At 36.4% G+C, this 72,089-nt stretch overlaps 1 long non-coding RNA gene across 3 annotated transcripts; it reads left to right on the top strand.

The window, feature by feature from the left end:
• Window positions 1-39,197: 39,197 nt before the first annotated feature.
• Window positions 39,198-51,242, top strand: LOC118147132 (uncharacterized). Of its 3 annotated transcripts, XR_013526104.1 has the most exons (4): window positions 42,942-43,183; window positions 43,624-43,750; window positions 44,753-44,806; window positions 50,847-50,985. It is a non-coding gene; the product is annotated as an uncharacterized LOC118147132 (long non-coding RNA). The 3 variants fall into 3 exon arrangements; XR_004733283.3 differs by lacking the exons at window positions 42,942-43,183; window positions 43,624-43,750 and adding an exon at window positions 39,198-39,353 and having other exon boundaries at window positions 50,847-51,242; XR_004733282.3 differs by lacking the exon at window positions 43,624-43,750 and having other exon boundaries at window positions 43,047-43,183.
• Window positions 51,243-72,089: the final 20,847 nt, after the last annotated feature.

Raw genomic sequence — 72,089 nt, 5'->3', positions numbered from 1 at the left:
GGGCAAACATTCCAAAATCTTTTTTTTTCTTCCTCATTTGGGCTTCAAACCAAGGTGAATCACCACATGCTCTAATAGTAACATTCCCGAAGGCATTGTTTCCACAAATTGTCCTTTGGCCAACTTGAAATCTTCTCTTGAGAAAACCATCACTCAGTCTGTGTTTTAGAAGAGTTTCTGTTTTAGTCTTAGTGAGACAACAGTTAAGATTCCTATTTATGTACTTTTCCTCAACTATGAATAAAATATTATCATTTCATGGATTCTTAAGTTAAATTTAGTGTCAGAATCCAGCCATGGTAACAAATTCACGAATTTAAACAAATTGCAGTGATGGAAGGCAGACCATAAAATGTGTTACCATTCCTTCCTCTGCCTCCATGCTCTGATCCTCATCAGCAGCTTCTCCTGGCACTATCTGGCCAGAGACTTCTACTTATTTTACACAATTTCTTTGACTCAAACCTCAAGAACATAATTTCCTCCTCTTGACAGCCTGTGGCCTTTGAAGGACATTTCACTCACAGAAATAAACTAGCCTGAGAAGCTGGCCAAGCTAAATGAGGTCTATTAGAGACAAAATTTAGAGAGCAAGAATGGGTAAATAACAATGAATTTTTAAAACAATAGCAAATATTACTGAGCCTTTACTGAGTGCTATATGTGCATAATGACAATATTATAAGGGAGCTACAGGTATTACATTTACAAAAGAGGCACAGAGATATTAAGAAACTTACACACAAGTATACAGCTAAGAAGTAGCCAGATGAATTTGAGTTCAGGCAGAGTAGCTCCAGAAACCTGCCCTAAACCACTACACTACAGAAAAATGTTTTATCATAAGACTCAGAAATAAGACTAGCTCATTCAATACTAGTAAATTTTAAATTTTTGTTACCCTTGGTTACTTGCAAGAGAGATCAGCTTTAAGTAAGATATTTCAGTTTTTGAATTTATATTGAGTACCCTCAGTTAACCACATTTCACACACACAGATTTAATGACATCTGAAAAGCATAGTTGATTCAAAAATATGAATGCAGAATAACAATCCTATTAAAAATGGACAAACTATTTGAACATATTGTTTACCAAAGAAAATACAAAGATGGCTAATAAACATAGACACAAAAATTATCAACATCATACAACATTAGAGAAATGTTTATTAAACCCACAATGCACTGGGATATACCACACACCTACTGAATATTTAACCTAAATAGACTCACCATATTAAGTCCTGGTGAGCATAAGGAAGAACTAAAAGCCTCATAAATACTGGTGTTTTTATGTAAAATAGTACAACTCTTCTGAAAAATAGGCTGGCAATTTTTTAAAAAGCTAAGTGTATGCTCACCAACTGAAATAGCCATTCCACTCCTAGTCATTTATCCAAGAAAAGATAAAGCATATGTCCATATACAGATTCGTAAGCAAACATTCATATCTGAATTATGTGTAATAGCCAAAACCTAGAAACAACTGCAATATCCAACAATGTTTGAATAGCTAAACAAACTGTGGTATATCTATACAATGAAATATTACTGATTGATAAAAAGGCATGAACTATTGATTCATACAATAAGATAAATGAATCTCTCAAAATAGTTATATTAAGGCTAGGTGTGGTGGCTCACACCTGTAATCCCAGCACTTTGGTAGGCTGAGGCAGGAGGGTCACCTGAGGTTGAGAGTTTGAGGCCATCATGACCAACATGGAGAAACCCTGGCTCTACTAAAAATACAAAATTAGCTAGGCATGGGGGCACATGCCAGTAATCCTAGCCACTCAAGAGGCTGAGGCAGGGGAATCACTTGAACCCAGGAGGTGGAGGTTGCGATGAGTTGAGATTGTGCCAATGCACTCCATTCTGTGCAACAAGAGCAAAACTCTGTCTCAAAAAGGAAGAAAGGAAGGAAGGAAGGAAGGAAGGAAGGGAGGGAGGGAGGGAGGGAGGGAGGGAGGGAGGGAGGGAGGAGGGAGAGATGAAGGGAAAAAATAGTTATATTGAGTGAAAGAAGTCAGACACAAAAAATTACATAGTTTATAATTCCAATTATATGAAACTCCAGAAAATGCAAACAAATCTCTCATACCAGAAAACAAAGTGATGGTTGCCTGGGAGAACAGTAATAGGAATGGATGGGATGGAGCAATTACAAAGAAGAAACAGATCTACTCTCTATTTTGCAGTTGCAGTTTTTTAAAACTTATCAAATGTACATTTTAGTATATGCAGTTTATAGTATGTCAAGTATACCACAATAAAGCTAAGTTTAAGACTTTTTTTAAAAGGTTACAAAATAACAATAGCATCCTTATTGAAAAACACAGAACATTTTCCAAAATTTTCACTGATGTTGATTTCTGGCATTAACATTTCTGGGGAAACTTTAATGTATGTTATTGTGAGACTAATAAGTATCCCAAATATTTTGGTCCTGATGTGTAATTCTAGAAATTCTGATAGATCAGCAGGAAACGTCTTTGTTTCAGGGAAGCCTCCCTTTTCCCTTCAAATCTACCAGATGGTTTGGCTATTTCTTCCTGATAAAAATTTGAATAGTCCTGACTGTTTATGTGGGGGATGATACCAGATGATATTCCTGACAAGTGGTCTCATGCATGGAGCCACCTGATCAAACTATTTCCCAGAAGATGTACATCTGGATCATTTCAGGACACTTACTTGAAATTGTCAGTCATTTCAGAATGCAACAGAAATCTGTTTTTCTAGGGTGTAGAGAGAAGAGACTTCTATTTATGTCTGTAAGATCTCATTTGGTTCAACTTAAGGTTGAAACCTTGCCTACAGATGTACATTTCAACTTTCCATAGTGCCTATGATTAAATTTTGGTTTTGTTATTGAAAAGAAAACAAAAAAACAAACAAAAGAAATTGGACATGTTGAACATTTGCTGGGTGTTAACTAATAATTTCTAACAAAATATTTAAGATTCAGTAAATATAGTTATTATTTATGAATGTCAGTGTGTTTAGATTTTCAACTATATAGCACTTCAATATTTGTCCAGTATATATATGTGTGTGTGTGTGTATGTGTATATATGTGTGTGTGTATAGTGTATCTAAGCTTTCAAAGACATTTTATCCACATTATAGTACTATAAAGTAAAAATTACTACAAAAATGAAGAATACTATGACAAATTTTACACATTCTTAAATACACATTAGAGCTTTATAATATTCTATAAATATTCAATGCCTCTTTCTTCATAAATTACCCAGTCTCAGGTAGTTCTTTATAGCAGTGTGAAAACAGACCAACACAAAAAAAATTGGTACCAGAGGAATGAGGCACTGCTATAAAGATGCCTGTAAATGTGGAAGCAACTTTGGAACTAGGTAACAGGCAGAGCTTAGAACAGTTTAGAGGGCTCAGAAGAACACAGGAAGAGGTGGAAAAGTTTTGAACTTCCTAGAGACTTATTGAATGGTTTTGACCAAAATGCTGATAGTGATATCAACAGTGAAGTCCAGGTTGAGATGATCTCAGATGGAGATAAGGAAATTATTGTGAACTGGAGGAAAAGTCACTCTTGCTATGCTATAGCAAAGAGATTGGCAGCATTTTGCCCCTACCCTAGAGATCTGTGGACCTTTGAACTTGAGAAAGATGATTTAGAGCATCTGGCAGAAGAAATTTCTAAGCAGCAAAGCATTCAAGATGTAACTTGGCTGTCTCTAAAAGTGTATGCACATATGCGTGAATAAGAAGATTATGTGAAAATGGAATTTACATTTAAAAGGGAATCAGAGCATTAAAGTTTGGAAAATTTGCAGTCTGGTTATATGGCAGAAAAGAAAAACCCATTTTGGGGGGAAAAATTTAAGCCTGCTGCAAAAATATGCATAAGAGCCAAATACTAATAGCCAAGACGATGGGGAAAATATCTCTAGGGCATTTCAGAGAGCCTTACAGTAGCCCCTCCTATCAAAGACTCAGAGCCCTAGGAGGGAAAAATGGTTTCATGGCCTGGGCCCAGTACCTCACTGCTCTGTGCAGCCTCAGGACATGGTGTTCAGCATCCCAGCCACTCCAACTCCAGCCAAGGCTAAAAGGGCCAAGGTATAGCTTGGGCCATGACTTCAGAGTGAGGGTGCAACCCCCAAGCCTTGGCAACTTCCATCTGGTGTTGGGCTTGTAGGCGCACAGAAGGCAAGAGTTGAAGTTTGGGAAACTCTGCCTAAATTTCAAAGGATGGTTGGAAATGCCTGGATGTCCAGGCAGAAGTCTGTTGCAGGAGCAAAGCCCTTATGGAGAATCTCTACTAGTGCAGCACAGAGGAGAATTTTGAGTTTGGAGTCCCCACACAGAGTCCCCACTGGGGCACTGCCTAATGGAGCTGTAAGAAGAGGGCCACTGTACTCCAGATTCCAAAATGGTAGATCCACTGACAGCTTGCTACATGTGCCTGGAAAAGTTGCAGGCATTCAATACCAGCCTTGAAAGCAGCCAAGGGGGCTTTACCTAGAAGAGACACAGGGACCCAATGACTTGGGAGCCCACCCCTTGCATCAGCATGCCCTGTATGTGAGACATGGAGTTGAATTAGATTGTTTTAGAACTTTAATGACTGTCCTACTAGGTTTCAGACTTAGATAGTGCCTGTAACCCCTTTGTTTTGGCCAGTTTCTCCCATTTTGAATGAGAGCATTTGCACAATGAAAATACCTCCATTGTATCTTGGAATTAACTAAGTTGTTTTTGATTCTACAAGCTCATAGGCAAAAGGAACTTGTCTCAGATGAGAGTTTGAACTTAGACTTTTGGGTTAATGCTGGAATTAGTTAAGACTTTGGGTGACTGTTGGGAAGGCATGATTGTATTTTGAAATGTGAGAAGGACATGAGATTTGGGATGGGACAGGGGCCAACTGATATTGTTTGCCTCTGTGTCCCCATCCAAATCTCATCTCAATTTGTGATCCTCAGTGTTGGAGGAGAGACCTGTGGGAGATGACTAGATCATGCGGGTGGACTTCCCCCCATGTTCTTCTCATGATAATGAATAAGGTCTCATGAGATCCAGTGGTTATAAAAGAATGTGGCTCTTCCCCCCCTTGTTATCTCTCTCTCTTGCTCCACCATGGGAAGATGTGCCTTACTTTGCCTTTGCCTTCTGCTATGATGTAAATTTTGTAACTTTCCTGAGGCCTCCCAGTCATGCTTCTGGTTAAGTCTACAGAACTGTGAGTCAATTAAATCTTTTATCTTCATGAATTACCTGGTCTCAGGGAGTTTTTTTAAAGCATGTGAAAACAAACTAATAAACCTCTCTATGGACTCACCCACCTTATTATTTAAGAACAAAAAATCTAATAGTTGAAGAACTTATGTCATATCACAATAGAGATGTAATCCATGTCATAAAAATGATACAGTAGGCTGAGTGGTGGCTCACGCCTGTAATCCCAGCACTTTGGAAGGCCAAGGTGGATGGATCACCCAAGGTCAGGAGTTCAAGATAAGCCTGGCCAACACAGTGAAACACCATAACTACCAAAAATACAAAAATTAGCTGATTGTGATGTCACACACCTGTAGTCCCATATACTCAGGAGAATGAGGCAAGAGATTTGCTTGAACCCAGGAGGCAGATGTTGCAGTGAGCCAAGATCACACCATTGCACTGCAGCCTGGGTGACAGAGTGAGACCATCTTGGGGAAAAATAAAGATATGGTAATCTTTCACTACTGATTATTATTTCACATTAATCTCACATGGCCCAATAAAGACAGTTTAAAACTGGCCAAAAACAACAGCAACAACAACAACAACAAAACAACATACAGCAAATTTGGGCGAAAAAAAATGAACCCAAGAATTGGAATGGACTGTTAACAGTAATGGGGTTTTATGTTGATGAAAGTATTTTGGAATTAGACAGTCATTTTACAACCTTGTGAATACATTAAAAACTACTGACTTGTGCACCTTAAAATGGTGACATCTATGGTTTGTGAAATACATATAAGTTTTTAAAAGATGAATCTACTTTGAAAAACAAAAGTCTTATGAATATGGTATTTTCAGCATAAACTTAGTTTTTAATCCAGTATTACTGACATGTTGTATTAAATATATTTGTTTCAATACTGTTCATGACAGTTCACTTGAGAATTTTTATACCAACTTATAAAATCTTTGTTAAATAATACCAACAACTCAATCATCTAATCTTTGGTATCTGATGATTATCTTTTCTGATGCAAGTTGATATTCTCACATTTGTTTCTTTTTTTTTTAAAAAAAAAGGAGAGAAGGAGAGGAAGAAAGAGGAAGAAAAAGAGGGAGAGAGAACAGGAATATTGCTTTATTCTAAAAATGGGTATTAATAATGGCCGATCAATATTTTGTGTATTTAAAGTGGGGAATGTATATTTTGTGTATTTAAAAGTGGAGAGCTCTATAAATATTTATTAAGTTTACTTGTTCTGGATCTGTTCTCAATTCCTGGATATCCTTATTAATTTTCTGTCTCATTGAGTCTAAATCTCTTTACGGATCTTATGTATCTGGGTGTTAGGATTGTTAGCTCTTATTGTTGCATTGATCCTTTTACCACTGTATGCTTGTTGCTTTGAAATCTATTTTATCAAATGCGAGAATTGCAACTCCTGCTTTTTGTTTATTTATTTATCTTTGCTCTCCATTTGGTTGGTAAATTTTCTCCAACCTTTGTTTTGAGTCTTTGTGTATCTTTGGATATAAAATGGGTCTGGATGTAGCATACCATTAGGTTTTGGCTGTATCTTTTGATTGGGGGATTTAGTTGATTTAAATTTAGGGTTACTGCCATTTGATGTTAACTGGCTATTTTATCCATTCGTTGATGTAAATTCTTCTTTATGTTGATGCTCTTTACTTTTTGGTATATTTTTAGAAAGCCTAATACTCATTGTTCCTTTCTATGTGTAATGGTTCTTTCAGAAGTTCTTGTAAAGCAGGCCTGGTGGTAATAAAATCTCTGAGTACTTGCTTGTTCATAAAAGATTTTATTTTTTCTTCCATTGTGAAGCTTAGTTTGGCAGGATATGAAATTCTGGGCTGAAAGTTCTGTTCTTTAAGGATGTTGAATATTGGCCCCCACTTTCTTCTGGCTTGTAGGGTTTCTGCTGAGAGATCTGCTGTAAGTCTAATAGGCTTCCCTTTGTGGGTAACCTGACCTTTCTCTCTGGCTGCCCTTAGTATTTTCTCCTTCATTTCAACCCTGTTGAATCTAACAATTATGTGCCTTAGGGTTGTCCTTCTTGAGGAATATCTTTGTGGTGTTCTCTGTATTACCTGGGGTTGAATAGTGTCCTGCTTTCCTAGATTGGGAAAATTTTCCTGGATAATATCCTGAAGAGTATTTTCCAGCTTTGATTCATTCTCTCCATCACATTCAGGTACACCTATCAAACATAGATTAGGTCTTTTCACATAGTCCCATATTTCTTGGAAACTTTTCTCATTCCTTTTTATCCTTTTTTTCTCTATTCTTGTCTTGTCGTTTTATTTAATTAAGTTGGTCTTCGACCTCTGATATCCTTTCTTCTGCTTGATCCATTCAGCTGTTCAAACTTGTGCATATTTCACTAAGTTCTCATGTTGTATTTTTCAACTCCATTAGTTCATTTGTATTCCTCTCTATATTGTCTATTCTTTTTAGCATTTCATCAAACCTTTTTTCAAAGTTCTTAGTTTCTTTACATTGGGTTAGAACAAGTTCTTTTAACTCCCAGAAGTTTCTTATCATCTACCTTCTGAAGCCTACTTCAGATAATGGAACACAGTCCTTTTCCATCAGGGCTTGTTCCATTGCTGATGAGGAACTGCAATCCCCTGTAGAGGGAGAGGGGTTCTGATTTGGGGTATTCTAGGCCTTTTTAGGCTGGTTTCTTCCCTTTATTATAAATTTATCCATCTGTCATCTTTACAATTACCACCTTTCTAATTAGGTTTCTGAGTGGACGTCCAATTTGTTGATTCCCAGTGCTGGGATCCCAGCAACCCACTGCGCCAGCCAAAATAGCAGTGATAAGACTGATGGTGCTCTTCTGCCCTGGAATCTCTGGTCTGGCTTCCTTCTTGAGTCCATAACAAGCAGCTCTGCCTTCCTGGAGCTCCAAATACCGGTCAGTAGGGGAACCAGTCTCGTTTACTCTGCATGAAGAGCTGCTGCGCCGAGGCACCAGCAAAACTGCTTCGCCAGCCACAAGAGTTGCACTGGTGACCTGTGGGGCTCCTCCACTGAAATCTGGTCCATGAGCAACAAAAATTTGTCTAAAAGTGTGGTGGCCTCTCGTTCTCTGTGATTTCACTGGGAGCTACAATCCCGAGCTGTTAGCAATCAGCCATCTTGGATCTAATTTTTTCCACATTTTTTTATATGCCAGAATATTCTGAATATTATATCAAGAGACTCTGAGTCTTGTTTAAATCCTACGGAAAAAGTTGGTGTTTAGTTTTAGCATTCTATGGCCATCAGTCCCAACATGAGTTTAGTTTTTAATGTATTTATACAGTTATTCAGATCTGTCCCATTCATGCACTGCTTAGTGTTAAGTCTGGGACCCATCTTCTCATTTCTAAACATTTTTTATGCTAACTAGGATTATATTTATGTCTGTGCACTTTTGAGATGAGCCCAAGGGTTTATAAACAACTTTACAGTATCATGTTCCCTCTTGCTCTCCATTGTAGCCCCAGTAATTTTTCTAGCACTTCTTTTTGATTGTCCAGCCAGAACCCACCTACTTTCATAATTCTACCATGGCTGGGGCTAACTAGTTGGTGAATCAAAAGTGAGAAAGAAAGGCAATTGAGTTTGAATACATTATCTTGATGCAGCAGATCCACTACATGGAAAAAAATGTTTTCCACATTCGGAGTTTTGGCTTCAACAGGCTTCCACTGCTGACTGATGTCACTGTCACTGATCTCTTCACTATGGAATTTCCTGGTGACTGAATCATGAGAAAACAGAAAAAGAAGAGAAAGAATGTCAAACGATTTACCCTCATTCTTTGTGAGGTTTAGAAAGTCCTTTCATGCTCATACATGCAATACACCATCTCTGTCTCTGTCTCTCTCTCTGTCTGCACTACAATGCTCACTTTCAAGTTTCAGTCTTCACTGAATTTTAGATTGGGGACAATCTAGAAGAAAAAAAAAATAAACTCACCACCAGTCCAACAATGCTTCAAATTCTGGTGTTTTTCTCTGATCCACTTGTTGCTATATGATTTTCAAAGTTCTCAAACAGCTAGGCCATGAACTCTTTTCTAGTTTTATAGTAGACTTCAGTGGAAGTGAAAAGGGGCTTGGGTTAACTCCATCTTAGCTGGAATTGAAACTTTGTAAGGCATATAATATGCAAATATGATTTAGACAATACATAATGCATGCAGTTTATAAGTAGTATTTAGAAAGCGTTATCTTACCTCAAATTCTCAAACTAATGTATTTTATAAAAGCACTGTAAAAATCATGACAATAACTTGATCATCAGTTTACAGTTTCCAAGTTTTGCTTGATCAAACTTCTTTATCAAATTATAGAAAATCAGATACAATTTTAAATAATAAAAATATTGTAAACAATATTTACTGATGTTTGACCTATAACCTAAGCTTTATAAAATGGTTTAAATGTGTCCCCTCAGAAAGTGTTAAAAACTTAATCACCAATGAAACAGTGTAGGGAGATGAAGTCTAATGGGAAGCAGTTAGGTCATGAGAGCTCTGCCTTCATGAAAAGATAAATGCTGATAATAGAAGAGATTGAATCTGAAAATTTGATCTCTTGCTCTTTCTCACTTTCTCTTTGCCCTTCTACCATGGAACAATCAGGCAAGAAGGCTTTCGCCAAATGCCAGCCCCTTGATCCTGGACTTCTGGCTTCCAGAACCATGAGCCAATAAATTTCTTTTTGTTATAATTTACTCAGTTTTCAGTATTCTGTTATAGCAGTGCGAAACAGACTAAAATACTTGGCAATGTAGAAATACATAGAAATCTAATATAAGATATATGCCCTCAAAAACTTTTTAAACTTATCAGGAAAACTAAATATAAACAAGTAAAAATTTATGTTACAGCAGAAAAGTAACATAGTAATTTAGGATAACAATGGGAATAAAAAGGAAAGGCAATGCATGCCTAAATTTACAAGAAACTCAAAGTCACAACAAAAGTAAAATACACTCTTGTAGGGAAAGAGAGATCTTAGCAGGGCCTAGAAGAACAACCAGAATGTATACTGGTAGTAGAGAAGATAGGAAATCATTTTAGGTATATAGTGCTGCATGAACAAAGTATGAAAAGAGAAAATGTAAAGCTAGAGGACAGGCACAGTGGCTCACATCTGTAATCCCAGGACTTTGGGAGGCCAAGATGGGCAGATCACCTGAGGTCAGGAATTAGAGATCAGCCTGGACAACATGGTAAGACCCTGTTTCTACTAAAAATACAAGAATTAGCCAGGCATGGTGGCTCACACCTATAATCCCAGCTACTTGGGAGGCTGAGGTGGAAAAATCACTTGAACCTGGGAGGCAGAGGTTACAGTGAGCCAAGAAGAACCATTGCACTCCAGACTGGGTGATAGAATGAGACTCCATCTCAAAACAAACAAACAAACAAAAAATACATAAGCAAATTTGTCTGGAGAGAATGGCTTATGCAAAAAAGTAGGTAACTTTGGTGAAAAAAGAAATCGACTATGAAGATAAACCTCCTAAGTATAATTTTGAGTCTATATGTTTTTTTGGGGCATATTATATCTAAATGTTATGTGATTCCAGATGAAGTTCAGGGTGGTTTTTCCAGTTCTGTGAAGAAGGTCAATGATAACTTGATAAAAAAAAAAGAGCCCACATAGCCAAAACAATCCTAAGCAAAAAGAATAAAGCTGGAGGCATCATGCTACCTGACTTCAAACTATACTACAAGGCTACAGTAATCAAAACAGCATGATACTGGTACCAAGACAGAGATATAGACCAATGGAACAGAACAGAGGCCTCTGAAGTAATGCCACACATCTACAACCATCTGATCTTTGACAAACCTGACAAAAATAAGCAATGGGGAAAGGAATCCCTGTTTAATAAATGCTGTTGGGAAAACTGGCTAGCCATGTGCAGAAAGCAGAAACTGGACCCCTTCCTTACACTTTACACAAAAGTTAACTCCAGATGGATTAAAGATTTAAACATAAGACCTAACACCATAAAAATCCTAGAAGAAAACTCAGGCAATACCATTCAGGACATAGGCATAGGCAAGGACTTCATGACTAAAACACCAAAAGCAATGGCAACAAAAGCCAAAATAGACAAAGGGGACCTAATTACACTTAAGAGCTTCTGCACAGCAAAAGAAGCATTAGAGTGAACTGGCAACCAACAGAATGGGAAAAAATTTTGCAAGCTACTCATTTGACAAAGGGCTAATATCCATAATCTACAAAGAACTAAAACAAATTTGCAAGAAAAAAACACAACCCCATCAAAAAGTGGGCTAAAGATGTGAACAGATACTTTTCAAAAGAAGACATTTATGTGGACAGCAAACATATGAAAAAAAGCTCATCATCCCTGATCATTAGAGAAACGGGAATCAAAACCACATTGAGATACCATCTCACACCAGTTAGAATGGCGATCATTAAAAAATCTGGAGACAACAGATGCTGGAGAGGATGCAGTGAAATAGGAATCATTTTACACTGTTGGTGGGAGTATAAAGTAGTTCAACCATTGTGGAAGACAGTGTGGCAATTCCTCAAGGATCTAGAAATAGAAATACCATTTGACCCAACAATCCCATTACTGGGTATATCCCCAAAGGATTATAAATCATTCTATTATAAAGATATATGCACACTTATGTTCACTGTGGCACTGTTTACAATGGCAAAGGCCTGGAACCAACATAAATGCCCATCAAAGTTAGACTGGATAAAGAAAATGTGGCACATATACACCATGGAATACCATGCAGCCATAAAAGAGGATGAGTTCATGTCCTTTGCAGGGACATGGATGAATCTGGAAACCATCATTCTCGGCAAACTGACACAAGAACAGAAAATCAAACACGACATGTTCTCACTGATAGGTGGGTGTTGAAGATTGAGAACACATGGACGCAGGAAGGGGAACATCACACATGGGGTCTGTTGGGTGGTGAGGGGCTAAAGGAGGGATAGTGGGGGGAGTGGAGATTGGGAGGGGATAACACTGGGAGAAATACCTAATGTAAGTGACAGGGATGGAGGCAACAAACCACCATGGCATGTGTATACCTATATAACAATCCTGCAAGATCTGCACATGTACCCCAGAACTTAAAGTATAATAAAAAATATTTTTAAAAGTTATGTGATTGGTTTAATAAATATAAACCATGTATTTTCAATTGCTTGACACTGCAGGGTTTTTGCTTTTGTGGGGCAAGGCCCACTGTTCAGAGCACTCACATGGAGAAGGGATAATGAATAGCAAGTTTAGCACAGGGATAATGTACAATATCATTTTTCTGTTTCTGGTGAAAGAGTTCAGAGAACAGGAAGTCAATTTGGCAACTTCAGCACAGCCTTGCCAACAGTAAGCCTCATGTAGTAGGCCAGTTCCTGCCTAAAAGCAGGCTAATTCTAGGGTCTGAAAAAGAAATATCAAGCAATCACCTGGTAAGAAAGCTGCCCTGACAAACTACTACAATAAATTATGCCCTTTGATATATCACGCCAGCTACACTCAGAAGCAGAGACATCTTAGTTATGAGGGAACAGAGTTTGTTGTTAAAGATTGTTTAGGTTCTGAGAGTGATAGCTTGGGTCCTATGGCACCGAAGATCTGTGGTGTCTAGATTGTATGCTACACCATGTTGTTGCAGATATGTTTAATTTGGAAAGACATGTTGCTCATAGAATTCTCATTATCATGTTCTTATTCTTCAATCCTGATGCTGAGATTTACCCAGTTTGGTTGATAAGTTTCTTCTTTCCTCTATTCCTGCTTCATTCTTTCTCTCTTTCTTTCCCAATAACCTATAAACACTCTTTGTAATATTTTCTTACAGAAATACTACACAGTCTTACAATGATACATTCATTCTCTGACCCATTGGAATGTATGACCATTAAGGCATGGGGCACAACTTATCCATCTATGTATCACCAGTGTACACAATTTGATGGTCTACTTTAACAATTATGACTAAAAATTAAGTAAATCAATCCTTAATACACAAAGCAAACCATGTGCCTTGTCCTGTGATGATAATCTGAGAAAATAAACAGAATGAAAATTAAGTGATTGAAATACTAAACAAGGAATAAAAACAAATGTGATAAATAACAGAAGCAAAATCTCTAAATGTTCATTGTAGGTGACATGCTTTTTGCAAAACCAATAGCCAGATACATTGTTTGCATGTTTCATCCCTTGTTACTGATTACATGACAAAAAATAGCAAATTCAGACCCATCCAAATTTACTAACCTCTACTTGGTGTGATTATAGTGCATTTATGGAACTGTGTCAGTTTGTGACACTAAATTCCAAGGCGAATCCTATAGCGCTTTGAACAAACAATACCTTTCTGTGTCTGATCATTTTTTAAATTCTGCTTTTAATTTTAGCACAACCATATTTAGAACATAGGTTTAAAAACTTACTTTTCTCTGCCCCCCTGGTTACAGCCTGCAATGTAATCACAGTCCTTCTCCAGCTTGTTCCTCTACTCACTGTGCACCTTCATTCAGGTACCAATTGATTTCTAATGAGCTATTAGTTCCATGTGACTCTGAAGTCAATTAGAATCAACATTGTTTAAACTAAAGGGCAGTAACTGCTATTATTATAGACATATGTATGTTTAATTCCTTACTTGCCACCTACTTTCCAACCTTACCATGATAGCAGCATTTGTCACACACTTTTGTTCCTAACATCTTCATAGCAACTAGCATTCTAATTTCTTGATCTTTTTTTTTTTTTTTTACTTCTGTTTCCCAGTGGGAAATCCAATCTGGTGATATAGTGACAAAGAAAGTGCTAATTAGCAAATGAATGTAGTTAGTATTTGCCTGAAATATTTTCAGGTAACTTCTCTTTCTGACATACATAGTTACAGTATATGTCAGCATTGTTTTTTTATTTTATGCAATATATACTCAACGAAAACATTAAAACACTGAAGAAAAAGAATACAAACCTAAACAGTTCCATGTTAGTGTTAAAAAGGATGGAAATGCCAGATGTAGGTGACAAGGGGGATGGAGGCAGCAAACCACGTTGCCATGTGTGTACCTATGGCAACAATCCTGCATGATCTGTACATGTACACTAGAACCTAAAGTACAATTAAAAAATAAAAATAAATAAAAAGGTTGGAAAACTCAAGCCTTTCCTCCAGCATAGAAGGTGACCTGACCTTTACTGCTCAGCCAGTGGTGGCCTCCTCGCAGTCTCCAAAGGAAGTAAAACCTCTTCTCTTCATTGGTGCCATTTCTGTGCCCTTTTGCTATATCATCACACTCACACTGAAGTCCCAATTATCTTCACCAAACCAACAAGTGTTAATCAATTTTTCTTGGCTCTATTGCATTGCTGTCTGTTATGTAATTCTAGTTTTCCATATACTGTATACTCAGCCTTCTCCAACTAGACTGGAAACAACTTGAAGAGAAAGACTATTATTTACTTTTTTGTATATATTTTTGTACTGAAAATACTGCCTTATATTTCGTAGGCCCTTAATAAACATTTGCTAACTTAGGATTTAAGTATCTCAAGCTCCTAACAGAGATAGGGAAATGAACTGATGGATGGAAACACAGAATGATTGATGGGTGGAGGACTCATAGACATCAGAGTGAAAGGAAATCTAATAATAACAGTCTGATTCAGATGCTTCAGTTTTCAGATGAGAAAACTGAGACCCACAAAGAAGAAATGACCTTCATTAGGGCAACACTACTTAGCATTGCATTTTTTTTAATTTGCAGATTCATCTCAATATACTGATTCTCAAATCGTTGTATGCTTTATCCTTTCAATTAATTGTGTAATTAATTGAATTAATTGAATAAAAGCACACACAAAGGATAAAGACAGACTCCTCTATCTTTGTGTATTTTCTTGGAATTATTGTGAGTCTCAGCATACAGCAAATGCTCAATATTTATAAGAATTGTGGTGGAAATATTAGTTTTGATCTCTCCCATATATCACACATTTGCTGGGGAGAAACAGATGATTGCCCTTTCTTTGAGTTCTGTACTTCTTCCTGCTTCTCATGTGATTATTCTGAGAATTGATAATGAGAGTGGCTCCATTATTCTGAGCTATGACTCTGGTCAGAAATATCAGACCTGCTTTTCCAAATATTGTTTCAAATTAAAACTGAGATAAGAGGATGTTTACCTGAGGGCAGAGTTGGGAAGATGTGAACTCCGGAAGAATAGGTAGCCTTGGTTGTAGCCTGGGGGAGAAAGTTAAATATTGAGAATAAAATCTATATTAAGAGAGAAGCAAAACAAGGACCACAGAAGTGACAAAACATTAAGTGAATGCAAAGCAGTCTGCCATAGTTCTACAGACCATCTTTTTTAATCCCCACAAGAAATTATATGAGCAAGGCTGCTTTATGAGCTAGCCTACATGGTACCTTTGAAATTGTTGGAAAAGCTTTTTTATTTCCTCCATGCAGAGAAAATTCTGTGCCTGGATGCATGTCTTGGCAAATACAAGGCAGGCTGGATTTCAGTCCAGAATCACCCCTCAGCAGATATGTTGTGCAGTGTACAACCTGCACAAGGGTATAGTGGTTATGATTAAAGTTAGGTATATGATTTCCATTTTATGGATGAGAGAATTGAGGTTCTTCTATGTTAGGTAATGCTTTTTTAAAAATGCAACCAGGTTTTAAAAAATGCTCATTTCCATAATTTAGTAGATAACAGAGCTAGACCCCTACCTGGCGCAAAGGTTTGTGTACTTCTCATCTTATCTAAATGTTTGCTTATCTGTGCTTATTATTGTGCTTGTTCTCTTCCTCCCTTCACTTTCTTGGTCTCTCTCCCTTTGCAGGTGTGTGTATACATCTACTCTCACCTCCCCTCTCATTCCTCCAATGGTCCATGGTAAAGGCACAGTCAGAAAAGACTCTAGTCTCTATTTGCATGGGACTCCTCAATCCCATGGAAAGTGTCATCAGGTGTTTTGAAATATGCAGATACAATTCAATAAGAGTATAGTATGTTACTGCTAACCAGCATAAATTGAGATTGCTTATTCTAGCCACAGGCTTCTCACAATTTCCACTTGTAAACAGGGTAGAGATAGAGCCAGGAAGGATACTGCGTGCACACGCACACAAGCCCCTTCCAAAATTATGAGAAAGCATTCCAGCAAAGAGCTTCAAGTGTCAGTGTGCACAGAGTTGGAGATTTTCAATTCTGCCAAATGAGTCTAAATTCAGTGGCAACATAAGGAGCTAAATCTGTTGGGTGAGTTACACATTACCTGGATAGATTAGATATGCTTGGGGGAAGTATTCAATCTTTCAAGTTGGTAGGACAAATTTCATGCATTGGGACAATTACTTACCAAATGCCATAGGCCTAAAAGAGATAACACCATTTCTAAAGCAGCTGCATCTAATTGACAGTACAGCTTGTGAAAAAAAAAAACAAAAAAAACCATTGATCAAGGGCCTTTCGGTACACCATTATGCCTATACTCACATTGGGAAAAGAGAATGGAATGAGACCAGATTTTATCCTCCAGCAGTTTGTAATCAAAGCATAAAGCAGTGCCTACTTTTCAGAAGGACTGGAGCACTAGGCCCATGTTCAGGAAAGAATTATGCCCAGTGGTAAAATGTAGGTATCCGGTAACTGAGAAAGGATGTGGAGACTTCAGAAATAAGAATAAAAACAAAACCAAACTTTGAACCTTTAAATTGGTGGAATAAATAAAGGCAGAGCAGGGAATTTGATATATATGTGAAAGATCTGGTCCACAGCACTGGGCAGAACTGAGTTTACAGGAAAGATGTTTTAAAAACATTGATGTGAGGAGCATGTTAGGGCTGGGAGCCCTAATTGAACAAAGACCTGACCTCAAGGAATGTTCATTCCTTGTGGAAGGCAGACATGTACATAATCAACTGCACTGTGTAATTGAAATGCATTGTATCAGTACTTCTCAAAATTTAATGCACATAAAAATGTTGGGAATTTTTTTTAAGGTAGATTCTGATCCAACAGGTCGGGAATGGTTGCAATAGGCTTCATGTCTAATCATCCCAGCTGATGTTGACACTGCTGGTCTGTGGATCAGGTTCAGTGGCAATAGAAGAAATTGTAGACATAGGAAAGTACTATGGGAATGGACAGCAAGAAATGTTTGTGGAAGAGCATTCTCAGAAGATAAGAACCCTGAGCTAAGCGCTGGAAAATATGAACAAAGAAGATTTGGATTTTGTAATAAGCTCCAAGAAATTGGTGAGCAAAACTGGATATGCATTGAGGCACACCAAATACTTGTTATTAGAAGCTTTCATATCAATCTGTTCACAAGTATAAATAATATAACAGTAGCCACAATGAAAAAGGAAAGGCCATGCATACATATCTTTCAGGATACTAAATTGTAAAATGTTTGTAATGTTACACTCTTGGAAATGTAAGCTGAAATTTTTGTTTTTTAAAATAAGAGTTATTGTAATGTGAACTCCGAATTTTCATGTTTGTCTCTTCTCTGAGTGGGGTATGCCAAGGGGATTGTGTTTTCATTCTGCTTTTATTTTGCTTGCCTGTTAGGAGAGACAAATTAAGGCCAGAAACTTTGTTTCCATTGACTCAAGCACCAAATGACCTGTTTCAAGATGAGAGTAAACAGTGGTCATGTAGACAGCCTTTAACTATGCAGCAGGTGTTGACACTTGTAGCTACTTAATTCCAGCCAAGATAATCGCCTCTCTCTCAAGGCAGTTGGCTCAAATCAACCATTGTCTCAGCTCCACCCTCTGTCCCATTATTGAAACAAGTTGGAGATGTTAAGTGGTGGCTTTCCCTCAGGTAATGCAGCAAGAGAGGATATTTGGCTGCCAGGAGGCCACTTTGGTCAACAGTGCATGTGGTTTAAGCCACACTCCTATTATTTTGGCAGCCGAGCCTTGAACACAGCACCTGGACAGCAGGGTCTTGAGCCAGACAACATCAGCCAGCAAAGGGCACCACCTGCCAATGGCTACATCTAGAATTGGCTAGAGGGGAAGTGCTGTGTGTGAAGGAGAGCTAATAGGGCATTATCATATTGAGAGTCATTAGCATCATTAGGATTCTTTACTAAATTTAGATATATTCAGTTTGACCCTGCAATTAAGTAATTATGTTTTAGGGTTTAAGGTGCCTGTGTTTGTGCATGCACATGGATGAGTGCTCAGGATGCAAGAGTGAACATTTCTCCTCTTTCCTAATGCATACATACGCACACAGTTTTTTTCAGGTTGTAAGCACTACAAATAGGTTCTCATTACACTGGAGATTAGCAGATGCTCATTACCATTTATCAAATTAGGCATGAGAAGTGCAAACTGCTAGGACATTAGCTCTTCCTGATGATACCACTGTGCCCTCGCACTTCAGAAACACCGCCCTGACTCCCATATTGCAAAAGATTCTATTTCAATCTCTACTCCAAGTCCAAACAAAAACTTTTACATATAATACCTGTGTTTTTAAGAGAATATTAAGCCAGCATTTAAATGAGAAAACCTTAGAGTAATAGGCAATCATAAACTCTAAATGTTGAAATGAACCGCTGGAGGTCAAATGGTTCTGCTAGCCTTCAGGAAAGAGAGTAGCTAAATAATTCTGTACAGATGGGTGGTACTCATTCCAATTTTTAACATCTCCAGGGAAAGAAACTCTGCCTTTTCTACTTGGTAATATTATTCTAATGTATTTTTTAATGTCAGTTTTTCATTTATTTAATCTATTTCAACCATTTGCAATGAAACAGATACTTACTAGGTTCAGATATATATATTTAATTCAGAACTCCCAAAATTGGGGGGTATGACACTCAAAAATGTGTTACATGTGTTATATATTAATATTTATTAAATGTATTGTTTTCTCCATATCATGTACAATTTTATTAACAGAGAATATAGTTACAGGGCAGTTCATATACGAATAGCAAGAGCTTCCCCGTATCCTTTCCTATTTTCTCAGTTTGTTCTATAAAAGTATTCATCCAAAATACGTCAAAACATCATTAAAATCCCTCTTTACCACAACAGCCCTTCCAGGGATTTTTTTTTTAAACTTGCTTTTTTCCCCTCAATTGTCATGAAACAGAGTGTACATCTGGAGATGGCCTAGGTAGATCAAGAAAGTGGGAAAAGGAAATTTGCTGTGATTTTTGACAACTCTATCTGTTATACATAGGTAGGCTAAATTTTTTCCCTTTCAAGAAAGATATACACTGTATAATGTCTCTCCAAAATGCAAGATATTCTAAAATAACAAGCTATGAATAAGAAATTGGGGCAGTGTTGCAGCTCTGAGCTTTATCATGAATTTTTCAGATTATGCAGGAAGGCTAATTAGGTCATTTTCCCAAAGACATAAAAATAGGAAAATAGCAGCCATGGTAAATAAGCTATGTTATATGCTGTCAGAATCATAGGATAAGACATTGTTATCACCAGCAAAAGCCCCAGACTATTCCCCAACTGTAGTCTAAGGGTCAGTATTTCCGAAATATACACCATGACCTTCCAGAGTTGGAAAAGTCTTGGAGATGCTTCTAATTTGCCTGTGGACTATTGTTCCTTAATCTGTCCCACACAGATTGGAATACTCCTAATGACTGTTGCTCATCAAATATCTGACTAGGTAGCTAAGATACCAGAGGTAAAAATGAATACTAAAGATTGTTTAGATCAACCTTTAATTTTGCAACTGGGGAATTAAGCTGCAGACTATTTAGGAGCATGCTCAGGGACATATTTTGAACTCAAGCTTTACAATCTCAGATCAAGGCTGAATCTGAGTGTATCAAGAAAGAAAATATATTATTAAATTAAAATTTTATTTCCAGAAGACACAAATAAGGCAGAAAAGAAAGGGGAAGATATAATAGCAAGTCAACTTTAATGTTTAAATATTAAGAAAAATGTATAATACAAGTAAAAAAAATGACTGTGAAATCAAAACACTGGGCTTGAGCTCTGCCGTTACATAAGCAAATTCATGGACAAGTCCTTTTTCTCATCTTGAAAACTACAAGGTTAGAGTGGACTGTTTGGAGTTCCAGTTTTATATAATAAGTAATTCTTGAGCTTAATTTTTTGCACTTGCTTTCACTGTGCTCACCTATAATATAGTTCTCTTCCAGATTCTTCAGTTGTTCCTTTTGCTCTTCTTGGTCTCTTAAATACTGAGCTTTTCCTAAAGTCAGCCATTGGCCTTTTATTTTCTTATTTTATGTTTCTATTTAAACTATGTCAGCAACTCCTCTTGCTTTAATCAGAATCCATACACACCTGATTTCCTAATTCCATACTAATTAGTAAGATTTTTGTCAAATCTGCCTTGAAAATGCTCGAGAATATTCTTTTCTATTCTTGTATTTATGCAGTCTTAATCCCAAAGTTTCAATATCCCTTAAAGATGTCAAAACTTTCCCTCATCATCTGTCTTCAGTCTGTCTTCCAATCCATCCCCTCTATGCCTATCAAGGTCTTGTTTTAAAATATAACAATCATTTCTCATTTTGCATACCACAATTTAAAACTCAAATTTATCTCTCTATTGACCTTCCATTAACAAGAACATGTCTAATACTTTTTCTAGTTTAATTTTCTGCATTTTCCTCATATTTTGTGTCCACATCAACCTCTCCAAGGAATTTGCTCTTACTTAAAGATGCTAGCCATTTTTCTGATGAGTACTTAAAATGAAATTAAACTAAATGAGTCTTTGAAAGCTGTGAACTCCAACAGGACACGGGTTCTATCTCAGTCATTTTCATTCATGTTCAGAGTCTAGCACAGCATCTGGTACCTAGTAGGAACTCAATAAATGTCTGTTGAATGAATGCAGTAATTCAATGAATACCAATTAAACTGGTATTAATTGGTGAGGCAAGATACAAAAAATATGGAACAATATTATGCAGAAGACTTTTCAGTGTTGAGCACTAAGAATGTAAAATGCAAATTACCTTTTTAAATGTTTGATTTTGTTCTGATGCAAGCTTTGGTATCAAATAGAAATAGAACTATAAATATAAATCTCTGATTCACCTATCTATGTACTCTTCTGTCCTAAAATAAGACAGAAAAAAACTTATGAGCCTCCACAGGAAGACATCGATACAGCTGTGCCGAATTCTTAGTGTTAGACCAGGATTTATAGCTCTGTGTATTAGCTCTGCTAAATTATAAGTCCTGCCTGCGCTCTTGATTATTCAGATATCAAGGGATCCATCTACTACTTCTGCATTATAACATGTTAATCTAAAACCACTTTAACATTTCTTACAAATTTGCATATGTTACATTTTTAAGGTGTTTTAAACATTTTAAATCTGTAGAAGGCTACATATTTTCATACGATTTTCTCTGACTTCAAGGGCGTTTCTGTTTTTTGGGTTGTTATCTAACATCCTCGGCCCCTTACACAATTCAGTGGACATGTGGGCTGCATATTTGAGGTAGTAAATCTTAGGCCATCTGGTTTGGATACTCAGGATATCTTAGTAGTGAGCTACATTTGCAAAATAATTTTTTCAAAATGAAAGCTACTAAGGCTATAACTAGCTATGTATATCTCACAAATTTGATGACTTTTCCCAAGCTTTTGTCATGCATTTCAGGGCAAATACCTAAGAATGGAAGTTTTCAACTGGGGAATTTCTGCATTTATGTTTTTATTCTCTCATTATTTCACAAATATATGTATTATTTATCCAACTAAACTGCAATATATGATCTTCTAATTTCCCCCTCCCACCCCAAATCTCTCCTACTCTGCAAACATCTGCATGAATGTAGACACAGAGGGAGAAATTCCCCAGAGTTTCTCAGGATTTCCTCTGGACACAGAAGCATCTATCTATTCTGGGAAATGGCTCAGTAGATGAATTCATCGCTGATAAAATATGCATGAATTGACCATTACTTGAGTAGTAAGCTATATAAGATTTCTAAGTTTTAACAATTCCCTGGCATTTCATCTCCCTTGCTATAAAATTCCTGAAGGAAGGGACCATATTCCGTTCATTTTACAAACAGGCATAAATGTCTCCGATGTGCTGGCTACTATGCTAAACTTTAAAAATGGGACATTTAAACAATGACGTCTTTACTTATCTCTTTATTCTGTTTATAGCTTTAAAAACCATTATTACAACTGACAGGAGGTTTTTCAATAACTAAGGATAACAAAGGCCCATCTGGCATATTTCTCTACAGTGAGGTTAACACTTCTTTCTTCTTTATCTTTCTCTTCTTTTCCACAGGTCTTCCTACTGTGGTGGAGAGAAAAGTCACTGTTCTGCCTTACTGACTTCTACTCACAAACATTCAGAGACAGAAAACTTGTAAACCAGTAAAAAGGCAATTATCAGTTTTTAAATAAGCAACTGTTATATGTGGTTCATTCATTTACTATTCAAATGCTTATTGAGTACACACACCAGTCCAGGCTGTATCCTGTAGTTACGTCAGAGGCAAACAAATATAAAGTGAAGAGTTTATTTGAGTTTATTTTTTCAGTCTACCATTCGGAGGCCAACAGCCCATGTCTAATTACTACCACACCCAAGTCCTCCAAAAAGAACTGGATGTATTCTTAGGCCTGTGCAGTGGATCAGCTTTAAGCATCTTCAATTTAAAGACAAGGAAAAGATATGCAGAAAAGTAAAATCTTCTCATCAGTACTCTGGCCTTTGGGCTGAAATGCCAGGGGATTGTTAATGCTGCCTCATTTAATAATTAGAAGCCTAATTACCTGGACTAGAGGACTGCATTAGGAAAGTCTGAGAGCAGAAAGAACTTTTCCTATCACTAAGGACTGCCACCTCCTCTTCCTGGGGATCATTGAGGCTGAATTTCTGTCATGTGAGGGGCAAACCTGTTGAGGTGACTGAGCATGTTCCATTTCGGATATTCTTCATCAGTGCATTGGGCTTGATCCTGCTTTAGTTGTTTTTTAGATTCTTCATGCTCTGAGAAAAAGGAAGTTTTGGGATTTAATAACAATTGTGAAAGCTCAGGAAAATGAATATCTGTTTCCAGGTCCTTCAGCTTCCCTAGAACAAGACAATATTGCTTTTTCCTGATTATATAACACTGTTTTCTTTGTGCTATTCTCCTATTGAAGAAATGACAATGACCTGCCACCATTTACTACTTCACATTCAAATTCATACACTCCATATTTGTGGCCTTCACAGAACCTGGACCCACTCTGCCAATGCTGATTATCTTTTGTCACACACCCACTACTTCAGAAATCCCATCATTGTTTTCAAGAGACATGTGGCAAAAATTTGTCTGTGTTTCTTCCTCTTGTAACCGAATATAGTTTGAATTCCTATAGCAGTCTCTGTATGATTCACAAATTTGAGTACTAAATTACTTCTCATCTCTTATCCTTCCTCATTGCTTTGTATTATGTGAAGAAGACTTCAGGTCTAGAATGAGATCTAATGTAAAATGCCAAAACACTCAGTACTAGAACAAGCTCCATTGTATCCTACCTATATGGGCTAGTCATGTTACTTTGTAATTTTAAACCTCACATTCTTCATCAGTAGAATTGAGAGATGTTCCTTCTAGGACAAGGAGTGTATGTGTGCAACTTTCAGACTGCATTATGGACCACTGAAGACTCAGGGCAAGTTTCCCTTTGCTTTATATTTTTCAGAACAAACGATATATGTTTAATAAATAATTGTCTGCTGGACATGGTGGCTCACACCGGTAATCCCAGGACTTTGGGAGGCCGAGGCGGGTGAATCACGAGGTCAGGAGTTCAAGACTAGCCTGGCCAATATAGTGAAACCATATTTCTACTAAAAATACAAAAATTAGCCAGGCGTGGTGGTAGGCACCTGTAGTCCCAGCTACTTGGGAGGTTGAGGCAGGAGAATCACTTAAACCCAGGAGGCAGAGGTTGTGGTGAGCTGAGATCATACCACTGCACTTCAGCCTGGGTGACAAAGTGAGACTCTGTCTCCAAATAAATAAATAAATAAATATCAACTTGCCTAAACATTTATGTAACTATTTGTAATGGAACTGTATACATGTTGGTGTGTCCATCATCTCTTTGGAGAATTAACCCAGAAAAATTTTGTTCCGTCCATGTTATTTGGATAGGGTTGACTCTCCCCTGTTCCCTGTATATGCACATGATCCACACTGATTGGTTCAAGGGTGTGTTTTCTCTCTCTCTCTCTCTCCTCACTCTCTTCTGTCTCTTTTCCTGAAATTGTTATAAGGATCTAGTAAAGTTAGAGCTGGCAGAAGCCACCATTCAAAACATGCGGAGAAAACCTGCTAAGTGAATGATGAGTTGAACTTTTTTCTTAACTTGTACTTAAATGATACAACCCATATCACACTGTTATAATTTGAACCAATTATCCCACTTTGATGTAATTATACAAAGGAAATCAGTAGAAAAAAATGTAAACACACAGGGATTTTCATCACAGCAGGGATGGGGCTGGGGCTAAATTTCCAATATTAGAGAACTGAATAATTACATTGCTATGTATGAAATATTATCTTGACATAAAATTTATAATTATAACCTATTTATAATATAACATTATATGACATATAAGTTTATAATTATAAAGTTTGGCAATATGAACACTGTCAAATCCAATATTTAATGAAAGGAGCAAAATAGAAAGCATGGATACTGTTATTGCAACTATACATTATTTTCTGTATATAAATGAGAACTGAAAGAAAAAAAAATATAAAAGCTGTCCATATTTAAGTTCTTTGAGGGTAAGAATTCTTGTCTGTTTCACTTACTGCTGTAGTTCTAAAACCTAGAACAATACCTGGCACATAATAGAGGCTTAATCAATATATACTGAATGAATAAGTATATCTTATGAATAAAGAGATTGTAGGTTATTTGTCCGGTATTATGGTTTCCATTTCTATTATGATGATTTCTGTGGAAAAAGATAGGTAAAAAGGAAAACATAAGGAAAGATTCTTTTGTGAGTAAAACACATTCTTGATTCTTGCATGGACACTTCTGGGGTATCCCCAAGCGAGGCAAAGAGAGGACAAGGTCCATTGGCTGTGGCTCACATTATATTGTTTAGTTCCCACAATAATCTCATGGAGGTAGCTTATATATGAGGAAACCCAGGCTCAGAGAAGAAACAAACGTAAAGGCACTTCTGATTTAGACACCAATACCTCTGATAGGTTGTGTGTCTCTATTTAAACAAGTCTGTAAACACAAAACAAAAATAGACTGAGGACTTATCAGAATTGCAGATCATATAAAGATTGATAAAGTAAGATTTAAAACAGTGACCTATTAGACGGGAGTGGTGGCTCACACCTGTAATCCCAGCACTTTGGGAGGTCAAGTTAGGTGGATCACTTGAGGTCAGGAGTTTGAGACCAGCCTCATCAACATGGTGAAATCCTATATCTACTAAAAATACAAAAATTAGTTGGGCATGGTGCCAGGCACCTATAATCCCAGCTACTCATGAGGCTAACGGAGGAGAATTGCTTGAACCCAGGAGGTGGAAGCTGCAGTGAGCTGAGATTGTGCCACTGCACTCCAGCCTGGGCGACAGAGTGAGATTCTGTCTCAAAGAAAGAAATAAAATAAAATAAAACAAAATAGTGAGCAAGAGGCAGAGGCCAGAGTGGGCACAGCACTTACTGATATCATTGATTCTTTTAGAATTTTTCTAGGTATATAGCATAAAATAAATTTATAACATTAAAATGAAACACTATAAAAGCAGCACAGTTCCTTGAGCAGTATTTTGTTAGATATACCTTTTCTCCTCTAATACTTGAGATTAAAACTACCATAATTGAGAGCAAATGCAGTGTCAAGGCACTGAATTGTGTTTTCTTAATTTGTGAAATTGCAATCATCCATGTATTTGAATGTTGATGAATTGTGTTAAGTGATTGGATTTAAAGTGAGCAGATAAAAGTAATCGGCATTACAATTTCATGTGAGGATGGTCTTTTTATCCTTATATGTGTGGAAGTAAATGACAGTAATGGGATCTCTTTATTATTAATTTGTCTAGGCATTATCCTCTATCAGCTTCAGATCAAAGAAAGACAAAAGTTTAATCTTCATGGAAAGATGCTCTGTGGAATGTTTTACTAGCTCCAACAACTGGCAACTGTTGCCATATAAGAGCTATAGATTATCTGTTTATGAATTTGATTTGGCAGGGCTGGGGTAAGTGTGTGTGACACAGGGACTGGGGGTAGTTACCAGGCAATTATTTTTATTCCCATAATTATTGCCCTGACTTCCTTGTGCCCAAAGACTAACTCTAGAAATACTGATAGAGGCAACTTTCTTAGGTCAGTCTCTGCAGAGAACTCTAGTGACTTCCAGATCCTCTTACAATATTAGAGATTCAAGGTAAAAACTGTTGGGCACTAAACTGTAATGTCCTCACACTTTTTTTTTTAATCAATGGGTAATTGCAAAGAGGGAGCAATAATTGGACTTCAGAGCATATTTTGCGATTTTTCATTAGGCATAAGGGTAGAGTTCAACAGCTTTTTATTTTCATTCCTATAATCAACCTCAAAGATTCTGCCCTATTACTTTAAACTCTTCATGTTAGTGTGTGTTATACTTTAAAATAGTTTGGGAGTAAAATGACAAATAGGAAAAAATTAGCCTCTTTTTTTTTCACGTCCTCTCCTCTCTTAGGCAAGATTCCCTCTCTAGCACCCTGCGCTACACACCTCTACTCAACCCCCATTATCCAGTATGCCCTGTCCAGCATAGACATGCTTCTGCTGCTGCTAAGCCACATACGCGTATCTCATTCTATCTTTGTCTCCTTTTTCTCTTAAAATAGTTCATCAAAACATACTTTTCACCTGTGATTGTTGTAAAGATTAAAGTATATAATATATACATTATTTTCAATTTTAAAGTACTATATTAATGTAATTTTTACTGTAGTACTCCACAGATTCAGGGTTCTAAACCTCAATACATTTCCACTAACGTCCCTGTAGGACCTACTAGATGACAGGCAATAAAAGGAAGAATTAATAGACAACGCAAAGTGAGTCAGCTGGTATAGAGGAGTTCATCTAGATGAAAACTTGTAGCTATTCATTGGATTTACCAAAATAAAGCTTGTTGGTGACCTTGAGAAAGCAGTTTTAGGAAGCTAGTCAGAGTGAAAGGCTAATTACAATTTTTTTTTTAAAGAAGAATGGGAAAAAGAGGAATCAGACGCAATAAGTATAGCAACCTTTTGGGGAATTCTGCTATAGAGCAAATGAGTTGGTAGAGACCTAGGCTCAAGAGCAGGTTTGTTTGCAGGCTGATAAGGAGGATTCAGTAGAGAGAGAGACAATACAGGAGAAAGATTGCTGGAGAGGGTTGCTGCAGTGCAGATTCTGGATTGGCAAAATCTGATGAGATGGCGGGCAAAAAAGGGATTTGTGTTAGATGGCAGCACAAACATGTCATTCATCATAATAGAATAGAAGGCGGCCCTGTTGCTAGTAGCTGTTGAATGTGATGGTGGGGTCATGCCAAACTTTCTTTCCAATTGATTCTATTTTCTTGGTGAAGCTGGAAGAATGGCATAAAAATGAGAGTGAATTGGAGTTAAAATGAGATGGGAAAGAGAATGGAATATTTATTTGGGTCTGTGGAAGAGGAAATGGACTAGAACATAAAAGTATGACCTCTGGGCAACATCAAGATCCCAGTCAAGGTTAGTGGTTCTTAATTTAAATACAAGATGACTTGGATTTATTAGGAGAAATACCTAATGTACATGATGGGGTGATGGATGCAGCAAACCACCATGACATGTGTATACCTATGTAACAAACCTGCACATTCTGCACATGTGCCCCAGAACTTAAAGTGTAGTAACAAAAAAAGAAAAAAATCATGAAAAAAATAAAATATCAAAAATCTATACTTAAAAGCAGCATGGTGCTATGGGGAAAGGCTGTGTTTTAGAGTATCAGAGACCATGGTTCAAATCGTGGCTAAGCCTATTTTTAGCTATTTAATCTGAGCAAGCTTTAATTGACCCCTAAAATAATGCTGAAATATTGCTTTGCTGGGTAGTGATAACTTTAAGCCTTGCACAGTGCCCAGCACTTTGTGGGAGCTTAGTAAATTGTTTATAAATGAAAGACTTTAAAATGCTTAGCAGTGTGCCCTTCAGAGTCCATCAGTGCTCCTGAAACCTTAAAGTACATCTGAAAACATCTTGGGCTGGGCGTGGTGGCTCACATCTGTAATCTCAACACTTTGGGAGGCTGAGGCAGGTGGATCACCTGAGGTTGGGAGTTCGAGACCAGCCTGACCACCACCAACAAAAAATAAAAAATAAAATAAAATAAAATAAAAACCAAGAAGAGACAATGGAGTATTGGTGTTAGGAAGTGGTGATAATGGTTGACCATGGAATTTAAAGAGAGTGAGGACATAATTAGGCTTGAAAGTCAGTGAAAAGAAAGTGGAATCAATGTAAAATCAACGTCAGGTCCAAGAATTATAGGAGTCAAAAAGCACAAAGAGGGAACTGCAAATAAAAGCAATAGTGGTCCAATATAAAGTGACTAAAATTAAGATTACTGAAAGATTGCATTTAATGATGATGTGAGGGAACAAGATATGACCGTAGAGTCTTTCTTTATACACATGCATGGCTGGCTTCCTCACTTCCATTAGGGTTTTGCTCCTCAAATCACTTCTGGGGGAAACCTCTTCTCATTAGCTTATTTACAATTTTGACTTCTTTTTACCCTCACTGGCACTTGATATCTCTATTTCCTGTTTTATATTCTCTCAAATAATTTTGTACCATCTCACATTCTGCATATATTTACGTATTTGTTTTGTTTATTGTGTGCCTTCCTCTACTGAAATTAAAAATCAAGAAGAACCAGGATTTGGATCTGTTTTGATACCTACAGCTTCTTTAGTGACTAGAACATTGCCTGGCACGTAGTAGACTAGGCACTCAATAGATTTTTACTGAATGGCTTGAATAAAACAATTGTCCATTTGACTATGTTAATCCCAAAGAACTAATACATTCTCTTAAGTCTATAGCTTCTTCTGCATAGCTGAATGTTCTGAAAAGCTGAGGATAAATTAATAAAGTTCCTATTAATTTTAATTATTTTTTAATAGAAATACAAATAAGAGGAAAATAAGGAGCAGTCCCTCACTCTAAGTTGAGTTAAATGGGACGCCATTTTTCGACTATTTTAGGTCATTATTATAAAACAAACTATTAGATTTTCCTGAAATATATATGAATTTTTGTCCCTTGCAAGGAAACATGGACTACGATACTTTTAGTTGCACCTATTCCTTTTGTCTTATCTTTTCTGTCGGGCGATGAACTATCATGTTGTACCGTTACGTGCGCACATTCCTGAAGCAGATTATTCCACCACCACCATCTATTGCTGCTCCATAATTTGCTGTGTTCAGGTATTTTGAACCAATTTTAGAGGATTAATGTAAAAGAAGAGAATGTAGACATTAAGTGAGGGCACGAGGGCTAGAGGCTTTTGTTGTCTTTATTCCTTACTTCTAGAATCTTTGACTGTGTGCTAGAGAGGTGAGATTGATAGATGTTGAATTATGAAGATGTGCAAAGTTACTGTCATTTAGGTCATGTGGGATTTTTCTTCCTCAAATTTCCCTTTTCTCATGTGAATGGCTGCCTTCTCTATCTATTCATATGGCCAACTCCAGGTTGGTAGTGCTAAAAACACAATGGCATCATGAAAATGTGCAAGAAGAAAGGATACCAACTAAGGTCCTCTGGAAAAACCCTGTCCTTCAAATGTGCTCCTCTACTAAATTCCCAAAGACTCCTAAGACAAAATTCTATTTGAAGGCATGTTCTTGTTAAAGCAACAAATGTTGAAACATTTTAGAAAGAAGAAAAAGCAGTGTATTTGAGTTGTTTTAAAGATAATGCAAAGGTCTATGATAAATCTTGAATAATTCACCTGACCTAGATTAAAATAGCACAAATAATTCATGCAGAAACAAACATTTAGTACTCAACAAATGTTCCCATAGCTTCAAGTATTACATTTAGAGTTTATGTTGTTTTCAGAACCTCAGTTCTACTCTATAATTTTGGGGAAAATAAATAGCCAACTTAGAGTAAGAAAAGCAGAGTTCTTTTACTGATTTCTGACATAAATTATCAAATCATACCCCTGACTGTTGTGCTTTCTGGGTCTCAGTTTCCTCACCTGTAAAATAATCCCTAAAGTCTCTAATAGTCTAAATTTTACAACACATTGCTGTTGGATTAAGGAACTGAGAAGGAATTCTGCTTCCACCAGTAGAGGGTAGTGTTACCTAGACAAGATCTGAACATGAGTCCAGGACAGATGGAGCAAAGAAAGCTGAATTTAGAATGGAGAACTGGTAGCTACCTACTTCTCCCAGTCTTGAGTCACCAGACCACAAATGCTTCTCCACAAAATAGCAATCTTAGGCAAGTGTAGAAATGCACTCCTCCTCAATAATTTGCCACTATTCCCAAAATGGTCACATTACTCATTTCTATTGGAATATGAACAGAAATTTAAACTCCTGCAATCTGTGTTGTTTTCTGAAATTTAAAGTTTGTTCTATGAATACATTCATTTATATAAAATACAGCAGCTTGTCTATACATATTTGAACATTTCAAAATTACAGTTGAAAGTAGCAGATTTTTCCTCCTGCAAAAATATTTAAGAAGCATTTATAAAATTTGATTATGTTTAATATGCTGAGAGAAAACTTAATTGTACCTTTTAATCTACATATAACTAAAGTCATTTGGCTTATAATAAGTAATTTTAAATTTCTAGGTATATAATATATAGCCACAGTAATGGATGAAAATATAAATTTCAATCAATCTGCAAAGTTCACAGAATGCTTCTCACTAAGGTGATTCCCAAATGAGTCACAAAAGTTATCTAAGAAATGGATTCCTGGCCGGGCACTGTAGCTCAGGCCTATAATCGCGGCACTTTGGGAAGCCAAGATGGGCAGTTCATGAGGTCGGGAGTTCGAGACCATCCTGGCCAAAATAGTAAACCCCGTCTCTCCTAAAAATAGAAAAATTAGCCAGGCATGGTAGCACACATCTGTAGTCCTAGCTACCCAGGAGGCTGAGGCGGGAGAATCGCTTGAACCCAGGAGGTGGAGATTGTGGTTAGCCAAGATCATGCCACTGTACTCCAGCCTGGGCAACAGAGCAAGACTCCATCACAAAAAAAAAAAAAAAAAAAAGAAAAGAAATGGATTCCCAAATAGCAAATTCTGTCTGGTAGGATAAGACTGATGCATGTGAAATAGTAGCAGAATCAGATAGTTTAAGATGCTGTCTGTTCAATATTAAGTCAGTGGGAGATGAGAAAGTATTCATCTAGAAACTGACAAAATAGATGAAGACAAAATAAAATGTAGTTAATAGAGAATCCTTCAAAGAGGGAGTACCATTTAACAACTACAAATGAAAAATTAGGTAACACATAAAAATACATTAAAAGCACAAAGGTACTATGATCATTTAAAGTATTATTATTATTATTATTATTACAGCCTTGGGGTTCGTGGTCATTATGAGGCTCTGTCCTCGGTGACCCTTGGAAGGGACTTCGGTAGAATCTTTCAATTTCTGCTTCATCTTTGACCCTAATCAATGATAGAAGTCCTATGTAGCATTTTTTTCTCTTAATGTAAATGTGGAAGCCTACAAGTTAACACAGAATATGACATTACAGAAAAATTAATACAGGAATGATGTCATTCCACCTGGATCCAGGAAAGCACCTTGCGCTGTGCTAGTCACAGCCCAGACAGCAGCAATCTGTCTTTCCATGCAATACACCTCACCTCTGATGCTATTTCTGGTTGTAAGACTGCTCCCTTTTAGGTGGAGTTAAAATGTTCTCAGATTAGAAGAAAACTTGGCTACTTGAGAGAAAACAAAATCATGCTTCCTCCCACCCCCCATTCCTTCTCTTTTGCCTGTGGCAACTATAAGTGCAGTAAAATGGGAGAGTGGGAAAGAATCACTATGGCAACAAAGTGTGCTCTAATAATGAAAATGGTATCTAACAAGCAGAAGCAGCTAGAACTTTAAGGGAAGAGAAAGGAAGTGCACCTTGAAGAAGCAGGAAGAACAAATGTAAAAAGTTTAAAGTTTTCCATTCCCCAGCCTACATATATTGGCCTATTTAGAAAAGTTAGATTTGTATCTTAACTAACTGCAACATTTTCCCGGCTTAAGCAAAGTTAATTTCTCATTCAAACTGTCAATCACATGTAGGAAGAATGCTCATCTCCCTATCATCTCATGTCAGGAATTAGGCTGAATTTTGCCAGTACTGGGTCATAGTGAAGAAGAATATCTGAGGGTCTTGTGGGAGTAATTATTAATAAATGCTCTTGTCTGAAAGTGACAAATTTCACTCATGTCTATTCTACCTCTAACACATTGGCCAGAATGACCCTGTCCATTTTCAAGAAAAAGACAATGAATAATAATCTTTTTCATGTGTTCAGAAAAAGAAAAAAAGAGACAAACATGATAAATCTACTATAGTATGAGGGTTCCTGGAATTTTTATGTAATAGGGTATGCATTACAAAGCTTTTACTTAAGATTCACATTTATGTTCTCTGGCAAAGTAGTAGGCCCTGCATTATATGCAAAGCAGTTTTATTCCCTCTGATAATGTGTATGTATAGAGATAGGAGAGAGGATTGAGCATCTTAGATAGCACTGGTGGAGAAGCAGTGTGGTCATTTTAACTAACATTCAAAAACTGAGTGATTGCAGACTCCACCTATTGGCAAAAGTTAAGTGACACATTTTTCAAGGGGTGTAGGTTGAGACTTTGTCATCCATCAAAAAGTGGGAAGATAGGATCTAAGGATCAGGTTTCTCAGAATCTGAAAGCTGCCAGAACGTCCTGACAGCTATTCATAGACATTTCCTCATTCAGATGTTTGTTAAAGCTGTCACCCAACTTAAAACAAAAACAAACTAAAACCTGTCTTCCTACTTTCCACTTACTTTAATTCTTTAAGCTCAGTTCATGCTCCATTGCTACTCATTCCATTCTTTGAATTACCATTGCTCTTATAAGCACAATGCATTTCTTTAAAAAAAAAACAGTGGTTCTCTACAAGTCTATAGATTTCACTTTTTCTGCCCTCTCAATGTAAGCCCTGTGACAACAGTAATGATGTCTTTTCTCTTTTGCAGTCTCTCCTACCCCTTAGCACAGGGCTGTTAACCAAGTTTACAGACAATGCATATTGACTGATACAGCAGTAATTGGAAAAGGAAGAATAATGTATGTTGAGAACAATCATCTGAGCTAATGCAAATATAATCTGGGTAACTGTTGTCACTAAAGGTTTATTTTAAGAGACAGCGCTCTGATCTTGAGTCTATCGACACTTTAGTCCTTTCAAGTCCCTTGCAGTGAGGTGGGAAAGGTAGTAAGAGAAAAAGAGTAGTTAGTGATGAGAACAATATGGCCTAGGGAAGTAAGAATTGAATTGGAAACCTGGAGACTGGATTCTTATTCTTGGCTCTGCTACTCACAAGCTCTATAAAGATGGGCCTACACATCTTCATCTATGAAAAGAGGATGCTTGCAATTGTCTTGGCTACTTTATAAAAGGCTATAAGAATTGAATAAAATCATTTAAGTAAAAGAAATCTGAAACTTCAAAAATACTTTACAAATGTATGTTTAAAGTGGGTTCACTATGAAGGATCTAACCTGTATCTAATGTATTTTGTGCTAAGGGAGGAATTTCAGCAAGGGTAGGGGGTATGTCATAAATCTCTGATAACACATGTTCTGAACTCTTTGAAAGCATTGTATCTAATCAGCACAAAGTCCTGTTGCTAATTGCAGGGGGTTTCTCCCTGGGCATTCAGTTCAGTTTGCAAAGTGTTATATTTATAACTTTCTGAAGCCTCAGTCCCTCTCAGAATCCCAGGAAATAAGAGTGTGATCTGATTGTGACTGTAGATTGCAGGTTGATATTGTCAGGCTGGTGGTGATTTCTAACAAAAGCAAAACAGCAGGTATCGCTGAGAGAAGGGCACTAAAGCTTTCCACAGCTCTAATAAAGCCTGCCTCCCCTCCTTCCCTTTCTCCCTCCCTTCTATTGGAAGAGAAAAAGATCATGGCTGCAGTCAGAATAAGCCTGCTAACCTGCAAAAGTGGGCAGAGGCATGAGTGGAAAGACAGGCTTACAGGGGCTTTAGCAATAGTGAGAGAATTACCAATGGCAGGGGAAACTCAGAGTTTGAAGCATGTGGATGAGAAATAATGATAATCCTTCATGAATTGCAGGGATTCTGTGCTGGATGAGCTGAATATGAGAGCTCAGCAGCCCATCCTACATGGAGCTATTAATGGTGGAGAGCATGGCAGGCTAACATGGGTGTGCACGCAGGGAACCTGGGTTTGAGTTTCAGTGCCAAGTTTATTATTACTGTCCTTAGTTTCTCTGAGCATTAGTTTTCTCACCTAAAAATAGCAAAATAGGAGCAATAACAAAAGCCACTTCAAATCTTTGGTGCAATAAATGAGAATATTTATGAAAAGAACTTTCCTTTAATAAGAGTAATCTGTAGTTAATAATTATAAAAATACATTATATCAATATTCTGCACTTCCTCCAGTGATCCAGGCATTGGGGATTATGAATGATTGTAATATAGATGTAGAGAAACAGACCTGGGAGCAAAAGAACTTACATCTAGCATCTTAGATGTAACACAACCTGAGAGCTCAACAGTGGGGAAAGCAGATTTAGAGTCCTGTGATTTTCTTACGGAAATTCTGAGATTATAGTTGTGAGGATATGCATCACATGATTATTGTGGTTGTGCAAAGATGTTCACATCCTAATCCACAGCACCTGTGAAAATATTACTTTATATGGCAAAGGGAAAGTAAGGATGCAGACGGAGTTAAGGTTGATCAGCAGCTACCATTAAAATAGGAAGATTATCCTTCCTAGATTATCAGGTGGGCCCAATGCTATCACAGGGGTGTTTGAAAGTGCTTAAGAGGCCTATTGTGGTGGCTCATGCCAATAATCTCAGCACTTTGGGAGGCTAAGGCAGGCAGATCACCTGAGGTCAGCAGTTCGAGACCAGTCTAGCCAACATGGTGAAACCCTGTCTCTACTAGAAATATAAAAATTAAGTATGGTGGTGTGCACCTGTCATCCCAGCTACTCGGGAGGCTGAGACAGGAGAATCACTTGAACCTGGGAGGCAGAGGTTGCAGTGAGCCAAGATCACACCATTGCACTTCAGCCTGGGTTACAAGAGTGAAACTTTGTCTCAAAATAAATAAATTAAATAAAAGTGCAAAAAGAAGAGTCAGAGAAAGAAATAAAATGACAGACACAGAGTCAGAGTGATACAATCTGAAAAATTAACCAGATATTGCTGGCTTTGAAGATCCAGAAGAGGGATCATGAGCTAAGGTATGAAGAAGACTCTGGGAGCTGGAAAAGGTGAGGATATGGATTTTCAAATTTTGTCCCAGAGTCTCTAGATTAGAAGGAATGTAGTTCAGCCTACACTTTGATTTTAGCTCATGAGAACCATGTTGGACCTCTAATCTACAGAACTACATGATAATAAGTATTGTTTTAAACCACTAAGCACGTGCTAATGATACAGCAGCAACATAAAACTTATGCCATAATTAACGTAAGATATTTAATGCTAACTAAGGTCTAAGGGTTAATTTTAAGAGTTTATACATCAGACGTGTGAGTGGGTAAGCAAAACAAAGATTGTAGTAAAAATTAGTACACAAAATTATTTCTTAACATTTGCTCCACAACTGAAAGAAACAAAATTAGAGATAACCAACTAAATTCAACCTTTTCACTTCACTGAGGACATTCAATAAATGATAAAGCCCACATTCAATCATCTTTGTGTGAAATAAAGTATGTGGCTTATACCACATGTAAAGGAGTTATTGTTGTTAGAGTGGGTAGGAGGTTTGTTTTGGGCAAAGAAACAGAGTTGTTTTTTTGTCTGTTTGCTTTCTTTTTAAAAAATCAAACATGAACTACTTCACCTAATTTTCTATTCTACAGTCTAGTGGGTATATCTAATTCAGTCTAAGCTTGAGGAAAAGATCATGGATAAGGTAAATCTCCTAGACAGTTGGTGTTTTTTTTAAAGTTTTATATTTTCATGGTGTATGTAGCAATACTCTTTACAAATGAGATTTCTGGAAATGATTTTTCTGTGAATGTAGAATGAAAGTAACTGGACCAGACTTTGAATGCAGAAGGCAAGTTTCACCTCACGTGTGATCAGGACCTGCCTGTGGACTAGCTGTGTAATATCAAATGCTTTTGGAGAACTCTCTTGAGTATCTGCATTTGTAGACCAGTTCTGCAAAAGGGGTATCTTGTTTTTCACTCATTTTATCACAACTTTTCCTGAAGAAAATGCCACTGTTTTATAGGAGCAGAATTTAAAGGGTAAAAACTTTTGTCTCCATTACAATGTCATTGAGCTGCACAAGACTCCAGATGTTTATCTGAGACAGGAAGACACAGGTAAAAAATAACATTGGCTATAAATAAAGTACCCACACTTAAATATTTTCCCATTTCTGGAATTATTGCTGAGATCTAATATTAATAGGGAAACATTACCAAGAAACACAGGGGCATGTGTGTGCATATGTAAGTTGTGGGTGTGTTTGTAGGGTCAGTGGTACAACACCTATGAGAGCATTTTGTGCACAAATTCTAATTGAACAGTCATAGGACTTCATAAATCTTTCCCAAATGCAACTCAGCTATTAAACACAAAGCAAAAACAGAAGCATCACTCCTGCTCACACCAGCTATATGCCTAATTTGGAGTTTTGCAGTCTTTTCAGGTTCCCAGTGGACACCATTCATCTCAAATTATGTAGCTTAAATGTACTAGATACTCACTTTGCCTGTTGGTGGAGGAGTTTTTAGAATTACTAGAGTTTTTTAGATTTACAAGATTTTCCCACAGCTACTTGAGAATAACTCTTTTATCACACAATGATTGAGCTTTTAGAGTTTACCTAGTCAGGAACTAATGCCCTAATAATCCATGCCTGTAGTAATTTCCAAGGCAAGAATACTAAGAATATTTGGTACTGAATGGAGCCCTTACAGTCATTAGTTGCTATTAGGCCACGACTAGATCAGTTTTCTAGGTGAAATAAAATTACTCTGGTATAACTGATGCATAGGGAAATTTGCACACAATCTCTTGCTTTTTATAATTAAAAATGAAAGCTGATGCTGTGCATGCAAGTAACTTTGGTCTTGCCCTATTTCTCTCTCTCTCTCTCTCTCTCTCTCTCTCTATATATATATATATATATATATATATATTACATATAGTATGCATATATATATTGTGTGTATATAGTATATATATGCATACTATATGGAATATATATTAGTATATATAGTATATATATGCATACTATACATAATATATATGTGTGTGTGTATATGTACACATACACACGCTTGAATTAAGTGTTGCAGTTTATAAATTATTTCAGGTTTATTTAATTTGTAATCACTCCATTTGCACACACATATTTATCATTCCCTAGCTGATTATAATTGTGTGTGTGTGTACATGCGTGTGTGGTGTGTATGTAATATAAAAATGAAGGCTAAAAATTGCAATCATTATATAAAGGTAATATCCGTTTATCAAATGCTTGATATTTCAGAAACCTCAGGCAGGGTGCACACTTTTATCCACTCTTTAGTTTAAATCTAGAAATTATTTGGCTGGTACATATGCTAGCTTTTACAAATGTTAAGTTACAAAGATGCAAGAAGTATCTATGAACAGCTTAATACACTCCATTTCTGCTTCTGCCAAGGAAAAAGGGGAAGATTTTGTGCTGTCGAGAAAGGAATAGTAGAGGTGTTGAAATAACATTTTTCTACTATTTCTTTCTATATAAAATGTTCAGGTTCTGAAAACTCATTCACCAATTAGTTATGGGATATTCATAGGATAACTATATATCTGGGTCAGCTCACAACAGTTCCAGTTAAAGCCAGTGCCCTCTGTGAATTGGAACACCATTCCACTTTCAGAAGTGTCATGGTTTAAATGATAAATTACATTAAGCATCCTAGAAGTTAAGGAAATTGTTTAGACATTTAATGAAATTGTTGTCCTTAATTACTATGTAACTCGATTAGCAAGTTTTCCTCTGCATATACTGAAGGCACATACAAAATGTTACAGGAATATGTGACATGACTCTATCCCATGAGAAGTTTGCAACCTCTGTGTTTTTAATCCAATATAACAAATATGTCAGTACTCTGGTAAAGAAAGAAAAGTACTAATGTTTCTCAGCACTTCACAGCAGTCATATAACACAAGATTTTATCTTTATGACCTTGAATAATTTATCTGACCTTGCTAAGTCTATTTCTGTTTCCATAAAATGAAGACAAATGTAGGATTCTTCTTAACAGAACTGTGGTAAAGATTCAATGAAATAACTCTGCAGAGTGCTTAGCAGAATACTTGTCATATGTGTAAGATTTATTGCAGAGGTAAAATGAGGAAACTGAGGCAAGTATAAAAAAGTGAGAAGCCGATTTATTCAGCTCCCGGGCAAGCTTCTGTGGCCCAAGTGGGGGCCAGAGAAGTCGCACCTGGCTGTTCAGGGAGTGGGGTTTTATGGGGAGTGCAGGCAATTGATTGGTTACTGGGGAAATAAAGAGAAGGCATTTCTATTGGCTGTTGAGGAGCAGGAAGTACATGGAGTTAAATAGGAAGTACATGAAACTAGCTGCCATTGGTAGGCGGGACCTTGGGTAAGTGGGCCTTGATTGACTACTGGGGAAACAAAGAGAAGTCATTTCTATTGGCTGTTGAGGAGCAGGAAGTACGTGGAGTTAAAGTAGGAAGTACATGAAACTAGCTGCCATTGGTAGGCGGGCAGGACCTTGGGTAAGTGGGCCTGCCGGGAGTGTAAGGGGCAGGCTGTTGCTGGGCAGGGAATGGCGCCGCTTCTGAAAAAAAAAAAATTCTCTGCAGGGTTTTTTAACAGCGGGCTGGAGGTTGGATGTATAATTTAGTGCTGAGTGTGGGCTTGGGCATGGTATGCAGAGGCGGGTGCAGGGAAGCTTTGTGGGGAAGCCAGATAATGAGCTCAGGTGATGATGCAGTTATCAGGTGCGGAGAGTGATGAATGTGTCTGACTCCCAGCAAGGCAACCGGCCTTACAATATGCTCAAGTGCAAAAGATATTAAGATACTGACCATAAAACACAGACAAATGAATAGATGGATGAATTAACAATTAATATATACCACAAAATTAATATTTTTGTCAAAATGAATAAGAGGAAAGAGCAAGCATTTTTTATACATCTCTCCCATTCTCTTTCTGTACTTTCTATGCCACCTTGGGCAAGTTATTTCATCTCTTTGTGCCTCAGTTTCCTCAGCTCTACAATGAAAAAATAGTGCAATTGCTATGAGGATTAATACATGTAAAGCACTGGGCCATAGTGACTGCTCATGAAACTTTACTTACTGCTATTGCATTTAGCAGCTATTATTACATGAAAAATATAATAATGAGAGGAGATGTGGACAGTGCTCTGAGAAAAATGAGAGATCATATTAAATTTCTCCATTATTAAAGACTTGAAAAAGGAATGGTTTGCAACTAGGTGAAATCTAGAACCCATCTCAGACTCACTCCTGTCCTCTTTCTTTCAGTGAACATGATTATTCACCCACATGATTATTTGCTGTAGCTGAGACAACAAAAGTGAACAAACAAACAAAAAAAAACTTAGATGATGTGGTTAAGTCAGATTCAGCTCCTGAACCACAGGCAGCTTAAGAGGTTCCTTCGAGGCCAAATCTGAATGCTTATAATTCAGAGCGTTTCTTGAAAAATATTCATAAAAAATCATGTAAGCAGTGCTTCAGTAACAGAGTGTTCTTTATCATAAGCAGCTATTCTTCCTAACCTGCCTTAAAAGGAAAATTGTTGCTATTATTGTAGTTCAAAAGATGATGAAAGCGAGGGAGCTCAATTGCCTGGACTAAGGTCATATATTAAGTTAACAGCAGAGACAGACCCAGAATGAAAAGTAAAAGTAAACAATTATTTTCTCCTAACAATAATGGTACTTCAACTCTAAGACTATTACCTTTCATTGCCTTGACTTTACATTTTGGCAGATTCTACTGCTTTTGAAAGCAGCAAGCTTTATACTATTCCACCTACTTGAATGAATAAGTTTTTAAAAATCACAAATTGCCAAAAGCCTGTGGTTAAGCTTCAACTCTCAGTGCATTTATTTAAGAAACATTCTCTGAGTCTAGTCCGTTTACTGTGTTTTAAAATAATAAAGAGGGTGTTGAATTTGGACCCTATACACATTAGCTGAGCAGCTAGCCTTGCTCTGCTAGAGGCTTTTGACTCTGAAACCCAACTTTTTCAAATAGCCAGGGGTATGTGGGACTGGCTTCCAGTTCTTGTTACGTGTCCCTGTTATTTGGGAAAGCACTTTATTCAACAGAATCATTATTTTTCATGAATGCTAAAAGGGGAAGTAGATGATGGAGTTAGAGCCAAACATCTCAAGTCAATGTGGAAATTGGGGAGGCAAATGTTCTCAACAATTAACTTCCAGCTATCTCATAAAAGAGTCAAAACTAAAGAGAAGAGACCAACCTAGAACAGCTTTGTAAGATTTCTTTAGCTCGAATTTATGGGTTTTTGTTCTGTTTTGTCTCCTAGCTAGTTCACCATATTAATTAACACTGAAATGTGGGATACCTCCTCTTTATCTGATAATAACATCATGGAGTCAAAAGCTGGGGTGCCACTTCCTTTCCACAGTCAATCTTCAGAGAAAAGCAATTTGAAGGGCAGTGATGCAAAGCAGGCTGAGCCCCTGGAGTCTTTTAAAAGGGTATGAGAAGATTCACCTTGAGGTTAAGGCGTGACCTTGGAGGTTTGAACGGACAACTCACATGTGGAACTCTTATATTGAAGATAAACAGGCTTAGCTGTCCAGGAAATTATAAAGGACACTCAAAAGCCTTTCTCAGAACCAGCGTAGCCCTATAACCTATGGAACATAGTCCTAGTCTATCTCTTCCCCCGTATTTCCTTTCATAGTCACTATGCTTCATGTAAGCTAAATTATTTGCAGTTCTATGTATAAACCCAAGGCATTCCTACCACATGGATATCACTTAAGCACTTTCTTACATTCAAACTCATTGCACCTTCATCTCCACATGTTCCTTATCTCAATAAATTGAAAGTCCATTTACTGACACCACTAATTGTTCAAACTAAAAGTTGGTAATCATCCATGAATGCTTTTTCCCACCTATCCATCAGACCCATCAATAAATCCAGACTTCAACTACTTCCCACCCCTTCTAATACAAAGCAGGTGCAAGCTACCTCCTTTCTTCCCTAGATTATTCCAGTAACTTTATAATCAGGCTTGTTCCCTTTCACTGCAAAGCAGTGATTCTGCTAACATATAAACCAATTTAAAATGTTATGTCACTCATCTGGTCAAAATTTTCCTCGCTTCTCATATCAATCAGACTAGGGCTAGTGTCCCAACAGTGACCTGTAAGACCCTGTTTCTTTGTCTTATGTCTTTAGCCTCACCTCCTATTTATCTTCTTGCTTATTCTCTTCCAGTCAGAATAGCCTTTTTGCCTTTTCTTTTACATCCCAATCACATTCACTCCTTAGATCCTTAATACTACTTGGGCAGACAATTTTCTTCTCTTAGTTATGCAAATGGGTTTTCTCTTTACTTTTCTCAGATATCTGCTTAAATGTCATATTCTCTGAGAGCTGTCTTTGGTAGTATCTGCCATCTAACATATTGTATATTTTATTTATACTGTGTTTCTGTCTCCTTTCATTAGATGGGAAGTTCATTTCAGTAGAGAGGTTTATTTATTTTGTTTATTTTTGTGTCCTTCAGCACCTAGAAGAGAGCCAGGAATATAGTAGACTCTCATGACACATCTCTAGAAAGAATGAGTAAATGAATTAGTAAAGTCACCTCTTTACATCACTAAAAAACTTTATAAGCAGCTAAAAAAAAATTCATTCTTTCTTCCTTGAAGTACCATAGTTCCTGGAGAGTCTGGAAGCACACAATTCCCAAGTTCCAGATAGCAAGGATGATAAAATATTTTCAAAGATATGTCACTATTACTATCAGGTTTTGGTTACAATTCTACAAACTCCCTGTGGGTTTAATCTGAAGCCCTTTGAAAAAACGTCAATTACCTCTTGGTTTCTATTCTCCCCAGCACCATGACATCCTCCCATGATTAATTCTCACTTCATTTTCCATACCATCAACTTCAGAGCCTGAACTGTCTTCAAACAAATTACTAAAGGCAACATGATAACCTGGCAGAATTGTTTTAACTTCAGTTGTCTTTCTCCTTTTGAAGTTAAATCCCCTCTGCTCTTATCAGATTATTTTAGTAGATCATATGTGATGTTTTATTGGTTTTGTTGTTCTATTTCAGTATGAACATTTTGGCTTATTCTAATGAGAGGTGATGCAGATTTGCTAACGACATGAATAATTATAAATGTAAACATTAGCTGGGTATGTGACTGCTGGTAGAATGCCTCATTCTACCAGAAGTGGAAAACAAACCCCATGGAAGGCAACAAAGAGAAAAAATGACAACTATAATCAAAGTCTTTCTTCCCTTCTGGCAACTTATATGCAGACAGCACCTAATGCTGAGCACATGGGCAAATGGTAAGGAGGTGGAAGATACAAACTAAGTTTTCAGTTTATGAAGTTGGTAAATTACAGATAAATGGTGGATGTGGGTTGTGTTGTACTCTAAATTGCTGATTGAGATAAATGACTCAATTAAATTTTAATTGTCTAATATGTACTATAGTCTTAATTGTTACAAGACACTGGGGTAGGAATTTCTAAGAAAACATGAATAATATTGAGTAAGCATCATTTCTATTTCAAGTAGCTTTTAACTTAATAGAGAAGAATATAAATGACTACATCACAAAGACATAGTTGCAGAATGGCAAAAAGATATAGGCACAAATTGCAATGAAGTTCAACTGATGAAGAACTTGTAATTAATTCACTTGTGTTTACTGAGGAAACTGGGGAAGAGGACAGGAAATGAATGTGGGTGTATGTAAATGCCGTAGGCTTTGTACCCCTTTAAGAGAGAATCTAGGATGAGCTCTGAAATATAAGTAAGATTTTAATAGTCAAAGATGTTCAGGAAGAGCATGCCAGGAAGAATATGGCAAGAAGTGAATGCAAAGTTGGAAAAATTCAGAATTTTTCACAGTAAGTAATCTAGTGGGGTGAAGCACAGGAAAGTGACAATAAGAAGGGCCGAAAGACAGGTGGAGTCAGTATTTCAGATAATCCTTGAATATCAGCCTATAACTTTATATTTAACTTATGGGAAATGGGGAATTCAGAAGATCTTGGAGCATAAGTAGGGACATGATAAAAGCTCCTAAACTCCTAAAATGGTAAGACTCTTTTAGGAATTATTAGAAGAATTGTGAAAGTCCTGCTCTCTTTCTTCCTTCCTTAGTCTCTCTCCATCTCTCTTGGCCATTAGCTTCCAGAGTCTCTTTAGAGATAACCAAACCCTTTGTAAGTAATTTAGAGATAGAAGTTAAGAGTTTCATCAATATAAGTCCTAAAACTGAGTAAATCCTCACAGTAATTGTACTATTAATTTTTCCATTGTAGAACTGAGGAAACTGAGGCACAAAGAGATTTGCAGTATCCTGCCCAAAGTGACATAACTAGTCAATGGCAGAGAGAAGGGGAGAAGGATGAGGGAGAAGGGACATTCAAACACACATTGTTGAACTGTTATAGAAGCATATCAGTAGACGTTTGCTCAATGTATTATGGCCTTGGGTAAATTAATTTAAAACACAAGAATTTAAATGAGGATTAATGAGTTGAATTAATGGTTAAAATTTTTAAACATATTGCTGATTATTTCAGAACTTTTAGTTAAATATTTCTCAATTGCCTTGTTATATTGAATGAACAGTTCTAGTCAAAGAAGTTTAAAAAGGGATATTTCATGTATTCTGTGCTTTCAAAGCTGTGGTTCTCATTGAAAAACAAATGGAGATATGTGAAGCACAAACAAAGGGAAAGGGGCTTCTTACTTTAATCATAGACATGTACTTTTCTCTAATATTTAGTGAACAGGAAGTAGATTTGGTTTTGGAAAGTCAGTATGAAAGTAATTGTAAACTTTTTTAAAGGAAACATTCTCATTAATGCAGCTAAGGTGTTCTTGTTTTCTCCATTTAACAGCTATTCAACTTTATTCTCACCCAGTGTGTGAAGAAGTGAGTTACAAAAAATGCTGTAAGTATTCTTATTTAGGGAAAAGCTAGCACAGTATCATTCCCTTTGCTCCATCAACTCGCTTACCTGCAAAAAGATAACTGCAGCTACAAAGGTGTTTAAAAAATTATAAATTGGGTATCATCCAGAGAAATGCAATAATAATCCCCTTTTCTCCCCTTCAGTTTTCAAAAATGAGAAGTTGTGATTACCCAAATATGTCTTCCTGATCAGCGACTTAGCCCACGCATAAATGATTCTTTATTGATCCTTTGGCTACTCTCCTCTACTTGGGGCAAATACTTGGGATAAGAACTATGTCCCCAACAATGCTGCTTTTGGTCATCTTTTAGGGCTAGACAATTATAATGATAAACTTATTATGATTTGCTTAAATTTACTCATATGGGTACATTTCATTTCTGTAATTAGGTATAAAGTCTTCACAAGGAGAGACCAGAAGAGAGGGTGTGTGTGTGTGTGTGTGTTATTGCCAAACGTTTTTCTTTAATAAAAAATTAGAGAAACCTGTACAGAAAAATCTTTTGGATTCAAAAGTCAGGAGAGACTTCTTTCTGAGAAACTGTAAATCATTAGGAATCCGTAATGTTTTAGATACCAGATATACTGCTTATGCTTTTCTCAACCAAATAAAGTAGACATTATATAATTCTGTTTATTTATTTTCCCTGAAGCTGAAGCTTCATTAGAAGTTAGTGTTTGGTCAAGAATTTGTAAAATGTAAATTCTACCTTATCCAACAATCATTTTTCTAGAAGTATTTCAATTAGAAAGACTATCTTGGATCAGGCTTTTAGATAGATTGCCTTTGGTCAGGCTTCAGAAGCAGCCTCTGAAACAAGAATTTATATGTAAGTGATTTCTTAAAGAAAATGCCCCAGGAGAGGCCTCGCAGGGGTCGGGGGCTGGGGGAGGGATAGCATTAGGAGAAATACCTAATGTAGATGATGGGTTGATGGGTGCCTCAAACCACCATGGCACGTGTATACCTATTTAACAAACTTGCACGTTCTGCACATGTATATCACAACTTAAAGTATAATTTTAAAAAAAAGGTAAAAAAAAAAAAAAAAAAAAAAAGAAAATGCCCCGGGAGAAACTAAAAATACAAGAGAAGTGAAACAGAAGAGAAAGTCCAAGTCCAAGCAAGAATGCAAAATCAGGCAATGTCCCACCATAGGTGGCAGTAGCCTGATGACACAAGTGCACTCTGTGGTATAAATTAGGTCTCAAAGTCTGTCCTGATCTGTGGCAAAGGATCTGGGCTTTCACACACTGTGTCTACATCAGTCCGTTGTTCACTAAGGGTGCTTTCCGCAATTTGCTGCATGTATGCAAGGCAGCCTCTGGGGCCCCAGGGCAGATCTCAGAAAAGTCACAGTGCAAGCAGTGGAAGCAAAAGCACAATGGAGATGAAAAGGGGCACACAGAATGCACTGAAGGGATGCAAGGCTGATCTGAGCAGAGTACTCAGAGTGTCCTCTACATAAACCATTGCGGTAATTAGAGGTAGACATATTTATGTCCGAGTTCGCTTATTACCATTACTTGAGAATTCAAGAAAGGATGATTTGCTTTATTCACATAGTGGAATACTATACAGATACCAAAATGTTTTCATTAATTTATTCAACAAGCATTCTTTTGAGCTTGTTATATTCCAAATACCTTGAATATATTACACAGTATAGAAAAAACAGTCTGCCCACAAGAGGCTAGCACTCTAGAGGGAAAATAGACAACAAACAATAAGCAAAGGAGATAGAGTACGTAGAAGACATGGGTTATATGGATGGTTAGGCAGGAGTTTCAAGGGTAAGAAGTGTATGTGAAGAAAGGAAAGAGATATTTTAAATTTAAAACTGAGCAAACATTTGAAAAAGATGAATGAGTAAATACTGACACATGAATATCAGGTGAATTATATTTCTAGTCCAAAGAAACAGTACAGAGGATATATGCAGAGGAAACATATGTGCTGTGTTTGAAGAATAGTGAGAAGTTTGGTGAGCCTGCATTAGGCTGGATAAGACAGAGATTATGTAAGTGACAAGGTCAGATAATCAACAGAGTGCCAGATCATCTAGAGCTGAGAGGGTCATGGTAAGAACTTTGGTTGAGGATGACGAAAAAGCATTGGATCATTTGAACACAACTGTGACACGGGCTGACTTACATTTTTAAGAGAATCACTCTGGCTATGTATTAAGAATAGATGGGAGCAAGGAGATCAGTTGGAAACTATTAAAAAAATTCAGGTCCAGAGTAACAGTGAATTAAACAAAACAGTAGCAATGGATATAGGTGAGAAGTACTGGATTGTGTTATAGATGTAGACCATAGAATTTCCTGGCATATTGGATAAAAGTTATGAAGGGAAAAAGAGAAGTGGCAGGGAGGATTTACATTTTCTGCCTGAGAAATTGAAAGGCTATAGCAGCAATTAATTAATATTACTTCAACTCCCACTTAAAGAAACACTAACCTTCCCATATCCATTGATCATATGACACAAGGTTTCCTCGGAGGAGATATCAAAGTTTGCTGAAATTGTTGAGGGGCAAATAACTCATGAAACATTCTTAAGTACCTGAGCAGGCTAGTACCAATCACCTATTCTTTACTCTTTGGCCTAGCCCATTATTCCTCCTGTTTAGAGATTACTTGAGAATCCAAAAAAGGATGAATTGCTTTATTCATGGAGTGGATTACTATACAGATATTTAGAAGGCATTTTCTTTAAGAAGTCACTTACATATAAATTCTTGTTTCAGAGTCTGCTTCTGAAACCTGACCTAAGACATTCTATTTAAAAGCCTGAGCCAAGATTCACCATCCTCTAAAAGAACTGCACCTTTCACCTCATCTTTGAATTTAAATCACATTAGTTTTATTACTTCTGTTCACTTCCACTCATAGGAAATGAACATGTATGTTTTCTATATTTTAAAACCAAGTTAGAGACACTGTGTCTGTATACACATGGTGATAAAATGGATAAAAGCCCGACTAGGATAGTCTCTTTTCCTAATGTAGCCATCTTAATGTTCAATAGCAAGGCCCTCTGTGAACATAATTACCCTAACTTCCACTTGGGTTAATTCTTGTTTTCTATCTTCCTATGTTTTCACAAAACCAGATTTTCAAGCTACAAATAACTCTATCTAGAAAAGGTAATTAAAAGAGATGTCCTTACAAATAAATTTCTAAATCTGATTAAATCTATCATCAACCTAGTTGTTGTCTGCAACCCAAATTCAAGGTGATAAAATTGATCATTGGTTTACCTTTACATTCGTGTAAAGCTGGATCATTGGTCTACCTTTACTAGTTTCAAATTAGCCCCCAAGTCTACCCAATAGTACTACTCTTCAAAATCAATATTTCACATTTCTTCATCTGTCTTCAAACTCCCAATACTTTCTTAGCTTGCTTCTTGAATCACTAGGAAAAAAAAATAAAAGCAATCAAATGATTGTCAAATCTCTTAAGTTACTTGGATCTACACCCATTCTCTCTGACTTCCCTCCAGTTACGACAGTTTTCTTGTCCTTCTTTAAAGGACAACTCCTTTACTTTTGTCCTGGATTCCACCCCTCCCTGCCTTCATAAGAACTGTTTTATTCAATTATCACCTTTAATTTGTTGCATTATTATTTATCTTTAATGGTTCATGCCCTTCAGGATACAAAAATGCTCCAGTAATTTTCTAATGAGGAGAAAAGTCTTTAACTTTTCTTGCTCTCATTCTATGTCCCATGTCCATGCTGTCCTTCACAACAAAATCTATTTTTTTAACTTTTATTTAGGTTCAGTGGTACGTGTACAGGTTTGTTATATACATAAGTTGTGTATCACAGAGGTCCGTATACAGATTGTTTCATCACCCAAGTAGTAAGCATAGTCACCCATAGGTAATTTTTTGATCCTCACCCTACTTCCACCCTCTACCTTCCAGTAGGCCCTGGTTTCTGGTGTTCCCTTCTTTATGTACTTGTGTACACAATGTTTAGCTTTCACTTTTAAGAAAATGCATTATTTGCTTTTCTTTTTCTGCATTAGTTCACTTAAGATAATGGCAACCAACTGTATCCATGTTGCTGTAAAGGACATGATCTTGTTCTTTTTTTATGGCTATGTAATATTCCATGGTGTATATGCAGCACATTTTCTTTAGTCTACCATTGATGGGCATGTAGGTTAATTCCATGTATTTATTATTGTGAAGAATGTTGCAGTTAACATACACATGCGTGTGTCTTTATAGTAGAATAATTTATATTCTTTTGGGTATATACCAATAATGGGATTGCTGGTTTCCATCATTAGTTCTGTTTTAAATTATTTGATAAATCACCAAACTGCTTTTCACAATGGCTGAACTAATTTATATTTCCACCTGCAGTGTATAAGCATTCCCTTTTTTCTGCAGCCTTGCCAGCATCACTTATTTGACTTTTTAGTAATAGCCATTCGACTGGTCTGAGAGCATATCTCATTATAATTTTGTTTTGCATTTGTAATGATTAGTGATGTTGAGAATTTTTTCATAAGCTCGTTGGCCATATGCATGTCTTCTTTTGAAAAGTGTCTGTTCATGTCTTTTGCCCACTTTCTAATGGGGTTGTCTTTTTTTTGTAAATTTGTTTCAGTTGCTTATAGATTCTGGATACAAGTTCTTTGTCAGACGCATGATTTGCAACAACTTCCCCCCATTCTGTAGCTTGTCCATACACTCTGCTGATGGTTTCTTTTGCTGTGCAGAAGCTCTTTATTTTATTACACCATATTCAAAAATCAACTCAAGATGAATTAAACACTAAAATGTAAAATCTAAAACTATAAAAATCCTGGAAGAAAGCCTAAAAAACACTGTTGAAGAAGGTTTTGGACTAGATGTTCTACTCCCTTGCATCCTTTTCTCTTATTAATCCATCCAGTAAGGTTTGTAAGCCAACTATTTCAATGATGCTGCTTTTACCATGGCCCATAACAATCCACATACTGTCACATCCATGTCCTTATTCAATCTTTCAGTACCATTCAAAAAAGGATAATACTCTTTGTTCTTGAAACATTTGAGACATAATCTTGTCTTCTGTGATACCAACACCACACAGTTTTCCTCTTTATAACAGTGTCTTATGTAGTTTCTTCTCCAGAGATCAATTTCAAATATTAGAATAACCCAGGGTGTGGTCTCAGCTCCTCTTCCCTTAGTCATATTGCTCTTCTGTGGTTAGGTCTTACAAGGCATTTTTAAGGACAAACATATAAGCAGAAAGAATATGAGCAATTTTCCATGTAAGACTTATCTAGATCTAATTATTTCACTCATAACATTTCATAACATAAATTTCCTCACATAGCATTTCATTCTTTATTCTAGGATACTTGTGCAGCATGAAATATACATGATTGCACAGTGTAATTATAAAATAAAAGGTTTTGAAAAACTTAGTTCTATATACAGATACTAAGAACATTACATAAGAACAGAAGGAGACAAGATTTTTTTATTTTTAAAAGGACAAATTCTTATCTTTTGAGACTCATTGGATAGCGGATTTCTCCATATTGGATGAAGAATATACCTCCTAACATAGTAAAAATATAATAGCATTATTTGATGAACAAGGGAAAATCTTTAAACAGAAAAATAGACGAAATGCTGATAAAAATCAGCAGTCTATGTATTATTTATCCTCTCTTCTGATTTCAAGCAAGATAATGACAAACCATTAAATCGTTTATCATTGAGAGCTGTTATCTTTTTCTTCTGCATTTAGTTTTGTACTGCTCTTAGAAAAGTGTGTGTGTGTGTGTGTGTGTGTGTGTGTGCGTGTGTGTGTGTGTCTGTGACAGAGAGAGAGAGAGTATTTGATTTGGCATTATTGCCAATCAGTTAAAGAACATGGACATTCGTTATTGAAGCTGAGTCAGAAGGTCAGAAGCGTTCTCTCTTGCTTTTTTTTTTTTCCTAAATCTCTGATGCCTCCTAGTTCTTCCCATGCCTAATCCTCTTGTCTTCCTTTGTCAGTTTTACAGTGCATATTTATTCAAAGCTGGCAAAAAGTTGACCCTGCTCTCCTCCTCCCAATTCCTACTTAAGCCAAACCAATGCAAGAACCACATGGATAAGCTGACAAGTATGGAAGGAATGATGGAAGCCCACCGGATGAAGCAGGCAGTGACCCTTCTGGAGACCACAGAACTGTTCCCATTAAGCAAAGATCAGATAAACACTACTGATTCCCTGAATGATACCTTTCTTACTCAAAATGATGAGAGTACTTTATCTTGGGGTGCCTCAGGCAGCACAACTGCTCTCATTCTTTCTAGGCTTTCTATGACTTTTGCAGCCATAATACTTACGTTTATATGTTCCCGTTTTCCATTCAATCCTGCCTGCTAAAAAAACACATCTTTACTGGTTTGACTTTATTGGTTCCTATTTTTTCTTTCTCTCATTAGAATTAAAGACTGTTAGAGACAGGTCTGATATTTCAGAGGTCTGGCTTTGGCAAGCTTCTTCTTTATAGTGTCTTGGATTGATCGGAAGTTGCATATTAAGCTTATCTGTGACCACAAAAAGTAAAATAGAAATGAGGCTCAGGACTGCCTTAAAATATCCATTTAGAACAATAGTCCTGGCAAGTGTGGCTCTACACCTGTTCAGGAAGTGCTGAGAACTAGAGAGATCGTCCCACACTTGAAACCGCCTTTGCAAAATTGTAACTGAGGAAGTTATGACAGTGAAAGAAATCAGATCTAACCAAATCTATCTTGCTTCTAACTCTTAAGCTGTCCTTGCTCATTCCCGATCATTGGCTTAACTAACTTTGGGAAGAAATACAGTTCATGGTTTGACTCTGAAACAAAATTGGTAATAGCCCTTTCCTGAAAAGACCCCTTCTTGCCTGGGGTCCAATTTGCCTTTGTAGGACTAACAAATTAGCTCCAAAATTAGAAATTATAATTTCTGGGTAGCGCAGTCTCTGGCTCCAAGAGTCTGAACCTCCTCAAATTGCTCTTGGGGATAACATCACTATTGTAAAACCAAAGATCAGTGCTTGAGACATTTGGCAGCCCTTGCAGCTGACACCAGTAATTTGGCTCAACTAATTTTGCCATCCCACCTAGAAAGAGATAACAGCAACAAAACCTCATTTTGACCCCCTATGATTCCATCTCAATCCAGACCAATCAGTATTCCTCACTTCCTAAGCCCCTACCTCCGAAATTGTCTTTAAAAACTCTGATCCCTGAATGCTCAGGGAGATTCATTTGAGTAATAGCAAAACTCCAGTCTCCCACACAGCTGGCTTTGCATGAATTACTTTTTTGCCATTATAATTCCCCTGTCTTGTTAAATCGACTCTCTTCAGGCAGTGGGCAAGGTGAACCCACTGAGCAGTTGCACACTCAGCAGCCCACAGGAGCAATGAGTGGGCTGGAATGGTAAGGGCATATGCATTGTGCTATGAATGCTGATGACCAGGGCCTGGTGGAAGGTACAGGCCTAGCTCCAGGGGACGGCAGCTAGTCAGTACCACTGTCATTAATTAGAAATGCAGTCAACTGTCATCAATTAGAAATGCAGGCCCCAGTTGTCCTCTGTTCCACATTTTTAAAAAGAAAAAGAAAAAGAAAATTTTCCATCCAAACTCCTGATAAAAAAGAATTGGCTTACATTTAATTAACTATAAGCCAATTGAGAAGTGAAATCTTAGTTTTTCTTACTAACATGATGAATAATTTCTCAATAATTGAGTAACAATAATCTTGTTAGAAGTCTAACATGTAATTCTAATACACAGGGAATAGAGCTATGACAGAACTATATAAATTATCTAACAATTATTTTAAGAAAAAATGGAGCTCATTTTTGGCCTAGGAATGTTTATTAGAGGACACATGACATAAACTCCCTAGACTGAGAGAAAAAAAAAAGTCAGCTCTGTGCCTTCTTGTCCAAACTCCCTAGGAGAAAGGGTTAGGGCACTTTTTTTGTAAAGCGGTTTTGCAGGCCATGTGGTCTCTGTTACGACTGCTTAAGTCTGTAGCATAAAATCAGCAATGAATTATATGTAAATCAATATGCATGGTTGTATCTCAATAAAACGTTTATTTATGAAAACAGGCCTTGCCCACTTTGGCTCACAGGCAGTGGTTTGCTGGCCCCCTACATTAAAGGAGGGCTGGAGTGCCTCAGCTGGACTTCCAGCTAAGCGGTTTTCAAAAGGGAGTTTAGTCTTTGTGTGAATTGCTTAAATCGAAGGGTGAACACAAACTACAGCCAACAGACAGTTCAAGTGAAAACCTGGAGACATCAAGTCTGACTTTGGGTCTAAAACTTAGGTATATAACAGAGGAAAAGAGCAAAATGTTAGAAACCAAACAAATGTGTGAAAGAAGTGACTAATGAGAAACAGGAATGGATGAGGCAGGAAGTACCTATGCTCATTTTGAATAACAACAGGGATGAAATGTGGTTTTCTTAGCAGACCCAAAGAGGCAGACACTGTCTTTATTCCCTACTATGAATATTACTAGGTTACAACAAGGAATAATTTCCATTTTTCCTCTATTAGAAACAGCTGGCAAAGAAAGAATGCTAGACCGAGTAGCAAGCTTGCAGAGATAGACAAACTGAAATAGACAAAAAATTTGCAAGGTTTCAAATTTTCCTCTGCATTAGTCCCACTTAGAGATGTCTGGGATGCAACTTATCATCATACAATACCTAGCGGGAAGTTCTAATCAGGCTTGCTAGGCTATACAAGGTTGATTCCAACTCTACGTTCATATATCAGTTCTCTTTGCTGAAAACACCTCCTCTCAGATGGGGCAAGATGGCTGTATTTCTGTGTATCATGTGTGCTCAACTGATCTGATGGACCAGCCAGCTAAAGGAGAATTAATTTTATTGCCAGCTTTAAATCACTAATGTTTCGGAGAAGATTTTCATATTATTTCACCCAAGACACTTTTAGGCATTTAAGCAAAATGCTTTTAGCTAAATGCGAATGATATAGGAAATGGCTTTTTTTCATGAAGTACTCAAAGGACTGTACCTTTTAGTTTCAAGGAGCATTTATTTCCATTTTACTTCTGTATCATCAGTAGATATTCTACTTAAAATTTGAATCTTGCTTCATGGCACTGAACATGGGCTTCATGGGTAAAATAAATTAAAATGTTAAGTCCAGGCAAGAGCTCTTGGGAGAAAAACTGAAGGTCAGACAAGATTGGGTAGCCTGAACCCCAAAATGAATGACAAAGGAGTTAAGGGGACTTAAAAGTATGCTCTGACACATGAAGACTTGATATTGAACAAAACTGTTGAAGAGGGCACATGTCATATTTGTTAAATGGGCAAGTACACGTGCTGCTGTTGTCATTTAGTGACTAGATGGTCTGGCCCAGGTGAGTGATAATTGAATACATGTTATTAAAATACACGAATGGACTTTTACTTGTTAGTTAACACGTCTGTACAAATGCTGTTTATAAACCTTTGCCTTTCTGAGTGATCATCTCTTGTCATTTAAATCCTTTATAAAAGGCATTATCTACTCTGATCCCAGTTTAATGCAGGGGGGGAGAGATGATAAGACTAACTTGAAATAGAAATGTAACTTAATATTTCAAAGCCCTCAGGTCTCTGATTAGATCATTACTCTCTGCACATAATCTCTTACTAAACTAAACTGATTCGTTTTCGATACAAAAATAGTACGAAGCCTTTGAATTTTGAACCAGGGAAGTTCTGTGAGCTCTTTGAATTGCAAGGCAGAAAATAACAAATCTTATTTAATTAACAAAAGAAAGGGATAGGGATGAAAAACATGGTGTTAAGACATAGTAAGAATTGATTGGAGCTGCGTTTTTAGCTGTAAATTTGGTGAGTAGACTTTGCTTGTGAGACAGGCAACATTAATTACTCTGTTACCCTAGCAGATTCTGTATTAAAAAAAATATTAAACTGCAAAGAAGTAGGGAAGCATCTGTGGGTGCATTCCTTCACACCAATAAAGTAATTTTATTGAACTCTATTCATGTGTCTACTTAGAATTTAAATTCAGGAGCTCTTATAGGCCTGTATTCATTAAATATTATGTACATTTTATATGGGAATACTCATAAAAGGGGAATATGGAACACAATTAAAAGAAATAAATTCAGCATGGCTCTGGCACTCTATAAAATCTCCTTGTCACTGTGTGTCTTTAACTGATGCCTTATAACCAGGCACAACCTATATTCAGTGATTGGAGAATTTAAGAGCAGTTTGTTTTTAAAGTCAAAATCCACAGTAGTTCAAAATCATGCTGATAGCTTATTTCTATTCAAGCACAAGATCAAATTGACGAAGATATGTATTTTATAGGCTTTTGTCTGTTTTTGATCCCAGTCACGTTGGAAAACTAATATTGGTTACTGAGTCTCAATTTTACTCCTAACATGATGGTATCCTTGACCTAAAGACATTTCCGTGACCCTATATCCTCCTCAACTGAAGCCAAGCTTTTTCCTATTCCACTTATCTGTTCTGCTACGCCTGAACCAAGGCCCTTTATCAGGCTGTCTTCAGTCAGATACCCTCATCACAAACTGCCTGTTACCAACTTTTCCAGATTCTGTGTTTGATCAGGTCTTTATGTTCTCACCAGATCCCTTTCCTTCTCATCTTCATGCCCAATTTAAAAACAATTTTTGCCACTGTCAAATATTCACAAAATATAACTGGATCTATTTTTACCTACCATGTCACTTTGAAATGGCATTCTTTCTCAATGTGCATATAAACATACTATACCAATTCCTTCCTTACACACCATTGATCGTTCCTTCCTCACCACCATTGCTGTCTCTTGTTTCTTCTTTCACAGAATAAATAAAACTTTCCCTCAAGATTGTCTCCTCAATCCTCTGCTATTTTCTTTCTGCATACTTCCCCTTAGAGATTTCAGCTACTCCTATGGTTACAGCTATCATCACAAGGCAACTGACCCCCAAGTCAACATCGATTTACCATCATTTTCCTAGGCACCCAGACTCAACATGGAGCATCATTTTACATTCACCAACTACTTCAAATTATCAGTAAGACCTATTTACTTTCTCTAACGTTGTTTTTTTTTTAATTCCTTTAGTAAGACTCCAGTATAGGTTTTTATTAACTCATTACTATATATTTTCCTAAACTGCTGTTTTCTCATCCCTAATCTTCTTATATACCACCACAAAGTTAATCTTGCTAAAATTATCTGGCTAAAGCTTTAATAGATGCCCATTAATTTGTAACAGTATTTAGCAAAAAATGGGACATATAACACTGGTTACAATGGAAAAAAGTAATTGGATTTAGTAGTTATGTATCTCTAACAACATTCATAAGAAGTTTAACTATCATGTCAAACACTTTTATGGCTAATATTGCTCAAGATGACTACAACATTTTTTAAATAAGCCAACTTAAAGAAAGACTAAGTACAATATAGTAGAAAAGCATAGCCAAAAAAATTGAGAGGTAATACTGACCTATTGAATAAAATCTGTCTGACTCAGTCTCCTCTACTGTTTTCCCTTTTCAGTTTTGTTTGTCACGATTTGACCACGGACATGTCTCTTCTCAATAATCAATTTAGTGTTCTTTGAACATGGCGTGTGCCCTTTCATCATGCCTGTGAGGTTGCCACAGAGCAGTGGGACAGTAAACATAAGAAGTTCAAGGATAAATGTTTTAAGATGGTAATTCCTCAGAAACAGGAGCCAAAGTATAAGACAAAAGGGATGGAATAGGTTATCAAGCTGGTGAGGCCAGCTGATGACACACACACAAATCAGTGAGCAAGACCGTAAGCAAGAAGTTTAGAAACTGAGTTATGGAGTGTGGTATCAGTTACAGTGAACAACACTCAAAATAATTATTCAACATGGAAATCTGTTAATGCTTAGAATTCAGCAAAATTTAGGCCTAGGTTTTTCAAGACTTCAAATTCCCTTATATTTTCTATATTTGTGACTTGGCCCTGTTATTTTCTCAGCTTATAGTTCCCCATTTTCTATTTAACTTCTAAATGCTACCAAGTTTTGATACCCAGCTCAAATTCTACTTTTTTTAAGACATCTTGTTTGATAAGCCAAACTAGAGTTGATACTTTCCTTCTTTGAAATGTTATAGCATTTATTATTTCTAATCCTATGTCCTACTCATATCAACATGTTCTTTATATCAGAGTGATTTGCATATGTACTTTCTTATCTCTGTTTCTTTGGAAGCTCTTTACAAAGATTAACAGTTGACTTGTATAAATAAATTCAGTAGTACCTCACCCATATTTTTTAAATGGAAAATTCGTGGAATATAGGCTTCTTTTGTTCTAGATCTGTGCTTAATATTTGTTCAGTTTGTTTAATATTTAAATAGAAGCCAACAACATGCCCCGCAATGTTTTGGAGGTCAGAGTGATTATGGTTAATGACAAAAATAACTGATTTTGGGGGGCAGATGCTTGTGCTAGTGCTATTCCATGAATTCCATGACTTTTACTTACAGGAAAGAGGGAGCAAGGATAGCAAGTTGCCTTTCTTCCTCAAAGAAAGGCATCTATCTGGATGGACTGACAGATGGATTGATGGCAAGACAGATAGATAGATAGGTGATAGGTGATTTTTGAGACCACTGTTGTATACCCAAGGAAATTTACCACATAGCTTTTTTAAACAAAGTGGTTTAATAAAGTTTTCTTATCTAAAGTACAACATCTATGTTATTTTATATCCCTAGAGCTACAGGAGATAGGAAGGTGGAATTTTAAATATATATATATATAACATATATTTATATATTATACATAAATATCTATATAATATATAAATAGAAATATATATATATAAATATATATATTTAAAGGAATGTGAGTATATAGCAAGTGTTTAGTAGGAACATACCTGCATTGATATGTTGTTTCATCTTCTTAACATGAATGAGTTTGATCCAGATATCTACTATTGTTCCTGCAGAAATCTAAGAAGACCCTCTGAGTTTCAATATATTAGCCTTCCATTTGATCTGTCATGAGTCATCACTCTAATCCAGATGATTAGACTCAAAAGTAAAAATATAAGTTTTCAAATTTCCCTCAAAAATTCCATTTCATAAAGAGAGTGAAGATTCCCTTTGAAATAAAACTACTTTTACAAATTTCAACATTCACGATGTTTGGGACCATTTCCAAAAAAAGAAAAAAGTCCAATTCAATTGCTGCTGCTATGCCTATTTCACTGGAAATTTCTTAGGTTTCAATATTGACCCAATCTTTGGTTCAGCCTATCAATAAAAAATAAGCACCTATTAAACTTTCTACTACAACTAACTAATTATTCTAGGTCCCATGAGAAAATTCGAAGTATAAAGATGATATTTCTTTCCTGTCATGAATGAATGACTTTAAAATGTAATAGTAGAAATTAGATAAACAATATGAAAGTGAAATTAAAATGGAATTATAATTAACATTTTAGTGAAAGATAACATCTAAATACATGCTAAAATGGCAAATGAATAATATAGACAATAAGTATCATGTGTCAGAGATTCAGAATAAAAACATTATTGTGACTTATATATAAAGGCAGCTTTATATATCCCCTTAATAAATAATTGCTATCCACTTGTAAAATGTAGTTTTCTTAAAAATAATTTCAACTTTTATTTTAGACTCAGGAGGTACATGTGTAACTTTGTTAGATGGGTACACAGCTTAAGGGTGGGGTTTGGATTTCTAGTGAACCCATCACCCAAATATGAATGCAGCACCCCATAGGTGGTTTTTCAACACTTCCTCCCACCCTACATCCTCCTTTTGCAGTACCCAGTGTCCATTATTTTCATCTTTATATCCATGTGTACTCATCATTTAGCTCCCACTTATAAGTGAGAATATTCAGTATTTGATTTTCTGTTTCTGTATTATTTCACCTAGGATTGTGGCTTCCAGCTGCATCCATGTTGTGCAAAGGACATGATTTCATTTTTTATGGCTGTGTAGTATTCCATGGTATACATATACCACATTTTCTTTATCCAATCCACTGTTGATGAACACTTGATTCCATGACTTTGCTCTTGTGAATACTGCTGATAAGCATGTGAGTGCAGGTATCTTTTTGATAAAACTATTTATTTTCTTTTGGAGAGATGCTCAGTAGTGGGATTACTGGATTGAATGGTAGTTCTACTTTTAATTCTTTGAGTAGTCTCAATACTGTCATACTGTTTTCCATAGGAGTTGAACAAATTTACATTTCCACCAACAAAGAACAAGCATTCTCTTTTCTCTGCATCCTTGCTAATATCTGTTATTTTCTGACATTTTATAATAGTAATTCTGTCTGGTGAGAGGTGGTATCTCATGTAATTTTAATTTGCATTTCTCTGGGGATTAGTGATGTTGAACTTTTTTTCTTATATTTGTTGGCTGCATGTATCTCTTCTTTTGAGAAGTGTCTGTTTGTGCCCTTTTCCCACTATTAAAAGGGGTTACTTGTTTTGTTTTGTGCTTATTTAAGTTTCTTATAGATTCTAGATATTATACCTTTGTTGGATGCACAGTTTGTAAATATTTTCTCTCCCTCTATAGGTTGCCCCTGTACTCTGTGCATTGTTGTTCTTGCTGTGCAGAAGTTTTTTAGTTTAATTAGACCCCACTTAACAATTTTTGTTTTTATTATAATTGCTTTTAAGAACTTAACCATAGTGTTTTTCCCAAGGCCAATGCCCAGAACAGTGCTTCCTAGGTTTTCTTCTAGGATTCTAACAGTTTGAAGTCTTACATGTAAATCTTTAATCAACCTTGAGTTAATTTTTGTATATGGTAAAAGGTAGGAATCTGGTTTTATTCTTCTGCATTTGGCTAGCCAGCTATCCCAGCACCACTTATTGAATATGAAGTCTTCTCCTCATTGCTTATTTTTGTTGGCTCTGCCAGTGATCAGATGGCTGTAGGTATGTGGCTTCAGAGTTTTCTATTCCGTTCCATTGGCTATGTGTCCCTTTTTGCAGTATTATCATGCTCTTTTGGTTACTGTAGCTTCATGGCATAGTAAGGAGTTGGGTAATGTGATGCCTCTGGCTTTATTCTTTTTGCTTAGGATTACTTGGCTATTTGGGCTCTTTTCCTTCCATATGAATTTAGGATAGTTTTTTCTAATTCTGTGAAAATTGATATTGGTAGTTTGATAGAAATAGCATTGAATCTGTATGTTGCTTTGGACAATATAATAATAACAACGATACTATTTCTTCTAGTCCAAGAGCATGGAATGTTTTATTACTTGTTTGTGTTATTTAAAAGTTCTTTTAGCAGTGTTTTATAGTTCTGCCTGTAAAGATCTTTCACTTCCTTGGTTAAATGTATTCCTTGATATATATTATATTATTTTATTTTTTTGGTAATTATAAGTGGAATTTTATTCCTGATTTTGTTCTCAGTGTGACTGTGACTGGCATATAGGAAAGCTACTGATTTTTTTTTACATTGATTTTGTATCCTGAAACTTTATTGAAGTTATTTATTAGTTTTTGGAGCCTGTTGGCAGTCTTTTGGGTTTTCTTCCAAAACATGATAGGTAGGTATGGAATCCTACCTATCATGACAAAGATAGATATTTTGACTTCTTATTTTCCTACTTGGATGCCTTTTATTTCTTCCTCTTGCCTGGTTGCTCTGGCTAGGACTTCCAGAATTCTGTTTGGTAGGAGTGGTGAGAATGGGCTTTCTTATCTTTTTCCTATTCACAAGGGGAAATGCTTGCAGCTATTTCCCGTACAGTAACATGTTGGCTGTGGATATGCCACAGATGGCTCTTAATATATTGAGGAATAGTCCCTTAATGCCAAGTTTGTTGAGTGGTTTTAAAGGGATGTTGGATTTTATCAAAAGTTTTTTCTGTTTCTATTGATTTTTCTCTGCTTATAGAATAAAATGCAAATTCCTTAGTTTGGAAATCTAATTAGATTCTACTTTTCTAAATTTACTTCTCATTATACTGCTGTCTACTCTTTATATATGTCCCATGTTTTCTCACTCTTTGTATATGCTGTTCCCTCTGCCTAAAAATCTTCGTTATTTTCGTATCATCATTTCAGAATGTCCAAACCTTTATCTTATTCTTAACGATGCATTTTAAATACTTTTGTAATAAATCCTCCATTGATCCAATCCAGCTTAAGATGTCCCCATTCTTTTGAAAGCAGGCCCTACATTCTGAAGGAGATATGTTGCTAAGGAGAACCAACAATTCCAGGGAGCCAAAAAAGGCAGAGGCTATTTTCCTTCATGTGAGAATCTGCAAGAGTTCTGAGACACACAGGCATTTTATTATGCAGACCGTTTGGTGCCATTTTGTGCATCTTAAGCATTTCCTCTGTGAGTTTTACGTAATGTAGTATCACAACATATCATTTTTCTTGTTCATTTCTGCAATATCATTCTCTGCACTTTTCCAGTTGCTTTATAAAACTCTAGCAATTTTAACCTTTCAAGTTGATAGCCTATAGGAATAAATGTCAATACCATTGTCTTTTTACAAGTTATATTCATAGAATGGGCGTATAACATTTGAATATTTTGAACTATGATACTGTGAACATACATTATGCATATATGTTTATAAGCTTCAAACACCATTATAACATAAATCATTGTACATTCACAACATATTCAAATAAATCATGATTACCTAAGTAATTAAGGAGAGGACAATTGTATTTACATCTCTTGAATGAAATGGATTGGTAGGTGATCCATCATTTTCTAAAATTTGGAGGGGTCTTAAAAGTCAAGTGCTTAATTTTTCTGATAGTTGCAGAGAAATGCTAGGTATACCCAAGCCCCAAATCCAGAACTTTTTCTGTGACAAAACATCAAAAAATGATCTTAATCAGAAATTGTCAAATTTTTGGTTCTGCTTAGAACTTAAAGCACATGGAATTTTTCTCTAACATAAAGATACTTTAAAAATTGGTTTTCCTGAATTTCTAGTGGTGCTTTTATGCCCAAAAGTATATCCTCACAAAACCTCTTACTAGAAGAACAAGTTTTATGATGTTGAAGTTTGGAACACTGTGACAATTTTTTCATAGTCAACCCATTTACTTTCACATAGTTATCCATGCTGTGGCCAACCTATAATTCCCCTCCCCTGACATTTATCTGTTGCCATCATAGTCATTCTTTACAATCCACATAGCTGAGATAATGTTGCCCAACTCTATGTGATATATCACTGTATAGAGTAGTGCCAAAAATATTTCAATCCTTGATTTTCCTCCTACTAGCAGTGCTACTTTGGACAAGCCATTTAATTTCATTTATTTCTAAAATGATGAATAACACATGTTGTGAAAGATATAATAATGCTGAGGACTTATTGGAAGGCTGGGTGTGGAGGTATGAGCTAAGCAAAAATTAGTCCTTTTTTCTACTTTGGCAGCTAAAGAGACTGCTTAGCCAGCCTTGATTCCTCCATGCTTCATACCTTCCAAGGCTCTATTATGAGGGACTATTCTTGGGCATTTACGACAGAGAGTCAGGTACAAAGGAGGAGGAAAAGAGCGCTCGCTATGGGAAGCACACTGGTACCAGGGAAGATTTGGAGCAGGCTTAAGGACTTAGGTATAGAAGCAGCCACTGCATTTAAGGTCATTCAGTAGGAGTGAACACAGAGAGAGTTTTAGAAATTTGACTGTGGAGTAAGCATTGTCTTCAAAATGTTTGAAAAAAACAGAAGACTAATTATTTCAAAATTACTTTTGACATAGAAACCCACTTAAAAGAGCTCCCAGTGGCCAAAGCAGTAACAATTTGAGTAAGAAAATAAACAGCGATAATACTAGATTATAACCCACAGTATAAAATAAATATTCATGAGCCTATTGTATAATAAATAATTGAACAAATAAATAAATGGTGGATCTTGCCTCTAGCAATTATTGCTGTCTTACAGAAGAATCTCAATTAATAAATGCAGAAGAAATAAAGAAAACAGATGAATGTTTAAATTAGTGGGCAAAAGTTTGAAGACACATTAAATATTTGTAGTTACTAAATTAAAAAGAAAAAATGGTAAGCTTAATGTTGAAAAGCCCAGAAGCAAGAGATCATTATTAACACTACTAGTAGCAAATTGACAGCACAGACCTCTTAATATAATGCACTGAGAGTATGTTACTTATGTGGCATTCCTGATACAAATGGCAATTTCCACTAATGAGAAAATAGCAGAAAACTCCATGTTATGGACATTCTACAAAATAATTGTCTAATATTCTTCAAAAGTGTCAAGGTACTGAAAAATAAGGAAAACCTATGGAAATATTACAGTTTTAAAGGGACTAATCAGACATTACAATGAGATGCTCTTTGCCATCTTAGATTGGTTCCTATAACGGAAAAAGGACAGTACTGGAAAAACTGATAAAAACCAAATAATAAAGTTTGAAGTTTTGTTAATAACACTGTACCAATATTGACTTAATTTTGACAATTGCACCATGCTGTGCAACATTAGAGGAAGCTGGGTGAAGGATACATAGAAACTAGTTATATATTATTTTTGCAACTTTTCTGTAAGTCAAAAATTATTTCAAGCTAAAAACTTTTAACAACCATTTTGGCTGAATACACAATATGCTTGGTTTACAACACTGTTCCAGGATAAAATACGTTGGTGTCATTAACTGCCCTCTTTACTTCTCAGAGACACAAGCATATTTACCATTAAGCAAACAATGTTTAAACTTTAGGTCAGTCCCTGATTTGCCTGAGGCTCTCTCCAGCCTCTATATTAAACGTGGAATTTATAATTTTGTATTATTGTTTTAACAAAAAGACCCCTTCTCATATTTTATAAGCTCTGAATCTCACTAGAACTACATCTGTGCCTAACAGCAAAGGACATTCTAAGACTGGTTCCAGGATGGTAGGGAGGGGGAAGGAAGCTTGAACCTTGGTTAAAATAACCAAGTTATAGGACCAATTATCATGGAGCAGCCAACTACCTAATTTACAGGTTTAAATAAGTATGGCAAACCATAGCTTCCTCAGACTGGAAGTGATAGTCAAAAGATCCCATCATACAGGAAAAAGAAAATGTTAGCTTCATGATATTAAAAGTGAGGCAGTTAGCAATATTTGTCTGGACATTTTTCTGCTATTTAAAGGAAGCAGCCCAGTCAAAATGAGGAAATGAGGGATAGAAAAGCAGTTGACAGGAGTTGGGTAAGATTCCAATTGGGGGTCAGTGGTAGAGCCCTAGTCCTAATGAAGATATGAAGTGCTGAATAGTAAAGAGCAGGATATCCCAGTCAAAGAAATAGGAAAGTTGTGTTTTGGTGAGTGTGAGTTTCCACATACTTTCAAGTAATGAGAATGGCATGACAGTAATGGAGCAAATTTCACACTGTTCTCTGGAAATGGAGTTTCTAATATTCTTGATGTCCTGACCAGCACAGGTGTGGGAGAAATGAGACTGGGTCTTCAGGTAAACATACCATAATTAAGAAAGTGTAAACCCTAAATAAGTAGGATACTTTTTCCCAGAGTAGAGTCCCAATTCTTTTGATTATCAGAACATTCACTAACTTTTCCTTGCTAACTTGTGAGTATTTTTATATATAATAATAAAAGTGATTGTAAGAGTAATAATACAAACATATGTACCACTTATGGAGATGGCTATAGGCTAGACACTCTTCAGGGGCTTTTTATTCATAATCTCATTTACTTAAAATGACATCATTTTTTCTTTCTGAGACTTGACAACATTTGAATCTCTAGAAGCAGAGAGGAGAGCAGAGAAGTTTGTGAAGAAATCAGAAGAAAAAAAAAAAAAACAGAATTTTGAGAATCCAAGGAGAAACAGTAATTCCAAAACTGGGAGAAAAGGAGAGTTCATTTACAGCATATTATTAACTTGTGATTACCTTGCTCTATATTTTGTGATTTATTTAATCACTTTGGATAGAATATAAACTTCTTAAAGACAAGACTAAACCCTAAACATGTAAACGGGATCAAACTATTTTCAAATTATTTAACCTCAAACTATTGCTGGTTGACTTGCCATCTGTTGACCCTGAGATTGAAGAATCTGAGATAGAATAATGAAATTGATTAAGAGGCCAAATTCCACATCTTAACCTCTACTTATTCAGAACAGTTATTTTTTGCATGTCAAATAAATGTAAAAATTGAGTTCCTCTGATTTCCCCAATTTAAAATAAAAGATTAGAATCATAAAGTTTTCTTGGGTGGCTTTAGACAAATGTGTAGCTGAAATCAACCAGCATTTGAACAGTTTGCTTTTTTTCCCTTCTACTCTTCCTTTAGACTGAGATTTTTGCATATCAAATTTTAGCTCAGAGAGACTTTTCCTGTAGTCACGTTATAGATCCTGACAGGAATCGGTTGCTGCAGAACTGACAGATACTTACCTCTAACACTGCTAGTGGGTTCCATTAAAAATGCCAAATCAGTTAAAATGGCAACAACAAAACACCTGTACTACATACAATCTCTTTACCAAGTTCCTGCAGAAGTCAAATGTGTAAGGCTGTTTACTAGGCAGAGTCCATTCAAGGAATCCCACAGATAGGTGATGAAGATATAATGCGCTATATGCTCACCAATGAAGCAAAAGCTGCCTGAGGTTCTATTGAGTAATTCAGTGTTGGGAGCTTCTGGTGATGAATATCTTCCAATAGAAACACCCAGCAGAAAGAACTGGGAACTCACACGCTGTGGATTTTTTTAAATGGTTTAGCCAAGTATCACACACAGTGGACATAATGGTGTTTAAACAGTCTGCCCAGCCTACTGGGACTTTGCCTTTAGGTAGAAAACATACTCTTAGTCTTGTTACTTTTTCCTCTCCATATAAACATATTCAAGGACACAAACCATGCACTCTTTTCAGCTACTTTTCCCCATATGAGTTTAAAATAGCACCGATATATAATACTGAAGTTTTACAATGTACCATTTGAAACATAATTGTTCAAATTCAAATACATGCACTGATGTAAAGATAAATAAAATGATTTTGCAATGCAATGCGATGTTGTTATTTACTGTAACTTGATTCAACTTAATACACTGGTTAAATATTGTTGTAACCAAGTGGAATTACCTCATATTTGGTTAATAGTCCACATACCATAAAAAATAACAGATTCTGTGAAATTCTGCAACACAAAATCTGCATAATCTCTTACATATATACAGAAATCAGTGAGATTTTGGAAATAAAACGAAATAATATTCTATTTCTCTCTCATTTTTTATATTTATATACTTCAAACAAAATAATTACGGTATTTGTTTTATTTAAAAAAATGTTTCAAAATGTTTATTTATTTATTTTTTTGTGGAGACAAGGTCTCATTATATTGCCAATGCTGGTTTTGAACTTCTAGCCTTAAGAAATCTTCCCATCTCAGCCTCCCAAATCATTAAAATTACTGGCATGAACCAGCACCCTCAGATTAAAAGGTATTTGTTGTTGTTGTTGCTGTGGTTGTTTTTTGAGATGGAGTCTCACCCTGCTGCCTAGGCTGGAGTGCAATGGTGTGATCTTGGCTCACCGTAACTTCTGCCTCCAGGTTCAAGTGATTCTCCTGCCTCAGCCTCCCAAGTAGCTAGGATTACAGTCAACTTCCACTGTGCCCAGATGATTTTTTCATTTTTTAGTAGAGACGGGGTTTTACCATGTTGGTCAGCCTGGTCTCGAACTCCTGACCTCATGATCCACCTGCCTCAGTCTCCCAAAGTGCTGGGATTACAGGCATGAGCCACTGTGCCCAGGCTAAAATGTTTTTAACTTGGATATCTAACACACTTTGACAAAACCTCTTCAGTCATAAGCATCTTACCTGATTATCATTGGGATATTTAATAAATTCTTTTAAAGTAGTGTGACTTCCTTTCATGTTCAACAAGAGTACCGTGTTGGCAGTAGAGATAAAAGAATCAGCTAATCTGGATTAGGCCAGATGTATTTCTGATCTGAGTCCTGCACTTTATAATAAAACAATATTAACTATAATTGTTAACAGTACAGTGTCAGACTTAAGGAAAGGCAGGGTGATTAGCTTTATTGTCAGGAATGCTTTGCCGACTAAAAATATCAATCTCTCTTCTCACATAGTTTTTACAAGTCTGTGCTGTTATATTTTTTTAATCAGGTAAATCGTAAAGATAAAAATTATTCTGTATCCAAATGAAAATATTAGTATTTATAGTAGATAATTTCAATGGAGAAGACAACTGAAATCCTTTCTCATTCAAGACAGCATATAAATAATAGGTATAAACATTAATAGGAATGTGTTATATATGTGTCTAAATTTGGGGACTAGGTAAAGGAAGAAGCATCCTGACATTTGGTGCTAAAGAAATATTGCTTGATTGATAAAGTGCCCTGTGGGTGCCTTATGATGTTGTATACAACCTATGCCTTAAGCAGGAATTTCAACTGGTTTATTTGGACTGGGCAGACTGAAATTTGTTTACCACTTTAGGTGAGACTCAAGGCACTGTCACGTGTGAACAGTCTGAGAGAAATAGACTAACAAATCTTAGAACATTACAGAGAAATGAGGAATATAGGTTTTAGAGACAGGAAAACACAAAATACCAACAATCTGGGTTGGAGTCATGGCTCTGTTTCAGCCTAGCTGTTTGTCCTCAAGTCAGCCATTCAACTTCTCAGAAGCTCAGTTTCTTCTTCTATAAAAGGGAATAGCAGGTTATCTTGGAGAGTCTTTGTGAGGATGAAATGAGACAAAGTTTGGAAAATACCTGATCCTATATTAGGAATTCAGAAAGCTATATTCACAGACATGATTAAGTACCTTCAATCACACAGGTTTTGTTTATCCTCTTTTATACTGCTCATAGTTATTTTATTTTTCTCCCTTTGACTTGATTTTACTTCATAAATCTCTCCTGTACCACCCCAACAGATGTGCTGTTTAATCAAACTAAACCTGTCTAATTCCACCTTATGTTGTAAATCATACCTAACCTGTCTAAAATCCTTTAACACATCATGGCTTCCCATAAGATTTTCAAATGAGTAAATCCAAGACACTAATTGAAAATGAACCTGTACAGCAGGGTAGATCTCTGCTGCTTCACAGAAGGGGAGGTTGCAGGTCTCCTTGAAGGGCAAGCTCTTCATTTACAATGAATTAAAAAAAAACCTACTAAGAATAGAGTGGAAATGTGCAGAGCTACATGTTTCTAAAAGACTGGGCTATACTACAGAGAATGCACTGCTGTCTTGGTGCAGAGTTCAGATGCCAGCAAAATGAGCCAGTCATTGTATTAATTAGGACTGCTCCTGCCTGCAGTAACATATCATGACAAATTAGCAAGGACTGCAGGAGAGCTCATCTTCTCTTCTACTCATTCTCAGGGCAAAAGTTACTTCTATATAACGGCAAGGTACTCACACAAACTGACACAGACGGGTTTCTCTTTGTTGGAATAAATTGGCTTTCATCCTCTTTCCCTTTCCTGCAATCTAAAGGCATACTACGAAATAAGTTGAATAACAACAATAATGACTTGTAAATGAAGAGCTCATAACAGTGAGAAATGACATTACATATTCTTTAGTCAGGCAACATGGCATGTGTTGGCATATGCATGTAGCCAAAAAGACAGTGGTATGAATAATAATTTTTTAACATTATCTCAGTCACTAGAACCATTTATTATAAAACCTAAATCCCACCACTTAGGGAGGCCAAGGTGGGTGGCTCATGAGGTCAAGAGATTGAGACCATCCTGGTCAACATGGTGAAACCCCGTCTCTACTAAAAATGCAAACATTAGCTGCGCATGGGGTACACGCCAGTAGTCCCAGCTACTCGGGAGGCTGAGGCAGGAGAATTGCTTGAACCCAGGAGGCGGAGGTTGCGGTGAGCCAAGATCGCGCCATTGTACTCCAGTCTGGGTAACAAGAGTAAAACTCCTCAAAAAACAAACAAACAAACAAAGAAAAAACCTAAAGAACACATTGCTTGTTTTTAAAAGTGAAAATCAGGCAATAATTCCAAATAAAAAAAATATAGTGGATTGTTGTTCTTTAAGGCTACAAAAGGAAATTCTCCCTTACTCTTAACACTACCTACTGATGTAAGTACCAAACATACGATCTTAAATGTTGATAGAGAATTACATGTAATGTGACTTTAAATTCTAAAGAGATTTTGTTACACAGAAATCAGCACACCCTTTTTGCTCTTTTCGGCCTGGGTACATGTCTTTTCAGTAAATGTATTAATTTTGGCAATTTTCTAATCTCATTATACCTTTGTCAGGAGAATGATTTATCAGAATTACAATGCCTAATGCTGTATATCTTGTGAAATACAGTTATCCAGACCAAGAGAGTATCATCATTTGACTCTTTCAATATATGATATTTTCATTAGCAGCAGGATATTCATTCCTTCCCCTCTACTCAGCAGGGCTATAAAGAGAGAGGCCAGCCAACCAAATCACACAATATTGAAAAGGTCAAAGAAGTATAGTATATTACTATAATTTACAGAATACTGTTCAGTGGTGTATTAAAACTCCTGACTATTTATGTGCAAAGAAAATAATAAAAACATAAAGCAGTGTGAAATAGTCATGTTATTATTGCTGTGATTATAGAGATAGTATTTTAATGAAGCTTTCCTTTACACCTAAGCAAAAACCAAATATACAGGAAGGTCTATTTGAATAGTCAATAATAAAATTAAAGTGGCACTTCCTTCTATCAGATTGATATAGAATTTGAAAATGAAGAAAACAAAAGGAAAATATGAAGAAAAGAAACACACTGGTCAAGACAAAGGCATAGTTTATTTTCCTTGTTCCAGAAAAACTAAAATTTATAATCTATTTAGCAGGGCTGGAAGAGATCATCTCTAAGAGCACCTGTTTCTGATTAGGCATAAATGGTTTAATTTTACATGGTCACATCTATGATGTGGAGTAAGCTAAAAGTGAGACTGACCATGTAGATACAAATCTAATGCAAGGTTTTTGGCCTTAGTAATTCTTGCTTCAGCTGTCAGATTACTTGTACTGTTGGGTTAAGTTAAGCCAATCAAATGCTCATCTGCATTTAAGTAAATGATATCTGTGGGAAGTGCCTGTATAACTTCATAAAAGAGATGTTAAAATCTAAATTGTGGCCGGGTACAGTGGCTCACACCTGTAATCCCAGCACTTTGGGAGGCCAAGGCGGGTGGATCACCAGGTCAGGAGTTCGAGACCAGCCTGACCAACATGGTGAAACCGCGTCTCTACTAAAAATACAAAACTTAGCTGGGTGTGGTGGCACATGCCTGTAATTCCAGCTACTCAGGAAGCTGAGGCAGGAAAATTACCTGAACCTGGGAGGCGGAGGTTGCAGTGAGCCAAGATTATGCCACTCCACTACAGCCTGGGTAACAGAATGAGACTTTGTCTCAAAAAAAAAAAAAAAAAAAAAAATCTAAATCTTATCATTTGGGGAAAAAAGAGCTTAGATTAAGGACAGCCAGATTTAAAACTTTTCAACCCCTTTTTTTCCCCAGAATATTTAAATATTAGAAATTCAACTGCATATCATCAAAATATTTCTTGCCAGATATTGTGTGAGGTGCTATAGATAAAAGAATGCACAATCCCCAAATTTATTATTTCTCTTTTTTTTCCCTCATTTTCTCTTCATTTATAGCATTTAAACACCTCCAACTGCCATTTATTACCCTTTTTGATCATACTCTTGCCAGTCTCTCCAGCCCTGTCTTCTATCAGGCCCTACCTCGGGGTCACATTGATGAACAGCAGCATCGATCGTTTCATAATGCCCTGAAACTCTTTTCATGGGGATGGTGTAGAAAATCTTCACAAGAAGTCTGATCTTCCCAGCTCCTGCCAAAATACCATTTTTTTTCTTCTCATGAGAATGTAAACATTAGATTATGGTCCTTCTTCCAATTAACATCACTGGGCCTTCCTTATTTAACATAGACAAAAGGCACGAAAAATATTTTTAAAAACTACTACATCTGTCTTGAGGTAGAATAATAATCCATGTAAATCCTTTCCTTAAATCTGTTGTCATGTGCTAATCTCATCATATATTTACCAAATTAAAAAGAAGACAGAGAAAGAAAGAAAAAAAATAAAGGTAAAAGAAAGGAAAATAAATGAAGGAAGAAAGAGATAGGCAGAAATAGGAGGAAAAAAAGTAAATACTTCAGACAGACTAATCTAACAGGGGTTTTCTGTGGGATTAGGCCACTGGCTTGATTCTGATTCATTATGACTATGTAAACAGTGCCCTTTAAACACTGTAATCAGGGGACAGAGGATCCCTTCCATTTTCTGAACTAGAAAACCATCAACTGAAATTTTCCTAGAAAAATGACCTGTCATTTGATAACAGAAAAATAAAAAAAAAACATTTCCCCATCTCTACTAAAAATATAAAAAATTAGCCAGATGTGGTGGTGCACGCCTGTAGTCCCAGCTACTCGGGAGGCTGAGGCAAGAGAATTGCTTAAACCTGGGAGGCAGAGGTTGCAGTGAGCTAAGATTGCACCACTGCACTCCAGCCTGGATGGCAAAGGGAGACTCCATCTAAAAAAGAAAAAAGAAAAAAACTCTGTTTTCTGTTACCAAATATGAATGAGGAATATCAGTTCTGCTAATTAGGACTGTGTGGAAAATCAAAATAACTTACCTTCTAGACAGAGAACATAAAGCAAACTAGGAATACCTAAGTATTATTTTTGTTTTGTACTTTCCATGTCACTATGATGAAAACATCAGAACATGGTAACACTATGAGAAGAGATTCAGTCTAAAGTTAGTCAGATACCCTGACCATCCCATCTAACATGCCATCCCTGGTCTTCTCACGTCTTATGTATACTTTCTTTCTTTTGTTTTCTTTATATATACCTAGAATTACATAGCCATTTGGTTATTACCCAAAATAAGTTTGTATATTGGAAGAGAGCTTGTTTAGACACATATTAGAGATATGATATCATGTATTCTTCTAATATTACTAAATCTTTTTAAGAGAAGATAAATTTTATAAATAGCAATAAAGGAAATAGTAGTATTTCATTACTCAGTTATTAATAAAGATGAAGCACTTTTCCAAAATTTCCTTTCTCTAATAGAATGTAAACACCTATGTTATATTGGTAACT

This window comes from Callithrix jacchus, chromosome 14 (genome assembly GCF_049354715.1).
Source record: "Callithrix jacchus isolate 240 chromosome 14, calJac240_pri, whole genome shotgun sequence".
Taxonomy (NCBI): domain Eukaryota; kingdom Metazoa; phylum Chordata; class Mammalia; order Primates; family Cebidae; genus Callithrix; species Callithrix jacchus.
This window is presented reverse-complemented; position numbering and strand designations above follow the sequence as displayed.